The sequence below is a fragment of the Argentina silus genome, assembly GCF_951799395.1.
Source record: "Argentina silus genome assembly, chromosome: Y".
NCBI lineage: Eukaryota > Metazoa > Chordata > Actinopteri > Argentiniformes > Argentinidae > Argentina > Argentina silus.
Genome location: NC_139654.1, coordinates 12,917,295 through 12,989,383, shown reverse-complemented (window position 1 = coordinate 12,989,383; position 72,089 = coordinate 12,917,295). Strand labels below are relative to the sequence as shown.

The 72,089-nt window shown below is 47.8% G+C and overlaps 1 protein-coding gene across 1 annotated transcript; it reads left to right on the top strand.

Annotated features, from left to right (window-relative positions):
* Nucleotides 1-23,718: 23,718 nt before the first annotated feature.
* Nucleotides 23,719-48,908, top strand: LOC310824255 (uncharacterized protein). Its single transcript, XM_083697099.1, has 3 exons — nt 23,719-23,904; nt 39,399-40,053; nt 47,967-48,908. Exons 1-3 carry the CDS (start codon nt 23,875-23,877, stop codon nt 48,038-48,040), a joined length of 759 nt encoding a protein of 252 aa, XP_083553225.1. The 5' UTR covers nt 23,719-23,874; the 3' UTR covers nt 48,041-48,908.
* The last annotated feature ends 23,181 nt before the right edge of the window (nt 48,909-72,089 follow it).

Genomic DNA, 72,089 nt, shown 5'->3' with positions numbered 1-72,089 from the left:
CGGAGCAATGTGCTCGCAATTTCATTGGATGTTACATTCCAAGAACCCTCCCCCCACATACCTATAGAATGGTTGCTTGTTGTTATACACATATACAGTGGGGGAAATAATTATTTGATCCCCTGCTGATTTTGTTAGTTTGCCCGATTACAAAGAAATGAGCGGTCTATAATTTTTATGGTACTTTTTGTTTAACAAATAGAGACAGAATATCAACAAAGAAGTCCAGAAAAAACACATTATATAAAGTTATAAATTCATTTGCATTTGATCGAAGGAAATAAGTATTTGATCCCCTACAAACCAGCAAGAATTCTGGCTCATACAGACCGGTTATATGCCCATGAGGCACACAGATTAGTCCTGTCACATTAGGAAAAGTACTCCTAATCTCTGCTTGTTATGGGTATAAAAGACACCTGTCAATAGAATCAATCTCTTCCATTCCAACCTCTCCACCACCATGGGCAAGACCAAAGAACATTCAAAGGACATCAGGGTAAGAGTTGTAGACCTGCACAAGGCTGGAATGGGCTACAAGACCATCAGCAAGAAGCTTGGTGAGAAGGAGACAACTGTTGGTGCAATTATTAGAAAATGGAAGAAATACAAAATAACCATCAATCGCCCTCGGCCTGGAGCTCCATGCAAGATCTTGCCTCGTGGGGTAAGGATGATCATGAGAAGGGTGAGGGATCAGCCCAGAACTACATGGGAGGAGCTTGGTAATGATCTCAAGGCAGCTGGGACCACAGTCACCAAGAAAACCATTGGTAACACACTACACCGTAACGGATTGAAATCCTGCAGTGCCCGCAAGGTCCCCCTGCTCAAGAAGGCACATGTACAGGCCCATCTGAAGTTTGCCAATGAACACCTAAATGATTCAGAGAAGGCTTGGGAGAAGGTGATGTGGTCAGATGAGACCAAAATTGAACTCTTTGGCATAAATTCGACTCTTCGTGTTTGGAGGGAGAGAAATGCTGAATGCTACAATCCCAAGAACACCATCCCCACCGTCAAACACGGAGGTGGAAACATTATGCTTTGGGGTTGTTTCTCTGCTAAGGGTACAGGACGACTTCACTGCATTGAGGGGCCAATGGACAGGGCCATGTACCATAAGATCTTGGACGAGAACCTCCTTCCCTCAGCCAGAGCACTGAGGATGGGTCTTCCAGCATGACAATGACCCAAAACATACAGCCAAGGCAACAAAGGAGTGGCTCAAGAAGAAGCACACTAAGGTCATGGAGTGGCCTAGCTAGTCTCCAGACCTTAATCCTATCGAAAATTTGTGGAGGGAGCTGAAGCTTCGAGTTGCCAAGCAAAAGCCTTGAAACCTTCAGGATTTGGAGAGGATCTGTAAAGAGGAGTGGACCAAAATCCCTCCTGAGATGTGTGCAAACCTGGTGACCAACTATAAGAAACGTCTGACTTCTTTGCTTGCCAGCAAGGGTTTCTCCACCAAGTACTAAGTCATGTTTTGCTTGGGGATCAAATACTTATTTCCTTCGATCAAATGCAAATGAATTTCTAACTTTATATAATGTGTTTTTTCTGGACTTCTTTGTTGATATTCTGTCTCTATTTGTTAAAATAAAAGTACCATAAAAATTATAGACCACTCATTTCTTTGTTCTTTGCAAACTAACAAAATCAGCAGGGGATCAAATAATTATTTCCCCCACTGTATACAGTATATATCATCGGGTAGGACTATTTTGCTGAAAGTTGTTGCCTATGCAACATTGAAGAAAATGGAAAGAAAACCTGAAGGGAAAAAGTAAATTCTGTTTTTTTGGAGCTCCGCCCAAGCCAGGTATTTGATTGGTCTTGTCACGAGGCTGTCCAACCAGCAGATGGCGACAGAGAGCACTTCCAGGAGGACCAAGAGGAAGTAACTAGGAGATGCCCTTATTTGGTCCTTCCTGCCCTAGGGACTCACCTGCTACTAATGACAGGAGTGATTGTGTTTTGTGTTTATGTTTCTCACCTGTGTTTTACTCTTTAGACCTTATTAGTTGTAGTATATTAAGACCTCTGTTAGCAGTGCCTCCTTGTTGAGTAATGAACGTTCATGCCTAGGACTGTTTTGCTGCCTATTGTAAAGATCCCTAAGTTTTCGAGTAAAAGCCTTGGACTAGTGATGGGCAAATGAAGCTTTTGTGAAGCACTGAACCACTTGTGCCAATTGTTTCGAAAATGGGTTCATTACTCGAAGCTTCAGTTACAGTGACCTCTCCTGGCGAAGTGCAAGGCTGCAGTCAAATTAGGCAGGCTAGTTGGTGGACAGGAGGCTTTTAATTACACGCACGCACGCACGCACGCACGAACACACACACCTCAATGAGCAGTGTTGGAGAAACTACTTTACTTTTGTAGAAAAGATCTTTTGTTCTGAAGCATCTTTGCTTTGATCAACCTTGGATTTAAAGTATTGTAACGACCCTGTGAAAGGCCCGTTAGCAATTCCGCCAAGGGAGTTATCGCTCTTGGTGTTGTGGCTAGCGCGGCCGGTTTGTAAGCGAAAGATTGCGAGTTCGATACCCGCTTAAGGCAAGCTGCTCTACCACGCCGTTCGCTACAGCATCTTTGCTTTGATGAAATTCTTTGATGCACACACACACTAAGACTGAATATCATGTTCTATTTACAAATAAAGATTGATGAATGTGTGTATTGTGTTATTGAGGAGAGAGTGCTGGGGAAAATATGGCATAGGTTGGGTGTGTTTGTGTAACTATGGCAGGGGGTGATTATGTGGGATGGGGAATACTCAAAGATTACAAGAAGAACACTCAGAGAATACAAACGCAATACCAACAACTCAACAGCAACAACGCACCTACTACGACAATCCACAAATTGTGCATTGTTTAGAGCGGTTATAAAGTGTTGAGGCACTCAAATTCAAAACTGTCGCAACCTGTCACCTGTCAGAATCGAGACGAGGCAGTGCCAGTGAATCACCTGATTGGACCGCGAACCAGTCAGGTGATTCATTCAGGCAACGAAGCAGTTGCTGCTTCGGACGTCATATGTCACGTGATTTTTTTCGCACCAAAGCAAGCTTTGAAGCAGTGCTTCGATAAAATTGTTGGTCAGTGTTTGAAGCACGTATCGAAGCTTCAGTGTCAAACTGCCATCACTACCTTGGACCTCCCTACTGCCTCTGACTCTGCATTTTTGGGGTTTTGCCTGGTTACCATCAGCCTTGGCTAAAGGTATATAGAGCCACTGGTGGTCAACTCTCAATCCACCGTGACAGGTCTAACATGTTGTGAGGTGTCACTCATTTCAAACAGGCTTCCACCCTTTTGTAGCTACTGTGTGCAAAGGATTTCCCAAGGCTTTCAGAAATAGGAAAGCCTGGTCTCAATGAGGTTAGGTCTTGAAATAGTAAGCAGCACTATCCACACAATCTGTTTGGCTCCATCTGTACAGTTAGCCATGTATGGGGTCCATATCTACATCGACGGATAGTTTGTTTATCTAACGACTTCACTCATTTTGGCTGGCTGGGAAAACAGCTGGAGGGTTTGGCTCTCCAGGAACCTTTCTCTGTCCAGACCAGGCTCCACTGTATATTAGACAGAGAGGTCCGTCTCTCATCACCACCAGAGCGTCCCCACACACCCCTAATGTGTTTTAAATGAGCCTGCCGAAACTATGGGGGCCGGACTGGTTCGAGATGATAGAAAGGCAACAGTAACTCAAATAACCACTCGTTACAACCAAGGTATGCAGAAGACCATCTCTGAACGCACAACACATTGAACCTTGAAGCAGATGGGCTACAGCAGCAGAAGACCACACCGGGTGCCACTCCTGTCAGCTAAGAACAGGAAACTGAGGCTACAATTCTCATGGGCTCACCAAAATTGGACAATAGAAGATTGGAAAAACGTTGCCTGGTCTGATGAGTCTCGATTTCTGCTGCAACATTCAGATGGTAGGGTGAGAATTTGGCGTAAACAACATGAAAGCATGGATCCATCCTGCCTTGTATCAACGGTTCAGGCTGCTGGTGGTGGTGTAATGGTGTGGGGGATATTTTCTTGGCACACTTTGGGCCCCTTAGTACCAATTGAGCATCGTTTAAACGCCACAGAACTACCTGAGTATTGTTGCTGATCATGTCCATCCCTTTATGACCACAGTGTACCCATCTTCTGATGGCTCCTTCCAGCAGGATAACGCGCCATGTCACAAAGCTGGTTTCTTGAACATGACAATGAGTTTAATGTACTCCAATGGCCTCCACAGTCACCAGATACATACGCCATTTAGCGGACACTTTCATAGTTACGGAGATTACAGTGTGTGTATACTGCATACATTTTAGGTATACATGCTAGCTTGAGTTGATTTACATTTATGGCATTTAGCAGACGCCTTTATCCAAAGCGACTTACAACAAATACATTTGTTTAAGTAAGTGAATCATCTATCCAACAGTCATCATAAGACAAAGTAATCAATGCTCACACCAGGGGCCATTAGCAGTTGTAATGCCAGTAGGCAACATTTTTTTGAAAATATATTTTATTAGCAGGAGAGAACTTGTACAGGGGAGAAGAGGTCTTGGGGTTAGGGTTAGTATAGGGGGGGGGGTAGTGAGGGTGAAGTGGTCTTTAGGAGGGACTGTTAAGATGTAACTTGAAGAGATGGGTTTTCAATCGACGGCGGAAGATCGGAAGTGACTCTGCAGTCCTGACCGTTGTGGGAAGCTCATTCCACCAGCGGGGCACCAGGACAGTGAAAAGTCGTTACCGAGTAGCGCGGCCACTGCATCCACGTAGAGGCAGTGGTGGCAGGTGGGCAGCCGAGGTGGAGGAGCGGAGAGATCTTGCAGGGGTTTGGGGGCCAACCATTGCTTGCAAGTAGGGAGGGGCTGTTCCCTTTGCCACCCGGTAGGCAAGCACCAGGGTCTTGAATTTGATGCGAGCTGCTACCGGGAGCCAGTGGAGGGTGCGGAGGAGGGGCGTGAGAATTTGGGGAGATTGAACACCAGACGAGCGGCAGCGTTCTGGATGAGGCCTGATGGAGGAGGCGGGGAGTCCAGCCAAGAGTGCATTGCAGTAGTCAAGGCGAGAGATTACAAGTGCTTGGACCAAAAGTTGTGCTGCTTCTCTGGTGAGGAATGGACGTATCCTTCTGATGTTGTAGAGGAAGAATCTCCAGGAGCGTGCTGTCGCTGTGATGTTTGCCACACAGGATAAGCGGTTGTCAAGGATCACTCCAAGGTTCTTGGCTGTATGGGAGGAGATCACAGTAGAGTTTTCTACTGTGATGGAGAAGTCTTGGAGAGGGAAGGCTTTCCCTGGGAGGAAGAGCAGCTCAATTTTGTCAAGGTTGAGCTTTAGGTGGTGGGCTGACATCCAAGCAGAAATGTCTGCAAGACATGCCGAGACGCGTGTTGCCACCTGTGAGTCAGAAGGGGGGAAGGAGAGAAAAAGTTGAGTGTCATCTGCGTAGGTGTGGTAGGAGAAACCATGTGAAGAAATTACAGAGCCGAGAGATTTGGTATAGAGAGAGAACAGTAAAGGCCCAAGGACAGAGTCCTGGGGGACACCAGTGGTGAGGGGTCGTGGAGAGGACAGCGATCCTCTCCACGTCACCTGGTAGGAGCGATCGGCCAGGTAGGATGCAAACCAGGAGAGTGCAGAGCCAGAGATGCCCAATTCTGAGGGTGGAGAGAAGGATTGGGTGGTTTACTGTGTCAAATGCAGCAGACAGGTCCAGAAGAATGAGAACAGAGGAGAAGCTTGAGCGGAGTGGAGAGCCTCCGTGACTGCGAGGAGAGCAGTTTCAGTAGGGTGCCCAGCTTGAAAGCCGGATTGGTGAAGGTCAAGTAAGTTGTTTTGAAGGAGGTAGTTAGACAGTTCAGCACGTTCAAAGGTTTTAGATAAGAAGGAGAGAAGGGATACCGGTTTGTAGTTATGGACAGCAGACGGGTCAAGAGTTGGTTTCTTGAGAAGAGGCTTGACTCTGGCTGTCTTGAAGGCAGCTGGGACAGATCCTGTGGATAGAGAGGAATTGATTAAGGTGGTAAGGAACGGAAGGAGGTCTTCGGAGATGGATTGGAGAAAGGGGGAGGGGATAGGATCGAGGGGGCAGGTGGTTGCACGCTTGGATGTGACCAGCTTTTGAACATCCTCAGGGGAGAGGGGGGAGAAATCTGCTAAACCAGGGACTGGGTTTGGGAGCAGTGGGTTTGGGAGGAGAGGTAGCATTGTTGTTGAGAGGTAGAGGGAAGGAGCTGCTAATGTCATCAATCTTTTTTTCACAGTCGGTGACAAAGTCATCAGCAGACAGAGAGGAGGGAGGAAAATGTGGAAAAAAGTTTCCTTGGGTCAGAGACAGAGGATTGAATTTTGGAATGGTAGTATAAGGCTTTAGCAGCTGATGCAGATGAGGTGTAGTTGAGGAGGAGAGAGAGAGAAGAGTCTAGATCATCAGGTATGCCAGATTTTCTCCATTTCCTCTCAGCTGCCCGGAGCCCTATTCTACAAGCTTGCAGGGTTTCAGACAGCCAGGGAGCGCGTGGAGCGGATGGTGCCGGCCTTGAGATCTGTGGACAGAGAGAGTCGAAGAATGAGGAAAGAGAGGACAGGAGGGTGGAGGAAGCTGCATCAGTGGATAGAAGAGAGAAGGATTCAACAGAGGGTAGGGCAGATAAGACAGAGGAAGAAAGAGTGGAGAGTGAGAGGGTGCGCAGGCCGCGACGAGAGGACACAGTGTGGGTAGAGGCTGGTTGGGAGGGTGAGCATCTGAGAGGGAGGGAGAAGGATACAAAATGATGGTCCGAATCTGGAAGAGGGGTAACAATGAGGTTTGAGGTATGGGAGGATCTAGTGAAGACAAGGTCAAGCTGATTGCCCGCCTTATGAGTGGGAGGAGAGTGGGACAAGGTAAGGCTGAAGGAGGATAAGAAGGTCAAGCGTTCCAGACGAGTGAAGCTTCTCCGACTGGATGTTGAAGCCTCCTAGTAGTGTGAGCGGTGTGCCGTCCTCAGGGAATGAGCTGAGAAGGACATCCATCTCATCTAAGAAGTGTCCTAGCTGACCTGGAGGGCGATAGATAACAACAATGTGAAGTTTGACAGGGGAGGTGATAGAAACAGCATGGAATTCAAAGGATGATATGGACAGGGGAAGGACATTATGTGACCACTTAGGCGAGATGAGGAGTCCTGTTCCTCCTCCTCGACCAGAGAGTCTAGTGGAGTGAGAAAAGGAGAAGGCATCAGAGAGGGCTGCCGGGGTAGCTGTGTTATCTGGTGTAATCCATGTCTCTGTGAGAGCAAGGAAGTGGAGAGACATGAAGCAGGCATAGGCTGAGATAGCCTCTGCTTTCCGGACCGCCGATTGGCAGTTCCAAAGTCCTCCCGTGACAGTGAGGTCATGGTCAGTTGAGCATGGTGGGTAGATTAGGTTGGAAGGGTTGCGAGTGGAGGTGTAGCGTCGATGTGTCCTCCTAATGGAGGAAGTAACAGGAATGGGGAGAAAGCACATTGTGATTTTTTGCCGATATAGAGGGAGAGTGTAAGTGGGAAAAGTATACACAATACACTCGGGGTAATAAAGAAATTAAGATAAAATAAAAATACTTAGTAGTATGGCCTTCCTCTCAGGTCTTCCTCGATGGACTCCACAGATTGACTCCTATGTCTTTGTGTCTTGAGTCTTCGTGTCAGGAGGCTGTCGCTCTGCGCTCGTTACAAAATAAATGCAGATTTTGTGATTGCTGATGACTAGCAGGGTGGCATCCCCTCCCACCTGACGATCAGTTAACGACCAGACAGGCTTCACCACTCACTCAATCCCAAATGTATTAGTCGTGGTCCAGGGTGAGCAGGAGTTAAATAGTGTTTAGGCCCTCCCACTGGAGATTGACAGCACTTCACAGCTACAGTGCCTATAGAAAGTCATCATACCCTGTGAAATCTTTACCTTTTGTCACATTACACCCTGGAAATTAAAATAAATCAAATCTAACTTTTTTGAGCTGTATGTACACATTATAACCCTCATCATCAAAGTGAAAATAAACATTTAAAAAATTCTGGACAATTATTACAAATTAATTAGTGAAATACCTGGTTTGGTTAAGTGATCAGCCCTTTAGAGTATACCATTATAAACTTGCTCAGGTACAACCAATCAACTTCCAGATCAAACACCAGGCTAATTGCCCCCCACCTGACATCAATTGTAGTGGTTTTGATTACTTCAGAATAAAACCAGCTGTTTCTTGAGGATTCCACTACTAGAAGTGCATGGTTCTGCAAAGAATTCACCATGGTTGGAAAAGTACTTTCAAAAGGCTTCCGGGATAAACTTGTAGGAAGGCACAAGTTAGGTGAAGGCTACAAAAAGATTTCGAAGGCTTTAGCTATCCCTCTGAGTACCGTTCAGAGCATCATTAAGAAGTGGAAGGCGTATGGCACCACCAACACCTTGCCTAGATCAGGCCGTCCGTCCAAACTGGATGACCGAGCCAGGAGGACATTTATCAGAGAAGCTACCAAGAGGCCAAAGGCAACTTTGAAGGACTTACAAGTCTTTATGGCTGGGACTGGTCTGTCTGTGCATGTGACAACAATCTCACAAGCTTTACACAAAGCTGGCCTGTATGGCAGGGTAGCAAGAAAGAAGCCTTTTCTGAAAAAGTGCCACAGTCAGTCTCGTTTGTGCTATGCAAAAACACACCTGGAAGATTCTGTTGCCATGTGGAAAAAGGTTTTATGGTCAGACGAGACTAAGATTGAACTTTTTGGATTGAACTCCAAGCGCTATGTTTGGCGAAAACCAAACACAGCACACCACCCAAAACACACCATACCTACTGTGAAGCATGGTGGTGGCAACATTATGTTGTGGGGATGTTTCTCTTCAGCGGGGACTGGGCAATTGGTCAGGATTGAAGGGGAAATGGATGCTGCCAAGTACACCCAAATTCTTGAGGACAACCTGCGTCCCTCTGCTAGACAGCTGAAGATGGGCAGGTCATTCACCTTCCAACACGACAACGATCCTAAACATACCGCCAAAAGAACGACGCAGTGGCTTAAGGATAGAAAGGTGAATGTCCTTGAGTGGCCAAGTCAGAGCCCTGACTTAAATCTGTGGATGGACTTGAAGAGAGCAGTCCATCGCCACTCACCACGGAATTTGACTGAACTCGAACAATTCTGCAAGGAAGAATGGGCAAATATTCTCCAATCTAGGTGTGCAAAGCTAGTAGAGACATATCCAAACAGATTGATGGATGTAATTGCAGCAAAAGGTGGCTCTACAAAGTATTAATCAGGGGACTGATGACTTTTCCAACCCTGTTATTCTTGTTTTTCATTTCTGATAAATTTTCAGAACTGTCCCCTTTTTTTTCATTAGTTTGATGTTGTATGGCTAAATTTGTACATAAAGGCTGTACGACAAATATAGTAACTATTTCAAAGGGGTATGATGACTTTCTATAGGCACTGTAATTGACTTCAAACATATGGCTTCCAATAGAAACTACTTAAGGCAGGATAGCCAAACAAAACGACTCTTAATAGCACTCTGATTAGAGAGGCAGGATAGCCACTGAAAAAACAAACAACTCCTAATACACTGACGAGAAACAAGATTAAGCTAACTTACTCAGGCTGGAGAACAGGCTTCACCACTCACTCAATCCCAAATGATGTGTGTGTAGTCAAGTGATCTCAGAGCAGTGCAGTAGTGTTCTGCAGGGCCACGGCTCCTCTGTCCAGCTGGGTCTGTAGACCGTTCAGCTGCTGTGTGAGTTCTGACACTTCTTCACTGTGGCTCCGGGCCTGGGCCTGCTGCTCTCCCTGCAGGCCACAACTGGAACAGCAACAAAGTCACTGAGTTAGTACTTTTGATATTGATCGAAAGAATTGAAGATTCTTTATTGAAGAAATCCTGTTCCTGAAAGCAGGGTCACTAAACAAGCTAACTTGGACAAACAAATCAGATATATCTCCACCTGCAGGCTACAGCTGGAAAAGCAACAACAATTCTGACTTAGTGCTTTACTTTTATAGATATACTGTAGAGTGGCTCTTGCAGGGACACGAAAGATAGCTGAAAGCTAAAATTCAGCTACTATTATTGTCATCATAACCCCCCCCCCACACACACACACCTGAGACAGAGACAGAGAGAGAGACAGACAAAGAGAGACACACAACATATTCAAATGCATCTATCTGCACAATATTAGATACTTTGAGTCAGAAAATTATCTTTTATTTCGACAGATGAGGTTCATTGGACATACAGATACTTCGGAAAGTATTCAGACCCCTTCACTTTTTCCACATTGTTGTCATAAACTCAGTTTAAAATGGATTAAATTAAAATAATTTGCCATCAATCCACACACAATACCCCAGAATGACAAAGCAAAAACACGTTTTTTTAAATTTCAGTAAATTTATTAAATTTGAAATACAGAAATACCTGTTACACAGGAATGTCTGCGGAACCAAATGACGGCATACAGAGAGGGTAGGCCGAAGGCGTATTTAATAATAATAATAATAATAATAATATAGGGAGAGGGGTGGTGGAGAGAAGGATAATCCGAGGGGGTCGTCGGGGTCCGGTCCGGGGTCGATAGTGGGAGGTCCAGTGTTTGGGAGAGGGGAAAGGCGCCGTGGGGGTAATCCGTGGGGAGTAGTCGGGGTTCGGTCCAGAGGTCGGTAGCAGGGAGGTCCAGTAGCGAAGAGGGGGTAGGGGCAAGGTCCGTGGAAGGGTAGAGGAGGGGAATCCGAGGAAGACAAGGGTTCTGGAGGGGCACAGGAGAACGAGGTGAGTCACAAGGGAAAAGACAAAACACAAGGAACAGCTCGGAACTCGGGAGGGCTAGAAGCGTCGTAGTGAAGATACACAAAAATTACTGTGTGGTTACAGTACGTTCTGGCACTGGAGTGATGACCGGGCAGGGTTCTTATAGGTGGGTGTTTGGGAACAGGTGCGCTGTCGGCTGGGCGCTCCAGCGATGATCGGCATGGCCTCAAGGTGGTGCCAGAGGGTTAGTTAGGGGGAGGGACTGTAACAATACCTCTTGTACATAATATTTTAGACCCTTTGCTATGGCACTCACAAATTAGCTAAAATGCAAAAATGTCATCAACAAATCACTCAATAAGTTGAACTGAGTTACATGATAATTACATGATAATAGTTCATGTAATTTTGGAGTTAATATCTTTGTTTTTATAGGGTCTCTGATTTGCATAGGAATCAATTACACATTGTGTAGATTAGGATGTCACTACCAACTCAGCAAATTTAATAATTTTCTCTTGATCCTGACAAACTCCCCAGTCCCTGCCAGTGACAAACATACCCATAACTTGATGCAGCTACCACTATTCTTCACACGAAAGATGGTGCGGAAACGGCATTGCATGTGCTGGATTTGCACCAAACTTAATGCTTTGTAGTAAAACCAAATAAACACATTTCCAGTCACTTTCTTTGCTGTATCACTTGAATTCATAGTTGCAAACACAATTATGGATAGATTATTTTCCATTAAGGGATTCTTTTTGGCCACTTGGTTATAGAACAATTTTGTAGAGTGACTGAGATGATCGACTGTGCTTTTTCCTCTCCACCATTCAACTTTGTAGTCTCTCCAGGCCTCAGGGTCGCCTTCCTGAGCAGTTTTGTTCCTCTCCAGTTTGTAATGACAACCTGATCCACACAGTGTGTAATTTATTCCTATGCAAATCAGAGACCCTATAAAAATAAAGATATTAATTCCAAAATTACATTAACTATTATCCTTGCATTAAGATGGACTCAATTCAACTTATTGAGTGATTTGTTGATGACATTTTTGCGTTTTAGCCGATTTTAAGAGGGTCATAGCAAAGGGTCTGAATACTTATGTACATGAGGTATTTCTGTATTTCAATTTGAATACATTTACAGAAATTTCTAAACCTGTTTTCGCTTTGTCATTCTAGGGTATTGTGTGTGGATTGATGGCAAATTCTTTTAATTTAATCCATTTTAAATTGAGTTTATGACAACAGAATGTGGAAAAAGTGAAGGGGTCTGAATACTTTCTGAAGGCACTGTACATGTCCCCTGAATGTAGAGCAGTGAGTGGGTGAGAGTGTCTTACTGGAGTCAATGGAGGGCAGCTTTGAGGTCCTCACACTCAGTGTTCCTCTGCCTGAGGGTGTGCAGGTTGACCCGGAGGGTCCCCTCACGGGCCAGGTCGTTCTCCATCTGCAGGAACTGAGGAGGAGGGGGCGGGAGGGAGGGAGAGCAGATACATATGAGAGCTTTTACACACCTCTCACTTCTGCTGTGTCATCATCAGGGGAGGGAGGAAGAGAGAGAGACAGACAGAGAGAGAGACACAGACAGATAGCAAGAGAGAGAGAGAGTGTATCTGTATCACAGAGGTACAGACAAGAGACCCAGAAAGAGAGACCCAGAAAAGAACGGGCGACATCGAAAGAAAGAAAGAAGGAGAGCGAAAGAGAGAGAGAGGGACCCTAAACCAACGGAACTGTTCAAGTGTTCGTCATCTGTCCTCATTATCTTCACACCATCAAGACTCAGAAAACCTACAAGCGCTATACAAATAAAATGCATTATTATTATTTATTATTATTATTATTATTGTGTGTCTAACCTGCTCCCTCTCATCCAGGGCTTGGTCTCTCTCTGAGAGATGCTGGTTCCTTTCTGCGATGGCGGCCGCTGCCTTCTCCTTCAGCTCTAAGAGCATGGGTGTGGTCCGCTGTAGGAGACGCCTGCTTGTTCTCAGCTGTGGACATCAGGACACAATGTAACACATTTGTACAAAATCCCCACTCACTTCCCGAATAACTGGCTTGTGTCATCGCGCTGCTTCAACTGTCCCTGCCCAGAACGCACTCATGCAACCACGCCACACCTCACGCGTAACGCAAACACCTGATGACAATCAGCTAATTAGAACCGCAATATAACCTACCTGGCTGGGAGGTGCCATCGTTTGCATCCAGATCGTTTGCCCGAGATCCCGACATGTCTCCTATCTCCTGGCCTGCGAAATTATCCTGTGTGCGTCTTTGAAACGTGAGTGTGGTTTCCCTCTCCTCCTGCCTTTGATCTTGGCTGTAGTGATGGGCAAATGAAGCTTTTGTGAAGCACTGAACCACTTGTGCCAATTGTTTCGAAAATGGGTTCATTACTCGAAGCTTCAGTTACAGTGACCTCTCCTGGCGAAGTGCAAGGCTGCAGTCAAATTAGGCAGGCTAGTTGGTGGACAGGAGGCTTTTAATTACACGCACGCACGCACGCACCTCAATGAGCAGTGTTGGAGAAACTACTTTACTTTTGTAGAAAAGATCTTTTGTTCTGAAGCATCTTTGCTTTGATCAACCTTGGATTTAAAGTATTGTAACGACCCTGTGAAAGGCCCGTTAGCAATTCCGCCAAGGGAGTTACCGCTCTTGGTGTTGTGGCTAGCGCGGCCGGTTTGTAAGCAAAAGATTGCGAGTTCGATACCCGCTTAAGGCAAGCTGCTCTACCACGCCGTTCGCTACAGCATCTTTGCTTTGATGAAATTCTTTGATGCACACACACACTAAGACTGAATATCATGTTCTATTTACAAATAAAGATTGATGAATGTGTGTATTGTGTTATTGAGGAGAGAGTGCTGGGGAAAATATGGCATAGGTTGGGTGTGTTTGTGTAACTGTGGCAGGGGGTGATTATGTGGGATGGGGAACACTCAAAGATTACAAGAAGAACACTCAGAGAATACAAACGCAATACCAACAACTCAACAGCAACAACGCACCTACTACAATTGTGCATTGTTTAGAGCGGTTATAAAGTGTTGAGGCACTCAAATTCAAAACTGTCGCAACCTTTCACCTGTCAGAATCGAGACGAGGCAGTGCCAGTGAATCACCTGATTGGACCGCGAACCAGTCAGGTGATTCATTCAGGCAACGAAGCAGTTGCTGCTTCGGACGTCATATGTCACGTGATTTTTTTCGCACCAAAGCAAGCTTCGAAGCAGTGCTTCGATAAAATTGTTGGTCAGTGTTTGAAGCACGTATCGAAGCTTCAGTGTCAAACTGCCATCACTACTTGGCTGTATATCCAACATTATCCGACACCTGCATGTGGTTTGAAGTTCGCGCCTGCAAGTATCGTTTGTGTAGCAAGCGGTGATAACGTGAGCGCTATGCCGGTAACCGGAAGTAGTGATGTAAATATGTAAATATTCATATCTGCAGTATATTGATTTATCCTTTGGAATAATTTATGTTAATGCTGCCATGGTAGTTATGTAACTTTATAATGATGTATTGTGCTGTTCGAACAGTTAATTAATTATGTGATTTGCTAATGTGAGATGTTAGTGTGGAGGCCCATTTGGGGCCAACACTCAACTTATGACACTGAATGTAAAGTGTGCTGATTATGTATTCTTATTTCTGACAGCTATGTTTTTGCCTCTTTTGTTGTTACAGCACACACACGCAATGTAACCAATTTCCAGAAACATTAAAGAAAGAGTACTTGAAAGAAAATAATTATCAATAAATGCCCATTGCGGCTAAACTGGACTTCTCTCTGCCTGCGTCCTCCTTCCAACTCCCCAACCATCTGACCGTGGTCAGCCTGTTCCCAGTCTCTTTCAAGAGTGTCCCAGTGCCTCACCTCACCTAGAGTGTTCCCACTCGTTTCAACATTAGAAACACATTATCACGGCAAAACATTAACACCTGCCCCCCGGGTAGATTTTGGCATTGTCGGGTAAATCTGTAAATCTTACCAGCCACTTTGGTGGGTAGCCAACAAAGGTAAACGAATACTATGCTTCAATTTAAAAAACAAAACCATAATTTCTATTACAGTTCACTGGCTAAGGAATAGGAAACAGATACCAGCCACTGGACCTGAAATAGTGTGTAGAAAAAGGACCAGTCCAGTTTTAAATCTCATCTCCACTACAACAGTTCATTGTCTCTTGTGTACTTGTCTATTTATAGTCTCTGTGCCCCAAGGGGACGAATGAAATTGTTGGAATTGAAGTGTGTCTCACCTGGTTGAGTTCAGTATGAACCAGTTGACCAGTTGTTACTCGCAAACGTCTGAAGAACTAAATGATGGCACACACTGAGATGGTTATATAGCCCGAAGGCGTATTTATTAATAATAATAATAATCATATAGGGAGAGGGGTAGTGGAGAGAAGGATAATGCAAGTGAGTCGTCGGGGTCCGGTCCAGGGTTCGGTAATGGGGGAATCCAGTAGCAGAGAGCGGTAGGGGTAGGGTCCGTGGAAGGGGATAACAAGGGAGTCTGAGGGAGAGGAGGGTTCTGGAGGGGCACAGGAGAACAAGGTTAACAAAACACAAGGAACACGTAGGGATACTTGCGAGGGCTAAAGCTAGTGATGGCAGTGCGACACTGAAGCTTCGATACGTGCTTCAAACACTGAACAACAATTCCATCGAACCACTGCTTCAAAGCTTGCTTTGGTGCAAAAAAAATCACGTGACATATGACGTCCGAAGCAGCAACTGCTTCGTTGCCTGAATGAATCACCTGACTGGTTCGCGGTCCAATCAGGTGATTCACTGGCACTGCCTCGTCTCGATTCTGACAGGTGAAAGGTTGCGACAGTTTTGAATTTGAGTGCCTCAACACTTTATAACCACTCTAAACAATGCACAATTTGTGGATTGTCGTAGTAGGTGCATTGTTGCTGTTGAGTTGTTGGTATTGCGTTTGTATTCTCTGAGTGTTCTTCTTGTAATATTTGAGTGTTCCCCATCCCACATAATCACCCCCTGCCATAGTTACACAAACACACCCAACCTATGCCATATTTTCCCCAGCACTCTCTCCTCAATAACACAATACACACATTCATCAATCTTTATTTGTAAATAGAACATGATATTCAGTCTTAGTGTGTGTGTGCATCAAAGAATTTCATCAAAGCAAAGATACTGTAGCGAACGGCGGGGTAGAGCAGCTTGCCTTAAGCAGGTATCGAACTCGCAATCTCTCGCTTACAAACCGGCCGCGCTAGCCACAACACCAAGGGAGGTAACTCCCTTGGCGGAGTTGCTAACGGGCCTTACACAGGGTCGTTACAATACTTTAAATCCAAGGGTGATCAAAGCAAAGATGCTTCAGAACAAAAGATCTTTTCTACAAAAGTAAAGTAGTTTCTCCAACACTGCTCATTGAGGTGTGTGTGTGTGTGTGTTTGTGCGTGCGTGTAATTAAAAGCCTCCTGTCCACCAACTAGCCTGCCTAATTTGACTGCAGCCTTGCACTTCGCCAGGAGAGGTCACTGTAACTGAAGCTTCGAGTAATGAACCCATTTTCAAAACAATTGGCTCAAGTGGTTCAGTGCTTCACAAAAGCTTCATTTGCCCATCACTAGCTGAAGCGTCTGCAGGTTACGTAGAAGATTACCGTTGACACAGTACGTTCTGGCAGTTCAGACAGGGTTTTTGTAGGGAGGTGATTGCCGATGGGTTGCAGGTGTGCTGATGGGTGATAGGAAACAGGTGCGCTGTCGATTGGGAGTTGGACGCTCCAGTGATGATCGCTGGGGCCTCAAGGTGGTGCCAGAGGGTTGGTTAGGAGGAGGGACCATAACAAGTTTGTCCCTGAGCTCAGAGGGTCCTGGGCCCCCAGGGTGGTGGGTCGGGCCCCTGGCTGAGGACAGCTGCTGAACCAGGGCCTCCACTATGATCAGACTGGAGGTCAGCCTCTGCTCCAGCTCCTGTCTGGGGACGCCATCTAGGCTTCCAGGGGCCAGGCTAGGAGATGAAGAGAAAGGAAACAATAACAAGGGTTAACAACAACAGTTGTCCCAAACGTGCATGCAAAGTTCACACAAACAAACATTTTCAATATGGTAAATAATCTTGCACTGTTCATGCATTGTCGACACACAAGCCCGCACACACAATAAGGTAAATTATATCACACTTCTTTCATAAGCATGCACCCATACACATACACATACAGTGGGGGAAATAATTATTTGATCCCCTGATGATTTTGTTAGTTTGCCCGATTACAAAGAAATGAGCGGTCTATAATTTTTTATGGTACTTTTATTTTAACAAATAGAGACAGAATATCAACAAAAAAGTCCAGAAAAAACACATTATATAAAGTTATAAATTCATTTGCATTTGATCGAAGGAAATACGTATTTGATCCCCTACAAACCAGCAAGAATTCTGGCTCATACAGACCGGTTATATGCCCATGAGGCACACAGATTAGTCCTGTCACTTTAGGAAAAGTACTCCTAATCTCTGCTTGTTATGGGTATAAAAGACACCTGTCAATAGAATCAATCTCTTCCATTCCAACCTCTCCACCACCATGGGCAAGACCAAAGAACATTCAAAGGACATCAGGGTGAGAGTTGTAGACGTGCACAAGGCTGGAATGGGCTACAAGACCATCAGCAAGAAGCTTGGTGAGAAGGAGACAACTGTTGGTGCAATTATTAGAAAATGGAAGAAATACAAAATAACCATCAATCGCCCTCGGCCTGGAGCTCCATGCAAGATCTTGCCTCGTGGGGTAAGGATGATCACTACACGGGAGGAGCTTGGTAATGATCTCAAGGCAGCTGGGACCACAGTCACCAAGAAAACCATTGGTAACACACTACATCGTAACGGATTGAAATCCTGCAGTGCCCGCAAGGTCCCCCTGCTCAAGAAGGCACATGTACAGGCCCATCTGAAGTTTGCCAATGAACACCTAAATGATTCAGAGAAGGCTTGGGAGAAGGTGATGTGGTCAGATGAGACCAAAATTGAACTCTTTGGCATAAATTAGACTTCGTGTTTGGAGGGAGAGAAATGCTGAATGCTACAATCCCAAGAACACCATCCCCACCGTCAAACACGGAGGTGGAAACATTATGCTTTGGGGTTGTTACTCTGCTAAGGGTACAGGACGACTTCACTGCATTGAGGGGCCAATGGACGGGGCCATGTACCATAAGATCTTGGACGAGAACCTCCTTCCCTCAGCCAGAGCACTGAGGATGGGTCGTGGATGGGTCTTCCAGCATGACAATGACCCAAAACATACAGCCAAGGCAACAAAGGAGTGGCTCAAGAAGAAGCACACTAAGGTCATGGAGTGGCCTAGCTAGTCTCCAGACCTTAATCCTATCGGAAATTTGTGGAGGGAGCTGAAGCTTCGAGTTGCCAAGCAAAAGCCTTGAAACCTTCAGGATTTGGAGAGGATCTGTAAAGAGGAGTGGATCAAAATCCCTCCTGAGATGTGTGCAAACCTGGTGACCAACTATAAGAAACGTCTGACTTCTGTGCTTGCCAGCAAGGGTTTCTCCACCAAGTACTAAGTCATGTTTTGCTTGGGGATCAAATACTTATTTCCTTCGATCAAATGCAAATGAATTTATAACTTTATATAATGTGTTTTTTCTGGACTTCTTTGTTGATATTCTGTCTCTATTTGTTAAAATAAAAGTACCATAAACATTATAGACCGCTCATTTCTTTGTAATCGGGCAAACTAACAAAATCAGCAGGGGATCAAATAATAATTTCCCCCACTGTACATACACACACACTCTCTCTGTCTCATTCCAAGGCAGATAGACACTCACTTCCAGAGTAGAGAGTCAGTGCTGGTACAGGCGTCAAACACAGATGACTCCCTATTGCATTCAAACAAGCCCGAGGCGCTGCAGTCTGCCATCCTCACTGGGCTGGTGCCCACACAGGCACTGCGGCACCATGGAGGTGTGTTAGCGGGTGACTCAAGACGCTTCAGCGGTGGACTCAAGTGCGGAGAGATACTCAGACGACAGCGTAAAGTATAATTCAAAGGGGGTTTTAATGATAAAACTGGCGAACGGCATACAAACACTGGGACAAAAGGGTAAAACAAGGGTGGAGAAAACCAGCTCCATAAACAAAAGTACACACTTAATAAATGGAATAACTAGAACTAAAGAAACACTAAACTCGAACAACGGGGTAAACAACTAGAATATGCGGAACAGACGGGCAGACAGAGTACTCACGGACAGACAGGGAGAATCTCTGACAAAGACATGGGGAACACACAGGCTAGATATAGCGAACAGGGGACAGAACACACAGGTGAAACAATTCTGGGTAGATTGGGAGGCCACTGGCCCGTATCGTCAGAGGAGGGCGCCAGAGTCACCAGACAGCAACCTCAGGTGTGACAGTACCCCCCCCCCCCGACGAACGGCACCAGCCGTTACTTGGATGCCCCAGGATGCAGGCGGCGGAAGTCAGTAATCAAGGTGGGGTCCAGTATACTCTGCCGGGGCACCAAAGTCCGTTCTTCTGGGCCATACCCCTCCCAATCTACCAGGTACTGCAGACCCCTCCCGTCTACACCCCAAAATCCTGTCTACAGTGTACGCCGGCTGTCCTCCGATGAGACGAGGTGGGGGAGCAGGGCGGGGAGGGGGGGCCAGGGGGCAAGAGATAACAGGCTTGAGGAGGGAGACATGGAGGGGGGGAGTCGCAGCTTGTAGGCGACCCGGTTCATCCGCCTAATTACCTGAAAGGGGCCCACGAAGGGGGGGAAAGCTTCCGGGACTCGACCCGGAGGGGAAGGTCCCGGGTCGAGAGCCACACCTTCTGGCCCGGGCGGAAGACCGGGGCCGGGCGACGCTTGCGGTTGGCCTGGAGCTGGGACTTGGCCGAAGCCCTTTTGAGCGCCGCCCGCACCCGTCTCCAGGTCCTGCGACACCGACTGACTTGGGACTGGACCGAAGGCACCTCTGCTTCCTCCTCTTGCTCAGGGAACAAGGGGGGTTGGTAGCCGGTGGAGGAGCAGAGGAGGGTGTTGTGGGCGTACTCGGCCCAGGCCAATCGCCGGCTCCAGGTCGCAGGGTTCCCGGAGACGTAGCACCTCAGCACGCCCTCCAGGTCCTGGTTGGAGGCGCCGAGGCTGGTGGCGAACGCCTTCCAGAACCTGGAGGCAAACTGGGGACCCCGATCCAACACGACATCCTGGGGGAGACCGTGGATCCTGAAGACGTGCTGCACCATCAGGTCCGTGGTCTCCTGGGCCGAGGGCAGCTTGGGAAGGGGGATGAAGTGGGCCGCCTTAGAAAACCGGTCCACCACCACCAGGATAGTGGTGAACCCGTCGGAGGGGGGAAGGCCCGATATAAAATCCAGAGAAATGTGGTACCAGGGGCGCTTGGGAATGGGAAGGGGCCGGAGGAGACCTGCCGGGGCCAAACGGGGGCTCTTGCTGCGTGCGCACACCGCACACTCTGCCACAAAGGCGCACGTATCCCCCTCTGCTGTGGGCCACCAGAAGCTCCTCCGGATGAATTCCAAGGTCCTGGCGGCCCCTGGGTGACCCGTGAGGGAGGACGCGTGCGCCCAGAGGAGCAGCCGTGCGCGTGCAGCCTTGGGGACGTAGAGTCTCCCCCCCCCGGGGTCGGGCTCCCGCCCCAGGGCCGCCCTGACTACCCGCTCTATGTCCCAGGACACAGGGGCGAGGATGAGCGCCTCCGGAATGATGGAGTCGGGGGTCTCCACCAGGTCCACCGGGTCGAACTGACGGGATAGGGCGTCCGGTTTGATGTTCTTCGCCCCTGGACGATAAGAGATGGTGAAGGTGAACCTGGTGAAGAACAGCGCCCACCTCGCCTGACAGGAGTTCCGCTTGGCCCCCCGGATATACTCCAGATTCTTATGGTCCGTCCACACTTCAAACGGCTGGACGGCGCCCTCCAGCCAGTGCCTCCACTCCTCCAACGCCAGCTTAACCGCCAGCAGCTCACGGTTGCCCACGTCGTAGTTCCGCTCTGCTGGGGACAGCCGACGAGAGAAGAAGGCACAGGGATGGACCTTCCCGTCCGTAAGGCACCGCTGGGAGAGCACCGCCCCCACTGCAGTGTCGGAGGCATCCACCTCCACCACAAAGGGCCGGGCAGGATCCGGATGCCCAAGGACCGGGGCGGAGGTGAAGCGCCGCTTGAGTGTGGCGAAGGCGTTCTCTGCCTCGGGGGACCAAGCGAATTGAGGGCGGCTGGACTGGGTGAGGATGGTCAAGGGAGCGGCCAGGGCAATGTCAGAAGGGCATGGGCCAGATTTGAACCCATGCTGACATGGCCATATGTGTGCACTGTAGGCCACACTCCCTACTTTCACTTCTTCCTATACTACGATTTCTTATTTGTTTATTATTGATCTGTCAGTTTTGATTTCTTTTGTGAAGGAGTATGGATGATGACTAAGTTATTGAATGCGTTATTAAAAACTTCAAGACATTTCTAAATGTTTATATACAGCTTTTGTGTGCCTTTTTGTTTAAAAATGTTTTGGCATTAAAATGTTGACAAAATATTGGTTAAGTTTCAAAACACATGATTCTATTAGACAAAATTATTTTGTTTCAAAAAGAAAAAACAACCAGTAACCAACATTTTACTGTGAATATTTTGATGAAAGTATTTGGACAAGTAGTGTTGCATGTGAACACTTTAAAAATAATGACTTCATTTAGCAGAGGATCAAACTATGACTTATGGTTTCTGATGTTTTTTGAATTTACTTCCATTTTTACTCTTTGTGATCGTGGTTGTTTTATATAATATATGTTGGAATCTGACTGTGTTGTACAGTTGTTATGTTAAATAGTTTATGTTCAAATGATATTGTTGTAATCATGCCCAAATAAAATATATTGAATTTCCCTGTTCATTAGTTGAATTAGTTGGTTTGTCCATTTTAGTTTACTAAAACTACAGCTGCAATTGTATTGAAATCCCTAGACTTGAGAACTCTGAGAGCATTCTCGGGGTGGAATCCTAACTCGATGACGCAATGATCTCGAGTTCCTATTCCCCCCCCTGCTGTGATTTGACATCTCCAGTGATGATCCCATAGCTCACACAGCAGGGTGTTACACAGAAGGTCTGAGGAACCAAACAACGGCACACAGAGAGGGTAGATGAAGCCCGAAGGCGTATTTAATAATAAAAAGGAAAAGGGTAGGGGAGAGAAGGATAATCCAAATGAGAGTAGTCCAGAGTCGGTCCAGGGTTCGGCAGGCAGGCGGGTAGTCAGACAGGAATGGGATAGGTCCGTGGAAGGTAGACGAGGGGGAATCTGAGGAAGACGAGGGTTCTAGGGGATCACAGTGAAACACAAAACAAACACTGGAAACAAGAAATGGCTGGAAGCGTATTTGACACTCAAAGAGTTACCGTGGGACACAGTACGATCTGGCACTGGAGTGAAGATCGGGCAGGGTTCTTATAGGGCGGTGATTGCAGATGGGTTGCAGGTGTGCTGATGGGTGATAGGAAACAGTTGCGCTGTCGACTGGGAGGTGGACGCTCCAGCGATGATCGCCGGGGCCTCAAGGTGGTGCCAGAGGGCTGGTTAGGAGGGGGAACCGTAACACAGGGGAGGCTGGTGGAGGCAGAAATCGGAGGATGGGACTCATTGTAACACCATTCCTCATTCCATTCCAATGAGCCCATCCTCTGATGTCTACCTCCACCAGCCTCCCCTCTCTCAGCTACGTTCTTCTATAGTCATGTGTCTCAATAAAATACAAGCTATCTGCCTTGGAACATTTTTCCCTCTCAATTCACTAGCAGCTTCTCTTATTTCTTCCGACAAAATTTAATCTAGTCTTCATTCACGTCTCCATTATTTACAAGATAGTGAAATAATTATAATTTCTACCTCGTTTGAACTACCATGTCAACAGTCTTTAGTATTTGATTCGGCCATTAATATGAAACAGAGCGACTGCTGGTTTATGATATTGAGTGTAACCAAATTACTGTCCAAATAATAGATTTGACTAGGCTGGCAGGCCACAGTGCTGGAGGGGCTATGACTCAATAGTATACGATAACGATTGGAATAATCCTAGCAAACGAGAAGAGCGTAGAGTTAAAATGAATAGAATGGAGAATTTGCAATCCAAGTCAACATTCTCTAGTGGGAGGAATTCTATTTCTATGGCACACACACACACACACACACAGCCTCCCTGGATTCTTTCTTGATTGTTCATTGTGTGTCTGTCTGGCATCTGCCCTCTCTCTGTGGTCAGTGGGGGGGGGTGGGCAGTGTGTGTGCGTATTGTGCTTGGTCATCACAGCGGATTCTGTGCAAATGTGGGCATGGAAAAAAGACAAACAGCCACACCCCACCCTGGTCTCCACCTCCTCCTCCACTGAGAGTCTATGTATCTGTTGCCGTTTCCATGTGAACAGAGCATTGAGGCGTTCATCACTCTCTTTCACACTATCCTCCCTCCCTGGCAGCAGTGTGTGTGTGAACAGTGTGTGTGTATTTAAGCAGGAAAATACCCTATTTCATATACCAGCTGTTCAACGGGGGCCACCGTCCATGTGGGTGGGTGGGTGGGTGGGTGGGGAGAAAAAAGAAAAGAAAAGGAAAAGCCATGTATTCAATCATCACACATGGAGCAATGTAAGGTGGGGTTGTAGCTTACGCCAGAGCCAGCCTGCAAACCGCTCTCCTGTAGAGGGGGAGAGTTGGGGGGGTGCACAGGGTTCGAAACAGAGAGAAGGAGGAGGGGGATGTCGGTGTGAGGGGAAGGAAAGGGAGGGGAGGGGTTTAAAGGCTGGGCTTGTTGTCATTGTTAGGCAGGGAGTCAGAGAGAGAGATGAGAGCAGGCAGACTGTGAGTGTGTGTGCAAATTGTTATGAGTAAAAGCATTAGGCGGTTCAGCTGTTGATACAGCCTGCAAGTGTGTGCGGGAGAGAGGGAGAAGTGAAAGGAGAGAAAAAAAGGAACGAAGGGGAAAAGAAAGGAGAGGAAAGGAAACTATGCTGTGCTGTATAAGAAGAACAAAACCGGTAACTGCTTTAAGAAATTATTTATTCTTATCTATCATTTTCAAAAAATGTAACTACTAAAATCGTTAACTTTTCAGAGTAATTGCTGTACTTACGAAGAGATTAGAGGAATGTGTTGGTTTGATTTCCTAGACTTTGCCGTTCCCTGTGACTCTTCCTTTCCCCGTGACATGCCTTGACACGCCTTGTTAATGTAGTTAAGTATGAATGAGCGTAGCCAGCCACCATGCTTTCAAACCTCACATTGTCATATCTGAAAGAGGAGACTGTATGATGCCCGAGAAGGGCTTTTCAGCGATCGATCCATTACTTTAAAAAAGCAGAAAGCCTATTGATATACACTTGTACCTGTTTGCTGGCTTGTGCTGTGATAGCCCTTGATGGGTTTGTATTGTAATCAGTGCATACATCTAGACTTGAATGCCTCCCCACTGTAGAGGGCTGCTGAGAGACATTATCTTACTATGTATCTACCAGGAAGATACTGCCTAAATTATTTTAAGGCCGCTCTTAATTGATGCCCTAATTGCTGCCTGAAAATCTTATATTTGTGTTATCTTTATGCACATATATATATATATAAACACAGGAGATAATAGCGATGCAAGTTTTTCCTCACGAAAAAAAAGGTGGGGTAAGGACAGACGGGACTCCTCTGGCGATAGCATGGTTGTAGCTTCCTGGGAACTACACAAGGAATACATTAAGGGACCTTAAAGGGAAAATCATATTAGCTCCTGGGGTTATTATATATTATATAACATTATCACCACGCAGGGCACTAGGACGTGCACAGTACACCTGTTTTTGTGTCCATGTCACTAGCAATAATGGCCTGTTTCCTCATCAATAGATAGTCTCTTTCTCTGGGAACATAGGCATTGGTAGACCTCAGGTGTGGGTCTTTGAGGTGTGTGACAGAATACCCTGTTTTAGGTAGCCATCCACAGGGGCATACTTGTAGAGGAGATTCTACACAATGCTAGTATGATCAGTATGATCTCCAGCCCCAGTTATTCAGTCTGATCATGATTTTTCTATCTGCTCCATAAAGCATTGGATTCCATGTTGCAACACCCTATAGCTGCTTAAATGCCAGGGTGGATGAGTCATTGAAGCCCAGGCTAGGCTCAGCATGCTAGGCAGCAAGGCACATTGAAACACTGGGGTGAGGCTCTCCGGTCTCTTCTCACACAGAGCTTTTCTACTGCATTAAAGCCCTGCCTGTCTCTCTCTCTCTCTCCGCACGGCTCTCTTCTATCTGCTGCCTCATATTGATCACCCACAGGGGAGCATCTCACACCTCCGCTTCTGCTTTTGAGGAACAGGGGGGTGCTGGATGACTGATGTTTTTTTTTGTTTTTTTTAGATGGATGAACAGAGAGCATGTACTGTAAATACATGGTCAGACAAGAGAGCGATGGCTCTGCTGTTAAAACAGCACTGAGCCTGATACACCCAGAGAGAAGCAGTGGCTACCACCTCCAGCGTGCACACACTGAGCACCAACACCCTGTCAGAGGAGGCGTAATGATTGTGAAAGCCGGCATATGGCTTGTTTATTAGCCCTGGCAAAACATCTATTATTCGGCTATCGAAAACAATGGTTCAACCGTGCTCATCAATTCACTGTCAGGGGAATAGGTAGCTAGGCAGGGACTGTGGCTGTCCCTTCCACTGAGCCCTCCTCTCATAGAGAGAGAGAGAGAGAGAGGGGGAGGGGGAGGGGGAGGGAGGGAGGGTGTAGTGCTGAGTGTTCACTGTGTGAATGGGTTGCAGCTCGCTCAGCTCAGGGAGAATGGGGGGTGATTCAGACTGCAGCTCTACTCTGCTCTGCTCTCTCTAGTCTGTCATTCTGTCTGAGAGGTGCTCCTGTCCACTACAATGATCACACACACACACATACACATTCATATAATTGAATTGTGAGGAGATTATTATTATTTTATATTATATTATTATTTTATATTATATTATAATTATAAGGAGAAATATGTGTAATTGCAAGGCTTATGGTATTATTATTATTTATTTATTCATAAAAAATAACAAAAATTGTTTTACCATGTCTGGTTTTAGGTGTCTGGTTGACCCTCTGAGAGACATTACTATCTGTAGTAAGAGATAGTAACAGTCGGTTTGCTTTAGATAAGGACTAGAAGCAGCGGTGTGGTGTGGTGTGACGCGGGGGAGGGTGCTGCTGCTGTTACACATCCCTCTGTCAACCCATGGCAGGCTGGGGTGTGGTTCACACAGGGATGCCCATCCAACAAGGTGGACATTCACCATAGGCATTTATTAGATCACATACTCTTTATTGATTATCTTATGATGTTAAATTATTTGGGGTTTATATTTGCTTTTTTAGGACATCCCTTTACAGCTACTGTATTTCATTTCATTTTGTTATGTCTCAAAACTATATGTCATGACTACATGACTTGTGATTCTGCTGTGGCATTCATATTGCATGTTCTGACACATGATTCTAGGGTGACAATCTTATTACATGGCTGTCATGGCAGGTGCATGTGGCAGATCTAGCATCATGTGCGTCACACTGGCGCATCATGTGCGTTCACAAAAAATAAGAAAAAAAATAATGATTGTCGTTATATTGTGGTAAAATCGGTGGAATTCAATTCATTCTCTTATTTGTTTCTCAAATTCTAAGCCCTGTGGTATTCTATTTCATTAAAACGGCAAATTGTAAAAATAAAATAAAAAATAAAAAAAACACAAGAAAGAAAGAAAACAAATCTTTATTCCCAAATGGACCATGTGATTTTTTCTCCTAATTCCAAAAATGATGTCATCATCCCTCGCCATATTCCCAAACATCCCCACACATTTGTCTTATGACTCATGCTTTCCAGTAAGTAATTCTGTTTGACGAGCTAAGTGCTAAGGCCAAAATCTGGTAATTGAACACTTGAGATCACGCATAATAAACAGCCAATAATTAATTGGAGACTTGCATATTATTAAGACTGTGACTGTGAACTTGTGCCAGATAGGCTGCAGCTATTCAACTCTTTCTCTAATAGTTTATTTCACATTCCAGTACCTCACTTGCTGTATCATTATAAGTTATATTCATAATTATTAGCCTGGTCCAGATCTCTATTTGCCCGGTCCAGCTCTGGCTATCATTGTCATGCCATAGCGACATGACTCGTCATAAGAGCTGGCTAAACCACAAACAGAAACTGGGGACCAGGCTAATAAATTATTACTTCATAATTGCCTTATTCTGGTTTTTATTATTTATTGGTAAGCAATGTGTCACACTCACACACACACATTTACATTTTATATTTATGGCATTTAGCAGACGCCTTTATCCAAAGCGACTTACAACAAATACATTTGTTTAAGTAAGTGAATCATCTATCCATCAGTCATCATAAGATAAAGTAATCAATGCTCAGACCAGGGGCCATTGGCAGTCACAATGCCAGAAGTTTTATTTTCTTTATTTTTTTATTAACAGGAGAGAAACTTGTACAGGGGGGTAGTGGGGGTGAAGAGGTCTTTAGGAGGGACTGTTAAGATGTAGCCTGAAGAGATGGGTCTTCAATCTACGGTGGAAGATTGGTAGTGACTCTGCAGTCATGACAGCAGTGGGAAGCTCATTCCACCAGCAGGGCGCCAGGACAGTGAAAAGCCGTGACCGAGTAGTGCGGCTGCTGCATCCAGGCAGCGGTGTCAGGCGGCCAGCCGAGGTGGAAGAGCAGAGTGATCGGGCAGGGGTTTGGGGGCTGACCATTGCTTGCAAGTAGGGAGGGGCTGTTCCCTTTGCCGCCCGGTAGGCGAGCACCAGGGTCTTGAATCTGATGCAAGCTGCTACCGGGAGCCAGTGGAGGGTGCGGAGGAGGAGAGTGACATGGGAGAATTTGGGGAGATTGAACACCAGACGGGCGGCGGCGTTCTGGATGAGCTGCAGAGGCCTGATGGTGGAGGCGGGGAGACCGGCCAAGAATGCGTTGCAGTAGTCAACACACACACACACACACACACACTGACCCTGAACCAGACCCCGTCCTGAATGGAACACCCGGCCCCTCCCTGCTGATCAGTCTGATTTATGGGTTGCTATTGGCTCATTCCCTGAGGGGTCAGGTGCAATGTCAGTCATGGTGACATAGTGTGGCTGTGCATGTTGAGAAGAGATCGCTGGCAAAGATGGATCTCCGAACGCTGCTCTGGGAACGGGATAATTCATAAATAATCAATGCTGCTATAATTACTGTAATAACACATCAACACATTACAGTATTAAAGTCCAAATGGAAATGATATTATGTAATATGAGGAATTGTGGAGACTAATGTGGAGACATTTAAGTAGTACACACACACACACACTACATGCTGTCTGGTTTACAGTGCAAAAACAGATGAAATCCAATTTGAATTCATTTTGAAATAAGAATCGGCCGCTCCCATGACAACATCACACTGCAACAGCATGAAAGACAGAGCGTTGCAACACTCCCTTACATCATGACAGTTCATTTGTTTTATCTACACTGTCATTGATGTGCTTTAGTGCCATACAGTACTGCTTCTTCTTTACGCTATAAGCTTTTGGTTTATCTTGTTTTTTACATTTTATTTATATATTACCATAATGTGTCTGTCTGAGCATGTACAGTGTGACATAATTTTTAGAGTCAAATATGTCAAATGTATTAATTCGTTTTTATTATTTATTAATTTGCATTTGGCTATTTCAGCATCATTTTTAATTTCCTTATTTCATTTAATTTCCTTTTTGTTACATTTATAAAAGTCATAATACCACCCCCTATTTGATGGACCGCTTCAACTTTGGATTCAGGTAATCAAAGGTAATATCTATCTCTGCCCTCTGTTCAAGTCTTGACACCTATCCTAAACCTAACCTCATCCTAAACCTAAACCTGATCTTTTCCTAAACTCCTCATGCCTCATACTCCCCAAACCTGAACCCTGCTCAAAACTTGATTCAGTTCTCACCCTCCACTTGTACCTTTTCCTCTGACTTCACTCATGTTTCTTAATTCTACTAGTATCCTAGTTACTGTGGGTGGGTGGTGGGTGTATGGGGGGGGTGCCTGTGCTGTTGAAGTCATCTGTTTGCAGATGAGGACCATCTTGGTTTGTATTTGAAAGTATTTGATTGTCTTTAAATGAAAGCCAATCAATGTTCACCACAGTAAAATGCTTCCTGTTCAGAATCAGAATTCTTTTATTTGAATTCTGATACCATACATCTTGTAGGTTGTGTGAGACCAAATGGCAATGACGCTAGAGGCTGTGAAATGGTTGTGGGGCATGTACACTATAAATTAGAATAATTTTTATAAATTATAAATTACACTGTCAATGCATTGTTTTGTTTGGGCCGGAGGAGCTGGGATTGGTGCAGCCTCTAACCATGCAGCCGGCAGAACACTAGCAGCGGGCACCACCAGGTCTGGGCTCGGGGGGGCGTGTACCTTGCCCAGGCGGCTAGCATGCCAGCGTGTGCCGTCGGCGAGCCTGAATGAAGCCGGGCCAAGCTGTTGGCTCACCTGGACCGGGTCCGAACAAAACGACTGGAGCTTGTTGTCACGATGAGGTCGACGAATCCTGACCCAGTCCAAGACAGCGATGGCAGGTGGCTTAGCACGTCGGGCCCTGTCGAAACGGTCCTTCATCCGATGCTGGCGTGTGTCGACGGCGGCTCGAACCGGGTGGGCTGGGGCCCAAGCTGCTGTAGGGCGGAGTCTATCCAGAGGCAGCTGAAGCTCCCGCCCCAGCATAAGGGAGGCTGGGGAGATTCCTGTGGTGGCGTGTCGGGTGGCCCGGTAATGCAGCAGCGTTTGGAGGAGGCTGGTGGTGAGTGTGCACCCTTGTGCCAGATGGGCCCTGATGCCATTTTTCAATGACTGGTTCAGCCGTTCCACCCCCCCATTCGCAGCCGGGTTGTAGAATGCTGTGCGAATAGAATGCTATTTTCCTCAAGCGGTAAAGCGGGCTACCGGGGTGTGTCCACGACAGAGAGGGAGGTGTGAGGCATGTAATGTGCTCTGTGCTGAGGCGGCGCCTCGCGACACTGCCGAGGAGCCGGAGCCAGTGGGGGGGTCTCAACCCGAGATTTCCCCGCCGAACTATCCGCTGCTAGGTGACTTCCCCCTCGAGCAGTCTCGTGACGAGACCCTAAGATCGGCCTATGACCAAGTGATAGCGATTGATGGTACTTTGGTACGGCCAGACACAGTGCGCGCCCACCCCTATTTTGCGATCATCAGCGACAGGTTATACCGAGTGAGTCGTGACTCGCATAGTCAGGAGGAAGTAACCCAGTTGTTGGTTCCCCGTAGCCGCCGGGAAATAGTCTTCCAGGCGGCTCATTTCAACCCCATGGCGGGCCATTTAGGTTATGATAAGACACTGAACCGTATAATGGCTCGATTTTATTGGCCGGGAATTCGGGCAGAGGTGCGTAGGTGGTGCGCTTCCTGTCGCGAATGTCAATTGGTAAATCCCCCAGCCATTCCCCGGGCCCCGTTGCGGCCCTTACCATTGGTCGAGAACCCATTCGACCGCATTGCCATGGATATTATCAGGCCATTTGATCGGTGTACACAGGGGTATCGATTTGTGTTGGTCTTGATAGATTACGCAACTCGATACCCCGAGGCAATACCGCTGCGCAATATTTCTGATTGTAGCGCAGGCATTGTTTCAAGTAATCACCCCCAGCGTGGGAATCCCGAAAGAGATTCTCACCGACCAGGGCACCAATTTTATGTCATGCACCCTCAAGGAACTGTACGGGTTGTTGAACATCAAGGCGATTCGAACCAGTGTTTACCACCCGGCCACGGATGGCCTTTGTGAGTGGTTCAATCGGACCTTGAAATCAATGATCCGGAAGTTTGTGCACGAGGATAGTCGGAATTGGCATAAATGGCTAGATCCCCTGCTGTTTGCGGTACGGGAAGTTCCCCAAGCTTCCACCGGGTTTTCCCCGTTTGAATTACTCTACGGGCGTAAGCCCCGCGGTGTCCTAGACCTTCGTAAAGAAAATTGGGAGGAAGGGTTTTTCTCGCGAAGTGGCAAGGGCCGTTTGTGGTCACACGTCGCATGGGGTACGTGGATTATGAGGTAGTCCGCTTGGACCGGGGGGATAGCTTGCAGGTGTATCACATAAATCTCCTTAAAAAATGGAACGACGTGGTCACTGTTGCTCTGGCTACAATAATTCCAGAGAGAGATGAGTTCGGACCGGAAGTCCCAAAATCAAAAATTAGCACTCCGGTCGGTATTGATAACCATCTCTCTGCTAGCCAGGCCACGGACGTTGCAGATTTGCAAGCTAGGTTCGCTGACGTGTTCTCTCCCCTGCCCGGTCGGACTACGCTTATCGACCACCATATAGAAACGCAGCCGGGTTAAACGGAGCCGGGTTCAACCCTATAGGTTGCCGGTACACAAACGGTCCTGTATGCGCCTGAGTTTAACCTCCCTTTCTCCCTACAGACGGACGCGTCGGATAGAGGCCTGGGAGCAGTGCTGACCCAGCGGGTGGAGGGGGCTGACCGGCCGGTGCTGTACCTGAGCCGCAAACTGTCGGAGAGGGAGGGCCGGTACAGCACGGTGGAGAAGGAGTGCCTTGCTATCAAGTGGGCGGTCGGCGCCCTCCACTACTACCTGCTGGGTCGCGCTTTCACCCTCTATTCCGACCATGCTCCCCTCCAGTGGCTCCACCGCATGAAGGGTGTGAACGCGAGGATCACCCGGTGGTATCTCGCGTTGCAGCCCTTCAACTTTTCGGTCGTGCACAGACCGGGGGTGCAGATGGTCGTGGCAGACTTCCTCTCCCGTACAGGGGGTGGGGGGAGTAGGCTGTCGGCCGTCGGGGGTATGTGGGGGGACATGCAGCGTTTGGCCTGTAGAGGGTGCTACAGGACCGTTGCCAAGGTGCGGAAGCGAGGCTTTGTCGCACACCTGTTGCGAATGAAGCCTCGTTAACGAATGGTTTAAGATGTGTGTGCCTCTGCTTTCAGTAAGGGCTGGAGAGCATCGACTGAGAGGTCGACGAGGGATTGGAGGACTGAAAAGTCGACCAGAACCACGAATGAAAAAAGTGTTAATAAACGGGAATTACCCTTAAAATACCTACTGAGTCCGCCCCTGTGTCTAGGACCCTGTTACAGTCAATCAACACCTTGGCTGTGACCGAGCCCACGGGCGCTACCTCTGGCCACTTAGAGTGGAGATCGTAGACAACGACGAGGAACCGCTGGTGATGCGGTACTCCATGGAGCTCGCCGCAGTCAAGTTGTAGGTGCTCCCAGGGTTGGGACGGCCAGTCCAGCGGTTGCATGGGCGGGGGTGGGGCTGGGGCCCTGGTCTTACCGCTAAGAAGGCAAGCAATGCAGTCCTTGACCAGGGTCTCGATTTCCCTATCGATGCCTGGCCACCACACCACGTCGCAACACCGCTGTTTGAGCTTGACTATGCCCAAGTGGCCCTCGTGCGCCATAGCAAGGACACGCGCCCGAAGGGCACTCGGGACCACAGTGCAGAGCCCGCGAGCAATGCAGGTGTCATTCCAACATGACAGTTCGTCCCTGACCCTGGAGTAGGGGAGCATCTCATCTGGTACCCTCGCCGGCCAGCCCTGTCTGATGTAGGTTGAGAGTGTAGAGAGGGTGGGGTCGTCAGCTGAGGCGTCCTGGATCTCCCTCAGTGACACTGTCTCCTGGAGGGGTGTGTGGAGGAGCTGGACGAGGTCGTGCTCGGCCTGGGGGTGGGTCTGGGGGTGGGTTGGGGATTGCACGTGACAGCAGGTCAGCCACCATGTTGTCCTGGCCCGGCGTGAACTGCAGGCGGAAGTTGTACTGCTTCAGGCGGTCGGCCCAACGATGGAGATGGAGTGGTTTGTGGCCGGTGCCAGACGTGGCTAGGAGTGTGGTGAGGGCCTGATGGTCCGTCCTCAGTGTGAATGTGAGTCTGTAGAGGTACATGTGCCAGCGCTCACATGCCCAGAGGCACGCTAGGGCTTCCCGCTCCCCCACCGAGTACCTCTGTTCCGTGGGGCTGAGAGCCCGTGAGGCAAAGGCGATCTGCCTCTCCACACCCCCTTGCAGCTGGGACTTCACAGCACCGATGGCCGTGGCGGAGGCGTCACATGTGACGAGGGTGGGGCTGGCTGGGTCGAAGTGCGCCAGGACCGGTGGTGTGGTGAGCTGGGACTTTAGGAGGCGCATAGCGTCTGAGCAGGCAGACGTCCAGAGCCAGGGCTCACCATGTTTCAGCAGCTGTCGCAGTGGCGCGGTCGTGGCCGAGTACTGTGGCAGGAAACGTAGGTAGAACGCTGTCATGCCCAGGAAGGAGGCCAACTGAGAGGTGGGCTCCGGGACACGATGGATGGCCTCTGTGTTCGAGTGGAGTGGGTATATGCCATCAGCCGAGAGACGGAACCCCACAAACTCACTTCTCGCCGTTGAGTGTGAGGTGGTGCTTGGCCAGTGCGCTGAACACGCTGTGGAGGCGCTCGTCGTGGCTTTCGACAGTGGCCCCGTGAACCACGATATCATCCAGGTAGATGGCCACACCCGGGATCCCAGCGAAGATGGAGGCCATTATCTTTTGGAAGCAGCTGGGGGCAGAGCTTAAACCAAAAGCCATGCGTTTGGAACGGAAGACCCCTTTGTGGGTGATAAACGCGGTGAGGTTGCGGCTCTCAGGGTGTAGTGGCACCTGGAGGTAACCCTAGCGGAGGTCTAGTTTGGAGAAAGTGGTGGACCCGTGGAACTGGGCGGTGAGCTCCTCTGTCGTTGGCAAAGAGTTTTTGTCTGGGATGATGGCCTTGTTTACCGCTCTTAGATCCACGCAGAGTCGCAGCCCCCCAGACTTCTTCTTTGCCACCACAATTTTGGAGATCCAGGGCGATGCATTCACCTACTCGATGATGTCGCCATCGAGCATGCTCTGTAGCTCAGAGGAGATGTCATCGCGGAGGGCCAGAGGAGAGCGGCGGAGGGGCTGGATGACAGGTGTCACCTGCGGGTCTAACAAGGGCTGGTGGGCAAAAACATTGAGGCAGCCCACACCGCTGAACAGCATGGGCCACTGTTGCTGCCAGGGGATGGCAACAGTGTGAATCTCTGAGCCAGCGGTGTCTAGCAGAGTGAAACCGAGGCTGTTGAAAACGTCGAGGCCTAGGAGGTTGGTCCCGTGGCGTGCGATATTGAACCTGAAGAGTGGCAGTGTCTTCTCTCCGTATTTCACAGGCAGCTGAACGGAGCCCACGATGTCAATCTTGGAGTTGGCATAGCCACGCAGGGTGGTGGTGGGCTGCCCCAGTGGCTCGTGGGAGAAAAACTGTGTGTAAGTCGCCAAGTTCAGGAGGGACACCGTGGCTCCAGTGTCTAGGAGGAGGGGTAGAGTAACATCACCAACCATCAACGAGCATGTTTTAAATGGCGCTCGTCCTGAGCTAACATTGTGGATGATTGTGGTAGGTGGCTGGGAGGCTCTAGCTGGGGCAGACCTACAGACTTTGTGAAAGTGGTTGAGTTTCCCGCAGTTGGAGCAGGTTTTACCACGGGCAGGACAGATCTGAGCTCTTGAATTGTGCGCAGAAGAGCCACAATTCCCACATGGCTGGTGTGGGGGCGGTCACGTGACTGAGAGGCTAGTAATATGTTCTCCTCGCTGCTGTCTGCACTCACGTGGAGGAGGGGCACCCGTGACTCGAGTGGGCCCGCTGCCTTGGCCAGTGCTAGAGAGTTGGAAGAGGTGGATAAACTAGCTGCACATTCCAGAGCAGATTCAACCTGAACTGCAAGGTGTAGAGCTGCTGCTAATGTTAAATCATCATTTTCCAGTAGCAGTCTTTCCCTTATTTTGTCACAGTTCGTGTGCAGTATCAGGTGGTCCCTTATCATTTCGTCCTGTAAGGCCCCGAACTTGCACAAGCTAGCTAAACCTCGTAAATCAGCCACGAACTGCGTCACTGACTCACCCGACCGTTGGTGCCTCCGTCGGAATATGACGCGACGGAGCAGAGCACTTTGTGGAGCTGCGAAATGTGCTTTTAGTAGCTCCACTGCATTTGTGTAAGTTGTTGCAGAGCGAGAGTTCCAAACACGCGCTGTCCCTCCGCTCCTAGGCAGTGCAGCAAGAGTGCACGTTTCCTCACTGCCGAAACATCCTCTAAGCCGGCAGCTAGAATATATGTTTCGAACGAGGAAATCCAGCGAGGCCACGGCACCGGTGGTTCTCCCGGTAGGGCTAGGAAGGGGGAGGGTGGTGGTAAGGAGCAATCAGCCATCTCTCATCGCCAATGTTAGGTTTTAATAACGGAGACTGAAGCCAGAGCTAACTTAGGAGCGTGCTCTCCATTTATTAACCAAAATGCCACTAACAGAAAACAGGTACGGTCACGTGAAACACATGTTGAGGGGGGCGGTTGGGGCTGGGCTTCCCCTGAAGTCTACTACCATCTCTACAGTTTTTAGGGCGTTCAGCTCCAAGTAGTTCTGGCTGCACCAGGAAGCCAGGCTGTCAACTTCCTCTCTGTAGGCGGCCTCATCACCATTGGAGATTAATCCAATGAGGGTTGTGTCATACGCGAACTTCAGAAGTTTGGCTAGAGGTGCAGCTGTTGGTGTAGAGGGAGAAGAGTAGAGGAGAGAGCACACAGCCTTGTGGGGCTCGGGTGCTGATGGTCTGGGGCTCCAAGACAAGCTTGCCCAGCCGTACCTGCTGCTTCCTGTCTGTCAGAAAGTCAGTGATCCACCTGCAGGTGGGCTCAGGCACGCTCAGCTGGGATAGCTTGTCCTGGAGGAGAGCTGGGGCGATAGTGTTAAATGCAGAGCTGAAGTCCACAAACAGGATCCTGGCGTAGGTGCCGGGGGAGTCTAGGTGCTGGAGGATGAAGTGAAGTCCCATGTTGACTGCGTCGTCTACAGACCTGTTGGCTCTATAGGCAAACTGTGGTGGGAGGGGGTTGGTGATGGCCTTGAGGTGGGTGAGCACGAGGCGCTCAAAGGTCTTCATTACCACAGAGGTCAGGGCGACTGGTCTGTAGTCATTAAGGCCTGTGATCCTCTGCTTTTTGGGAACTGGGATGATGGTGGATGTTTTGAAGCAGGCAGGTATCATGCATTCAACCAGTGAAGTGTTAAAGATGTCCGTAAACACTGGAGACAGCTGGTCTGCTGTTAGGGTGGGTGGTAGTGTGGTGGACCCAAGTGCGGAGAGATACTCAGACAACAGCGTTCAGTCTTGTTAAAGCGGGGGTTTTAATATAGCAACGGTAGGGAGTGGGGAACAAACAAACACGGGGACCAAACGGTAAAACAAGGGTGGAGAAAACAAGCTCCGTTTAAATAATGTACACACTTAACAAGTGGTATAATAAGTCGAACGGGAATCACAGGGGTTAGCGATACAGGCAGACAGACAGGGAGAATCTCGGACGAAGACATGGGGAACACACAGGCTAGTTATACAAACAGGGGACAGAACACACAGGTGGTATGATTCAAGGTAGATTGGGAGGCACTGACCCGTATAGCCAGAGGGGGGCGCCAGAGTCACCAGACAGCAACCTCAGGCGTGACAGTCTGCACAGTGCTTCAGTGTGGAGGGGGAGACAGCATCTGGTCCAGCTGCCTTGCGGGGGTTCTGTTTCTTTAACAGTTTGTTGACGTCTCTCTCCTGCATGGAGAGAGGTGCGACGGGGGGGAGGGGGCTGTAGAGGTTAGTGTCTCTGTCCAGGCTGGGAAGAAGAGGTGTGATAGCTGTGGGGGAGGGTTGGTTTTGTGGGTCAGAGTCAGGGCTGCTCCATTGTCTGTCAAATCTACAGTAGAAGTCATTCAGGTCATTTGCAAGTCTGAGGTCATCCATAGAGTGGGGGGATTTGGTTTTGCAGTCTGTGATCACTCGAAGGCCTTTCCAGACTGACAAGGAGTCGTTGGCTGCAAACTGTTGTTCTAGCTTCTTTGAGTACTGTCGTCTGGCCTCCTTAATCTCCTTGCCAAACGTGTACTTAGCCAGTCTAAACCTTTCCTTGTGTCCTCTCCTTCTCCAAAGCCCTCTCCTTCTCCAAACGAAGCTGTTTGAGTCATGCTGTGAACCATGGCTTGTCATTGTTGTAACTCACCCTGGTGCGTGTTGGAATGCTGATGTATGATGTCACAGACTCTGTGTATTCGTCCAGGCTGTTGGAAGCAGTCCTGTCACGCCTGAGGTTGCTGTCTGGTGACTCTGGCGCCCTCATCTGGCGGTACGGGCTATGTCTCCCTCCTCAAGCCCGTTATCTCCTGCCCCCTGGCCCCCCCTCCCCACCCTGCTCACCCACCTCGCCTCGTCGGAGGACAGCCGGCGTACACAGTAGACTGTATTTTGGGGTGTAGAAGGGTGGGGAGGGGTCTGCAGTACCTGGTAGATTGGGAGGGGTATGGTCCGGAAGAACAGACTTGGGTGCCCCGGTGGAGTATACTGGACCCCACCTTGATTACTGACTTCCGCCGCCTGCATCCTGGGGCACCCAAGTAACGGCTGGTGCCGTTCGTCGGGGGGGGGTACTGTCACACCTGAGGTTGCTGTCTGGTGACTCTGGCGATCTCCTCTGGCGCTACGGGGCCAGTGCCCTCCTAATCTAGCAGTATTCGTTTAACCTGTGTGTTCTGTCCCCTGTTTGTTATGTATAGCCTGTGTGTTTCCCCATGTCCTTGTCAGAGATTCTCCCTGTCTGTCCGTGAGTACCTTGTCTGCCCGTCTGTTCCGCTATTCTAGTTGTTTACCCCGTTGTCCTAGTTTGAGTTTAGTGTTTCTTTAGTTCTAGTTACTTGGGTCCACCGCACCGCATCACCTGCTAACACAGTCCTAAAAATCTCCCAGTCTGTGGTGTCAAGGCAGTCACGCAGCTCCTCCACTGCTTCTCTGCTGCTCCAATTCTTAGATGTCCGCACAGCAGGTTTAGAAAGTTTTAGTTTCTGCCTGAATGCCGGGATCAGATGAATAAGAGCGTGGTCAGATAGTCCCAGAGCCGCGCGGAGAACTGCATGATAAGCTCTGCTGATGGTGCTGTAACAGTGATCCAAAATCTTCTCCTCCCTGGTCGGGCATTTGATTAACTGTTTATATTTAGGCAGTTTGTGAGTTAAGTTGCCCCTGTTAAAGTCCCCAAGGACAAGAACTGAGGAATACGTGTTCACTCTCGAGGTTGACGTTGAGCCACTTTCACGTCAGCTTGTGGGGGGATGTAAACTCTAGCCAATATAAAAGAAGTGAATTCACGTGGAGAGTAAAACGGTCTGCAGGTGATGAAAAATCAAATCGCTCTTCCACCTCGGCTGCCAACCTGGCACCGCTGCCTCTACGTGGATGCAGCGGCCGTGCCACTCGGTCACGGCTTTTCACTGTCCTGGTGCCCCGCTGGTGGATTGAGCTTCCCACCACTGTCAGGACTGCAGAGTCACTACCAATCTTCCGCCGTAGATTGAAAACCCATCTCTTCAGGCTACAATTTAACAGTCCTTCCTAAAGACCTCTTCACCCCCACTACCCCCTGTGTACTAACCCTAACCCCAACCCTTGAGACCTCTTCACCCCCACGTCCCCCCTGTACAAGTTCTCTCCTGTTAATAAATAATAAAAATAAAAAAAAGCCTTCTGGTATTACAACTGCCGATGGCCCCTGGCGTGAGCATTGATTACTTTGTCTTATGATGACTGTTGGATAGATGATTCACTTACTTAAACAAATGTATTTGTTGTCAGTCGCTTTGGATAAAGGCATCTGCTAAATGCCATAAATGTAAATGTAAAATGATTCCAGGTCAGGAGAACAAGTTTGCTAAATCACTTTCACGTCGATGCACCAGCGTTGATTTATATAGAAACAGATCCCTCCTCCTTTCGCCTTGCGAGTAGAAATGGGGTCGCGATGCACAGTGCGCAGACATTTGAGAGGAGTATTCCCGGTAGAGGAGAGCGTAATCCTCTCTCCCTGAAGTGCACCAAAGCCCCGGCGCGCTTGCCTCGGTGTCGCCGCTTCCGTCGCACTGCTTGGCCAAGGGCCAGAGCACCTTTGACCAGAATGTCCAGTAAATCCACAGATGAGGCGAGAAAGTTGGGACATAAATCAGATGGTGTTGAGTCCCTGATGTTAAGCATTCATTTCCTGTGATAGGTACAGCTATTGGCTGGATGTTGATACATTATTAAAATGGCGTAACCCACAAATGTGACTGTCATTCACTATTTAGTGGGGGCCTGAGTATGGGACCTGATACTACCTTACTAGACCTTTCTCCCATTCACGTCTTGAAGATACGACACCAGGGCTTAGAGATACTAGACTCTGACTCGGCATAACATAACAACTGCATAGCTATATATCATTCATGATTGAAAACCTCAACACAAACAATAATTAGCCCTTTGATGGATTTCTTGCGCTCATCACTCTCTTGAAACTCTCTGTGTCTGTCTCTGTCCCAGGTTGAGAAGAACGAGGAGGCGGAGCAGAAAATCGAGCAAGATGGGAACAAACCAGAGGACAAAGCCCACAAGGCGGCCACCAAAATCCAGGCCAGCTTCCGTGGACACATAACCCGGAAAAAAATGAAAGACGGGGAGGAGGAGGAGGAGAAGGATGACAGTCCGGCTGCTGTCCCAGAGGAGGCGCCAGAGGGAGGAGAGGAGGAGGAGAAGAAGAAGGAGGAGGAGGCCCTCGCAGACACCGAGCAAGCAGGAGAGGCCCCCGCTGAGCAGAAAGAGGAGGAGACAAGCCAAGCGAATAGCCGCGTCTCAGACAAGCCAGCAAACTCCCCTACCCCTGTGGCCACCTCCCCTGTAGCGGCTGCCACCTCGCCTGCGGCTGCCCCCTCTCCCACCACCACCACCCCTGCCCCGGCTCCCTCTGAACCCCCCAAAGAGGAGGACAAGGCAGAGGTCAGTGAAGCCAAGGAGAAGCCCAAAGAGGTGGAGAGCAGCACAGAGTCCCCCGTCGCCACCGTCGCTACAGAGGGGGTGGAGAAGAGTGGGGAGGAGAGTGGCGAACAGGGGGAGGAGCCCAAACAAGCCGATGTGCCTGCTGTTAGTGTCAGAGAGACAGCTGACAAGGAGGAGCCTAACCAAACACAAGATAAACAAGGTAGAGTAGAGGCCAGCCTCCATCTGAGCGACAGCCTCGTCTATAGATGAGTGTTGTGTGTGATGCAGGGGAGGCTGATGGAGGTAGACATCGGAGGACAGGCTCATTGTAATGCATGGAATGAGGAATGGTATCAAACACACGTGTGGTATCCACCAGCCTCCCCTGGTTTACAACACATACCTGTAGCTGATCTTCCCTTAACTGTAGCTGGAAACGTAATATTTCAAAACTGTAATTACGCAAAAAATAATAATAATGATGCTCTCTTCCATGATCCTGTTAGATTTGATGGAAATAGACGTTGAGTCAACGTTGCTTCGCTAACAGAAAAAAGCTCAGTTGGGCTCAAGTCCAAGATCTGACACACGGCATTGTATTACATCGCCCTACCTAATAGTGTGTGCTGAGAGTCCTATATAGCAGGGTTTGAGACAGGTCTGAGAAAAGTAGGTCACGGAGCCTGCTCTGTCTTCAGGTTGTCATAGTTACACCTATATTGGCTACTGGTGTACATGTCAGGTGTTCTGTTTTCTCCCTCAAGTAAAGGGCTGCTTTCCCAGGCACAGATTAAACCAAGGCCTGGACTCAACATTACATTCAATAGAGATTCTCCATTGATCCATTGAAGAAGCGATGTACTAGAGTCAAGGACTTAGATGAATCTATGGGGTGTCCGGGAAACCCCATAATTGATTGTTGACTTGACATGGTCAGAAATTCAAAACTGGTGAACAAATATACAACTGAGAATAGAACCAGCAGAACAACCAAAGAGAACATTGGTTGACTGTCCCTGACATAAGATATGTGGCTAGCTGTGGAGGCTAGTGGAGGTAGAAATCGGAGGACAGGCTTATTGTGAACGTGGAACGGAATGAGGAATGAACATAGAACAGAATGAGGACTGATGTCAAATACCTGTGTTTACATTACAATGAGCAGTCCTCCAATTTGTGCCTATACCAGCCTCCCCTGGTGGCTAATATCATACAATTAAATACAATGCCAAAAGCTTTATGCATTTAGCAGTGGTTTATATACCTGGATACAAAGGTGTGTACCAATGAGAGACAAGAATAGCACTTGTTGCTGTGCGATCGTCTTCCACAAAGTTGCTGTACGATCGTCTTCCGCAAATCAATAGTCATTACACCATTGACACAAACTAGACCAAAACTAACAACAATCAGAGCGTTCACATCGACTGCAACATTAAAACTGCAAAAATTGCTATACTGTATATATATAGCTCCCTACCACACCCTTTACCTGAAACCCGCCAATTGAATGTCCTGTAGATTGCTAAGTGGTTTTGGATGACTCATCTGTCACGAGTCAGTGACTACTGTACGAAGCGGAACTCCGCCTTGAAATCCTTGTAGTTCGACGCCAAGGCGGGGCTACTGCCCAGAGCAACGACGGCCCACTTCAGCGCGCGCCTGGTCAGCAATGACATTACGAAGGCCACCTTGTCCCCTCCGGAGCGGAATCTGCTGGGCTGGAACTGGAAGGCAAGTTCGCATTGAGCCAGGAAGCCACGGCAGAGATTGAACTCCCCTCCGAAGGGGCAAGGAGGCGCGAGGTGAGGCTCTCGAAGGCCGTGAGGAGCCTGGGGGCTGGGATCGCATCTGACGGCGTCGGTGTCAGCACGGAGGGTTGGGGTAAGGTCGAGGCGTGGAGCTCAAGGTGGGTGAGGCGCTCATTCATGTGTCGGAAAGCGCCGTCGATCCGGTCCATGACCCAGTTCAGAAGGGCGTCGTGTTGTTGGATGATGACGTGCAGGGGATGGTCGGTGACATCGGCCCCTGCCTCCCTCCGACCCGGGTATCTGATGCCGTCTGGTTCCGACATTTGGCCAGATCGTTCTGTTACACAGAAGGTCTGGGGAAACAAACGACGGCACACAGAGAGGGTAGATAAAGCACGAAGGCGTATTTAATAATGGGAATAACAGGGACAAGTGGATAATCCAAAGAGAGTAGTCGAAGTTCGGTCCAGGGGTCGACAGGAGAGCGGGCAGTCAAACAGGCAGGAGGTCGGGCAGGTAGACGGGTAGTCGGGCAGGCAGATAGTCGGGCAGGCAGACGGGTAGTCGGACAGGCAGATGGTCGGGAGGCAGGGAGGTCCAGTAGTTGGTAAGGGGGCTAGGTCCGTAGAAGGGTCGACGAGGGGGAAAACCAGGGAGGACACAGTACGTTTTGGCACTGGAGTGGAGTTCAGGCAGGGTTCTTATAGGGCGGTGATTGCAGATGGTTTGCAGGTGTGCTGAGGTGAGACAGGGAACAGGTGCGCTGTCGACTGGGAGCTGGACACTCCAGCGGTGATCGCCGGGGCCTCAAGGTGGCGCCAGAGGGATGGTTAGGAGGGGGAACCGTAACAGTACCCCCCTCCCTACGGGAGACACCGGGCGACCGTCCTGGAGCGTCCGGGTGGGCCCGATAGAATTCGACCAACAAGGAGGGGTCCGCGAAGTAGGAAGCCGGGACCCAGTCTCGATCCTCAGGCCCATAACCCTCCCAGTCGACGAGGTACTGGAAACCGCGACCCCTACGGTGGACCGCCAGGACCTCCTTCACGGTCCACACAGGGTCGCCGTCATCCAGCACTCGGGGTGGAGGAGGGGCTTTGACAGGGGGAGACAGAGGGCTTGATCTGTGGGATGTGAAACACGGGGTTAACGGACATAGAGGCAGGGAGGAGGAGATGTACCGCGGTAGGGTTGACGATCCTGTCGACTGGGAAGAGACCCACGTAGCGGGGGGCGTGTTTCTGGGAGGTGGAGGGAAGGTGAAGGTCCTTGGCTCTCAACCAAACCTGTTGTCCGAGACGGTATGTGGGGGCGGGTCTGCGTCTGTGGTTAGCGGTGCGTCTGGACCGCTCGGTGGCACTCTCTAAAGCGGCCCGAGCGGACCTCCAGACCCGCCGACGGAGATGGACCCTGGTGGAAGGGACAGCCACCTCTTCCTCCTGGCTGGGGAACATAGGGGGTTGGTATCCCAGAGAGCACTCGAATGGGGACATGCCTGTGGCGTTGCTGGTCATGGAGTTGTGGGCTTACTCAATCCAAGGAAGGTGTCGGGACCAGGAGGAGGGATGACGGGAGGAGACACAGCGGAGGGCAGCCTCTAAGCACTGGTTGGCCCGTTCCGCCTGGCTGTTGGATTGGGGGTGGTACCCTGATGTGAGGCTGACCGTGGCCCCAATCCCCTTACAGAAGGCCTGCCACACCTGGGAAGTAAACTGGGGACCACGGTCAGATACGATGTCCAGGGGGATCCCATGGAGTCGCACCACGTGTACCACCAGGAGGTCGGCGGTCTTGGCAGAGGAGGGGAGTTTGGGAAGGGCGACGAGGTGGACGGACTTCGAAAACCGGTCCACAATGGTAAGGACCACGGTGTTACCCTGGGAGATGGGGAGATCGGTAACGAAGTCCAGGGCAATGTGGGACCAAGGGCGGCTGGGGATAGGAAGGGGTTGTAGTAGCCCGGCCGGGGGTTGATGAGAGGCCTTGCTCCGTGCGCAGATGGTACACGCGGCGACATACTCCCGGGTATTCGACTCCATGGCGGGCCACCAGAACCGTCGGCGGACGAAAGACAACGTCCGGCCCACCCCTGGGTGACAAGCGAATTTACTAGCGTGCCCCCACTCTAGGACTCGGGATCGGGCTGCCGAGGGAACGAAGACACGTTCGGGGGTGTCCGCCTCCTGGGCTGGGGTAGGTGCGTTGGGCATTCCTGACCACGGAGTCAATGGCCCAGGTGACGATGCCAACCACTCGAGATGGGGGAAGGATGGTGTTGGGGGTTGGTGGCGCCACCTCCTCCGGGGCCAGACGGGAGAGTGCGTCGGCCTTGGTGTTGTTGGAGCCTGGCTTGTACGTGTTCATAAACTCGAACCGGGTGAAGAAGAGGGCCCAACGCGCCTGGCGGGAGTTGAGCCTCTTGGCCGACCGGATGTATGTCATATTCTTGTGGTCGGACCAAACCACAAACGGCTGTTGGGCTCCAGCCAGTGTCTCCACTCCACCAAGGCCGCGTACACTGCCAGCAGCTCCCGGTTGCCCACGTCATAATTCCTCTCGGCCGGTGTCAGGTGTTGTGAGAAGAATGCACAGGGATGGACCCTCTGGTCCTCTGCGGACACCTGGGAGAGGACGGCCCCGAGGCCGGTGTCAGAAGCGTCCACCTCCACGAGGAACTGACGGGATGGGTCGAGGTGGATGAGCACCGGAGCTGTCGTGAACAGACTCTTCAGGGTTGAGAAGGCGGCCTCCGCCTCCGGGATCCAGGAGTACGGGCGGAGCGTAGAGGTGAGGGCGGTTAGGGGGGCGGCCACCTGGCTGAACCCCCGGATGAACCACCGGTAGAACCCTGCGAAGCCCAGGAAACGTCTCAGCTGCTGGCAGTTCATGGGTTGGGGCCACTCCACCACCGCCTGGATCTTCCTCCCGTCCGCCCGTAGGTGACCCCTCTCCACAATGTGGCCCAAGTACTCCACGGAGGCGGTGTGGAATTGGCACTTCTCGGCCTTCACGAAGAGTCTGTTCTCCAGGAGTCGCTGGAGGACCAGACAGACATGCTAGTAGTGCTCCTCCTCAGTCCTGGAGAACACCAGGATGTTGTAGAGGTACACCACCACGAAGACATTCAACATATCACGCAGCACGTCGTTCACCAAAGCCTGGAAGACGGCCTGGGCATTAGTGAGCCCGAAGGGCATCACTAGATACTCAAAATGCCCCAGGTGAGTGTTAAAGGCCGTCTTCCATTCATCCCCCTCCTTTATTGCGCACCAGATGGTACGCACTCCGGAGGTCTAGCTTGGTGAAGACGGCCGCGTGACTGAGAGGCTCGAAGGTAGAGCTGATGAGGGGTAACGGGTACTTATTCTTGATGGTGAAATCAATACAGGGCTGGAGGTCTCCTCCCTTCTTCTTAACGAAGAAGAACCCCGCTGCCACCGGGGAGGAAGAGGGCCGGATGATGCCTGAGGCTAGGGACTCAGAGATGTACTCCCTCATGGACTGCTTCTCTGGGAGAGAGAGGTTGTACAGTCGACCGGACGGGAGGGCGGCACCAGGGTCGAGGTAAATCGAACAGTCGTAGGGGCGGTGAAGAGGAAGGGATAGGGCACGTTCCTTGCTGAAGACCTCAGCTAGGTGGTGGTAGAGAGGAGGCACACCGGACAAGTCTGGGGACGGGGCGACCGGTCTGGGAGGACCGGGTGGAGAGGAGGCGGAGCGGAGGCAGTTGGCATGACACTCCACGCTCCATCCCAGGATCCTCCCAGTGGTCCAGCATATGTGGGGATTGTGTCTCTCCAGCCAGGGTCTACCCAACACAAGGGGGGTCGTCGATGCGGGGATGACGAGGAGCCTGAGGGATTCACAGTGGTTTCCCGATAGGGTGAGAGTGAGGGAGATGGTGCTATGGGTAATGGTGCCCAGGGGTCGACCGTCCAGAGCCTGAATTGGGGTATCCAGGAGAAGCAGGGGAATCCCGGCCTCTTTAGCCAGGGTGGCGTCAATGAGGCTGTCATCGGCCGTGGAATCCAGGAGGGCGCCCAGGCTGTAAGACTGAGCCGAGTTTGAGAGGTGCCAGAGTGGGTGAAGGTGGTATGGCTTACCAGGACCTCTCTCTCTGGTAAGCCATGTCTTTTGCCACAGGATGGCGAGCAAGGGATGGTCGATGGCAGCAGCCCCTGCCTCCTCCATACCCGGGTTCTTTGAGCCGTCTGGTTCCGACATTTTGGTGGCCAGAACGTTCTGTTACACAGAAGGTCTGAGGAACCCAACGACAGCACACAGAGAGGGTAGATAAAGCCCGAAGGCGTATTTAATAATGGGAATAATGAACGGGGACAAGTGGATAGTCCAAAGAGAGTAGTCGAAGTTCGGTCCAGGGGTCGGCAGGAGAGCGGGCAGTCAAACAGGCAGGAGGTTGGGCAGGTAGACGGGTAGTCGGACAGGCAGATGGTCGGGAAGCAGGGAGGTCCAGTAGTTGGTAAGGGGGCTAGGTCCATGGAAGGGTCGACGAGGGGGAAAACCAGGGAGGACGAGGTATCATGGACACAGTACGTTCTGGCACTGGAGTGGAGTTCAGGCAGGGTTCTTATAGGGCGGTGATTGCAGATGGTTTGCAGCTGTGCTGAAGGGAGACAGGGAACGGGTGCGCTGTCGACTGGGAGCTGGACGCTCCAGCGATGATCGCCGGGGCCTCAAGGTGGCGCCAGAGGGATGGTTAAGAGGGGGAACCGTAACAACTACATTTACATTTTACATTTATGGCATTTAGCAGACGCCTTTATCCAAAGCGACTTACAACAAATACATTTGTTTATGTAAGTGAATCATCTATCCAACAGTCATCATAAGACAAAGTAATCAATGCTCACACCAGGGGCCACTGGCAGTCGTAATGCCATTATTTTATTTTATTTATTTATTTTATTATTATTTATTAACAGGAGAGAACTTGTACAGGGAGGAAGTGGGGGTGAAGAGGTCTCAAGGGTTGGGGTTAGGGTTAGTACAGGAAGGGTAGTGGGGGTGAAGAGGTCTTAGGAAGGACTGTTAAGATGTAGCCTGAAGAGATGGGTTTTCAATCTACGGCGGAAGATCGGTAGTGACTCTGCAGTCCTGACAGTGGGGGGAAGCTCATTCCACCAGCGGGGCACCAGGACAGTGAAAAGCCGTGACCGAGTGGCGCGGCCGCTGCATCCACGTAGAGGTGGCGGTGCCAGGCGGGCAGCCAAGGTGGAAGAGCGGAGTGGTCGTGCAGGGGTTTGGGGGCTAACCATTGCTTGCAAGTAGGGACAGCTGTTCCCTTTGCCGCCCGGTAGGCGAGCACCAGGGTCTTGAATTTGATGCGAGCTGCTACCGGGAGCCAGTGGAGGGTGCGGAGGAGGGGCGTGACATGGGAGAATTTGGGGAGGTTGAAGACCAGACGAGCGCAGCGTTCTGGATGAGCTGCAGAGGTCTGATGGCGGAGGCGGGGAGTCCGGCCAAGAGTGCGTTGCAGTAGTGAAGGCGGGAGATTAAGTGTTAATAAGTGTTTATTTCCCAGTGAATGAGCACATCACATGATGTCATCCGCTGATGACTCTTCCCAAGAGAATGTGAGAAATTTGACTTAAGTGCTATTGCTATGTTGTTGATTGCATGGATACTGGTGTGTATATTTTGCTGTTCCAATAAGCCAACCTTGTCACTGTATATCTATGACAGTTTTGTTTGGATTAAGTCTCCATATTGAGAATCCAACCCAGCAAGTTCCTTAGCGGGTATACAATGTTGCTATTCCTGTCTCTGCGCAACAATAAGGTCTTCAATGTGACGGCAGGGTCAAATTCATTTGAATAGGTGTAGTACAGTGGAGACTGGTGGAGGTAGAAATTGGAGGACGGGCTCATTGTAATGCATGGAACGAAATGAGTAATGGTATCAAACACACGTTTGATACCATTCCTCATGCCGTTCCATGCATTACAATGAGGCCTTCCTCCAATTTCTACCTCCATTAGCCTCCCCTGGTGTAGTATAAAGATGTGGCAGTCCCAGTAGCAGTGTACATAGACAGTGAACGCCTCTGGGATGGTCAGGAGTCAACAGCTAACGTTTTATACTGTATATGTCACACTGTTCACTGATTATCAATAGAACTCCATCCTCACAACTTTAACCTTTGGATATTTCACAAAAAAACAGATAAAAAGTAGCTGTAATGTTATTTGTTTCAGTAAAACTGACCTCACAACAAGATCTTTACATGAGAAAATGCTAATGTTATCTCTCTCCCTCCCTCCCTCCCTCCCTCTCCCTCTTCTCCCACTCTTTCCACTCCTTTGCGCTCTCTGCACCCCCTCTCCCTCCCCCCTCCTTCCCTTCCTCCTTTTTTCAAATGCAGAAGAGTCTAAACCAGCTGAGGCCCCTGCAGAGGCTAAGCAGGAGGAGAGCAAGGACGACCAAGAGAAAGTTTAACATAGATAAATTAAATATGATTAAGATATGAATCTAAAGGTTGGTCTTTGCCTACTCAATGTGAAGACAGTCCGTTTTTATTTGTTTGTAATTTTTTTGTGTGGCAATGATTCTTTCTTATGTCGGGGGGAGTTTCCAACATGACGTTTTTTGGCTCAAGTGGTATGATTTGGTGAATATGTTCTGTCTATGTGAGTGAATCAGTGGTCGGATTAAGCTTCGCCCCGAGTCCCAACAAACCACGAAGCATTGTCATATTCTGCTTGAGTTCATCAAGCTTTGTTTACATATTTTCATATCACTTGATGGAAAACAATTCATACTATGACATTAACGTCTATGTTAACCTCAGATTACCCAATTGTCATTTTAAACTAAAGTATATCTTTTAAGGCTTAATGCAACCTTCATACTCCTTTTATGAGACCTGAATAGATGCTTTACAAATAATTAATAAGCAAATGTACATGTTATTAAGAGCATGTCCATACACCTGGTGCTTTGCCAAACATTGCATAACCCTTTTGGCACCCTAAACAGGGTATGAAAACAATTTGTAAAGCATTTAACGAGGCCTTTTAATGGGGTTATGAGCTCCTTAAATGAAACATTAAAAGGGTGGATCCCAAACTTCTCATCCCCCTCTAAATGAACACGATTAGCATGAACCATCTAACAAATTGCATGGGAACTCTTCCACTGAGAAGAACTTTTCGCAGTCACAGATACAAAGAAAACGTGGCTTCTTTTTGATGTTTTAGGTGTTGTTCTACGAGTTTGATATGAATTGAATTTACTCTTGCACTGATGTTAAACAAAGAAAATCAAACAAAACAAAACTTTTTTTTCCTATGTTCCAGTGAGTGCAATGTCCAGTTTCAATCTAAGGAGTTAAATTGTGAAAAAGAAAAAAAAATGGTTTCAATGTCTGTTTTCAAAATAAAGCAATGTGCCAACTACCATCATACGTTGTGGAATCAATTTTACCGCCAAACTAAAGATTTTAATAGCATACTGTTTGATACTTATCATGAGTACGAGCCTCGTAAACCCTGTGTCGATCAATAACAACTCGCGTGGTGAGACAGTTAGAGCTTGGTAAGAAAGATAGACCGGGTTTGTCTATACAAGACGTGCCTGATGGTAGAAACACTAGATAGTTTATGAGTTCATCTGCACAGTTTGCCACCATTGTTCGGTTGTTCGGTTGTTTTTACATTTTTAATCTAGATCCGAATAATCCAGATTATTTTTTGCTATCCAGGATCAGATCTATCTGGCAGATTTTTTGTAGTATAGGGAAAATCAGACAGCTCAATCTGATCCTGGATATTAAAAAAAAGAATCTGATCCATTCTGATCCAGATTAAATGTTTTGAAATACTGAGCCCTGATGACAGGTTTCCTTCCCTTGGCTCTATCTCAACATGATTTCCTGGTTTAAAAGTTAGGTATCTCAATATGACTTCCTGGTTTAAAGGTTAGGTAGGAAATGCTGCAGGATGCACACCATCTCAGGATTTTGTCGATCTCCATCAGAGGAGGCTGGTGGAGGCAGAAATTGGAGGACGGGCTCATTGTAATGCATGGAATGGAATGAGGAATGGTATCAAACGTGTGTTTGATACCATTCCTCATTCCAAACACGTGTTTGATACCATTCCTCATTCCATTCCATGCATTACAATGAGCCAGTCCTCCAATTTCTGCCTCCACTGATCTCCATGCTCTGAGGCTCTGACTCAAATGACACTCTATTCCTCATAGAACCAGTAGCCAATAACACCTACTCCTAAATGCATCTTCAATGGAGAGTCTCTATTGAAGGTACAATACATTCCAGGACTCAGGGCTTAATCTGTGTCTGTGAAACTGACAAATAGTGTGGTTCTTCTGGCCTTCTTAGTACATTCTATAAAAAATAGCATGTGATTTCATAGTGTGTATGTTCCAGTATCTGTGCCAGCTGTCATGAGTTCCCCTTCCATGCTTCTCATGGTCTAGATATCTCTGGTCATTGTCATTTTCTTTGGAGGCGAATCTCTCACCAATGTTACACATTTACAGATCAAAAAGGGCCATAGAAACAATCACCTTTTTGGAACAGAATCAATATTTATATATATTTTTTTAAACTTTCCAGAAATGTACAGTAGAACACACATCTTCGAATTGAGAATTAACAATACATATATTATTTCATTTAGGATACTGTTTTTCAAGCTTTTTCCAGAAAAGGTTACTCGTCAACATCTTGATCCACATTCAAATACAGAACACTGACATTCAAACAACTTTATCTTTAAACGTCTTAAACATTTTCTTGTTTACTTTTTACATACCATTTTAAGAAATCAACCGCAATATCTTCACCATAAATGAAAGTAAGAAAACTGGACATTTCTGTGTCATGATTGTATAACGAGTACTCTAGTCTAGGAATTCTATCCTGACATAGAGAAGACAAATGTGACATTCTGTTGTGTTGTCTACTAGCAAGTATTATCAACAAGAGAATTTAGGGATAGACTCAAAAATAGTAAAAAAAAAAAACATTGTACATGTGAGGAAACATATATGATTGTGAGCAACGTAAAGTCAAAGTAAAATTTCTGTGATTAACCACCATTACTACAGTCAATAAAAAAAATAACTTTTTATACATAATATATGCCATTTAGCTGACGCTTTTATCCAAAGCAATTTACATTGCAGTGAGTGCATACATTTCAGTATATACCTGTATAGCGCCATGCTCTACCAACTGATATCCGATATCGATATCTCAGTTATTGACAGCAACTGGCAGCAGACACATTGTCTAATATCGCCTAATGGATGAGGATAATCAGATTATATTGGAAATGTGTCAACTGCAAGTTGTTAAATAACTGGGATATGGACTTTAAAAAAGTGGGGACGAGAGTAGTTGAGGGTCGGTCCAGGGTCGGCAGGAGAGTCAGACAGGCATGTGGTCGGGCAGGCAGACGGGCAGTCAGACAGGCAGTGGGTCGAGCAGGCGGGGAGGTCCAGTAACAGGTAAGGGGCTAGGTCCATGGAAGGGTCGACGAGGGGGAAACCAAGGAGGACAAGGTATCTGGATGGGGCACAGGAGAACAGGGTCGGTTACAAGGAGGAAGACAAGACACCAGGAATTCGCAGGGGTTTCACAGGAGGGCTGAAGCGTCTGTAGGTCACGAGTGAGTACCATGAGACAGTACGATCTGGCACTGGAGTGATGTCCGGGCAGGGTTCTTGTAGGGTGCTGATTGGGGATGAGTTGCAGGTGTGCTGATAGATGATAGGGCGCAGATGCGTTGCCGACTGGGAGCTGGACGCTTCAAGATTCTTTATTTGTCATGTGCATACAAGTATACAGTGAAATGCAAAAGTGACAGTGCCACAGAGTAGTGCAACAATAAGTTTTAAAATAGAATAAAATAGAAGTTCTAAAAAATATGTGGGGGGACATGCAGCGTTCGGCCTGTAGAGGGAGCTACAGGACCGTGGCCAGGGTTACGTCAGCGAGGTTCCGTTGCACACCTGGTGCATCTCTCCCTCCCACCGCGGGAGCTACGCCGACGAACCCCAGCCCCGCGCTAGGGGGCGGGGGGCCGGCGCCCGGGAGGAGCCGAAGGACCGGAAGGGGAGAGGGCGAGGACGAGATGGCAGGGGCGCGCACATCCGGAGCCAGCCCTGGCCCCACAGGCAGCACCCCGAGCGACAGGGGGGGTGTGTTGGCGATGCGGACGGCCGGGCCATGTGCAGGCCGAGTGCCCCGGTGATGGAGGTGGGGCAGGTCGTCCGCATCGGCGACATACCGGGCCCTCCCCCCGGACCAGGAGCGGCGTATCGTGTTCCGGTAAGGATACAGCATGATACGCGCCAGGCGTTCTTGGATTCGGGCTGCATGCAGTCCATGATCCAGGAACGCCTGGTTCGACCGGGGGCATTGTTGAAGGCGTCGAGGGTGTTGGTGAAGTGTGTGCATGAAGACATTCACGAATATCCTGTGGTCGCTATCGAAATTCATTATGAGGGAAAAAAACATAGTGTACAGGCGGCGGTTAGCCCGCGCCTCATGCATCCCCTGATTCTAGGTGTAGATTGGGAGGGGTTTCCTCAAGCGGTAAAGAGGGCTAGAGGGGTGCGTGCATGACAGAGAGGGAGGTGTGAGGCGTGTAATGTGCTCTGTGCTGAGGCGGCGCCTCACGACACTGCCGGGGAGCCGGAGCCGGCGGGGGGGTCTCAACCCGAGATTTCCCCGCCGAACTATCCGCTGCTAGGCGACTTCCCCCTCGAGCAGTGTCGTGACGAGACCCTAAGATCGGCCTATGACCAAATGATAGCAATTGATGGTACTTTGGTACGGCCAGACACAGTGCGCGCCCACCCCTATTTTGCGATTATCAGCGACAGGTTATACAGAGTACGTCGTGACTCACATAGTCAGGAGGAAGTAACCCAGTTGTTGGTTCCCCGTAGCCGCCGGGAAATGGTCTTCCAGGCGGCTCATTTCAACCCCATGGCGGGCCATTTAGGGTATGATAAGACACTACACCGTATAATGGCTCGATTTTATTAGCCGGGAATTCGGGCAGAGGTGCGTAGGTGGTGCGCTTCTTGTCGCGAATGTCAGTTGGTAAATCCCCCAGCCATTCCACGGGCCCCCTTGCGGCACTCACCATTGGTCGAGAACCCCTTCGACCGCATAGCCATGGATATTATCGGGCCATTTGATCGGTGTACACAGGGATATCGATTTGTGTTGGTCTTGATAGATTACGCAACCCGATACCCCGAGGCAATACCGCTGCGCAATATTTCTGCCAGGAGTGTAGCGCAGGCATTGTTTCAAGTAATCTCCCGCCTGGGAATCCCGAAAGAAAATTGGGAGGAAGGGTCTAGCGGCAGTGAAAATGAGATTCAATACGTCCTGGACTTGCGCACAAAGCTCCACACCCTAGGGGTTATCTCACGCGAGCATTTGCAGCAAGCCCAGGAGCGTCAAAAGCGACTGTATGACAGGGGAACTAACCTGCGAGAATTTACACCGGGAGATAAGGTGCTCGTACTGTTACCCACCTCCAGCACGAAATTACTCGCGAAGTGGCAAGGGCCGTTTGTGGTCACACGTCGCATGGGGGACGTCGATTACGAGGTAGTACGCTCGGACCGGGGGGATAGCTTGCAGGTGTATCACGTAAATCTCCTAAAAAAATGGAACGACGTGGTCACTGTTGCTCTGGCTACAATAATTCCAGAGAGAGATGAGTTCGGTCCGGAAGTCCCAAAATCAAAAGTTAGCACTCCGGTCGGTATTGATAACCATCTCTCTGCTAGCCAGGCCACTGACGTTGCAGATTTGCAAGCTAAGTTCGCCGACGTGTTCTCTCCCCTGCCCGGTCGGACTACGCTTATCGACCACCATATAGAAACGCAGCCGGGTTTAACGGTGCGCACGCGTCCCTATAGGTTGCCGGTACACAAACGAGACATTGTGTGCAGGGAATTGGAAGCCATGCTGGAGCTAGGTGTGGTCGAGTCCCGCAGTGACTAGTGTAGCCCCATCGTGCTTGTCAACCAGCCGGATGGGGCTATACGGTTCTATGTGGATTATAGACGGGTTAATGCGGTCTCCAAGTTCGATGCCTTCCCGATGCCCCGGGTTGACGAGCTCTTGGACCGGCTTGGCACGGCCAAATATTTCACGACGTTGGATTGCACGAAGGGATACTGGCAGATTCCACTCTCGCCGGTATCCCGGGAGAAGACTGCATTCTCCACTCCGCTCGGGCTATTCCAGTTCACGGTGCTCCCTTTCGGGTTGTTCGGAGCCCCAGCCACTTTTCAGCGCCTCATGGACCGGATTCTGCGGCCACACTCTGCCTATGCTGCGGCCTACCTGGATGACATTGTCATTCACAGTGACACCTGGGCGCGGCATGTGCAGAGTGTGGCTGCTGTTCTGCGGTCCCTGAGGCAGGCGGGGCTGATGGCCAACCCGAAGAAGTGCGTGATCGGGCAGAGGGAGATACCGGTATCTGGGGTACCACTTGGGTCGGGGGGAGGTGCGGCCGCAGATTGAAAAGACTGCGGCCATCGCCGCCTCTCCGTGGCCCAAGACGAAGAAGGAGGTGAGGGCCTTCCTGGCTATTACCGGCAGTTCGTGCCGGGATTTTCAGATCTGGCCAGTCCCTTGACGGTCCAATGGTCGGGCCAGTGCCAGGGGTCGTTCGAGACCCTTAAGGGAGCTCTTTGTGGAGAAACGGTCCTGTATGTGCCTGATTTTAACCTCCCTTTCTCCCTACAGACGGACGCGTCGGATAGAGGCCTGGGAGCAGTGCTGACCCAGCGGGTGGAGGGGGCTGACCGGCCGGTGCTGTACCTGAGCCGCAAACTATCGGTGAGGGAGGGCCGGTACAGCACGGTGGAGAAGGAGTGCCTGGCCATCAAGTGGGCGGTCGGCGCCCTCCGCTACTACCTGCTGGGTCGCGCTTTCACCCTCTACTCCGACCATGCTCCCCTCCAGTGGCTCCACCGCATGAAGGATGTGAACGCGAGGATCACCCGGTGGTATCTCGCGTTGCGGCCCTTCAACTTTTCCTTAATCAGCCTCTCAAAGCACTTCATGACCACTGAGGTTAGAGCCACTGTCTGTAGTCATTCAAGCAGGCTGGGGAGGTGATCTTGGGCACAGGGACAATGGAGGATCTTTTAAAACAGGTGGGAACTACTGAATTAGCCAATGATAGGTTGAATATGGTAGTGAACACAGGAGCTAGCTGGTTAGCACAGGTCTTACGTACTCTCCCAGGTATGCCATCCGGGCCAGTAGCTTTCCTAGTATTCATCTTCAGCAGAGCCCTCCTCACGTCGTGTTCCGTCACGGAGAGTGCTGAACTCCCATCAGCCGTGCTAGCCAGCACTCTGACGTTGTTGTTGTTAGCCGGCGCGCTAGCGGTGGTATTGCCAGTCTCAAACCGTGCATAAAAAGAGTTCAGGTCTTCGGCTAGGGAGGCATCTGCACTTCCGGTTGAGGGGTGTGTGTTCCGGTAGACTCCAGCGATGGTCGCCGGGACCGCAAGGTGGTGCCAGAGGGCTGGTTAGGAGGGGGAACCGTAACATCTTGTGTGGAATAAGTAATTTTTATCAGAGAGAAATACAAAATGTAATATGTACACATCCATATTACCTATGTTTTGCTTGTTGAAAGTCTTGAAAAGAAAATGATCCTTTTTTTCCTAATAAAGATGAACTTTTCAAGCTGTAGCTGTTTGAGGTTTAGCTCCACAGTATCCTCATACTAGAGTATGGTGCCTGTGCTTCCTCAGCCTCAATGAAAAAGCAACAGTTCAGACAATTGATGCGTCCAGATATGAGGTATTTAATTGTGAGACAATTGGCCATGTACCTAATGTAAGTATCTAAGTAATACTGCATGTTTCTGTGGATATTGGCACTAATGTTGGTCTACTATACTATAGAAATCAATTATTGAACTATTGAATAAGCGTACGTTTGTATGTCATCAACTACTTGTCTGTCTGGAGTTTTGCTTAACATTGTTTTGCCGCAACAAAGTTCACTTTGAAATAATTTGTACACATAATATGCTTTCGTTTCAAATCTAAATTTTTTTGTTTATGTTGTTTTAATATTTGGCAGATTAATGTTACTGTTTGATAATGCACTGTTAACCATGAAGTCTAATGATACAATAACGTTGGATAGAGAGAGAGAGGGAGAGAGAGAGAGAGAGAAAGAGAGAGGGGGGGTGAAGGGAGAGAGTTATAGAGAGAGAGAGAGAGAGAGTTTAAAGCCAATTCAATGTATTACAATTAGAATAATGTTAATATGATGAGAGTCTGGGGTTCTTTCTATTCCAAATTGCGACACCCCCTTCCCTGGCTCCCTCCTATCAAGTGAGCCCTTCACCGACGTTTTGATGACATCTCTGTGAGTGAGCCCTACCTGAGCGAAGGCGGTTGAGCGAGGGATAGCCCGAACTGCCGTTAGTGGTCACTGTTTCATACCTGTCTGGGTACGTCAAAAGACAGGTATGAAACAGCAACCACTAACGGTTGTTTGAACGTGTTGAATGAATTGCAATAAATTCTGGGATAGCCTTTGTGCCAAAGGGATGTTTTTTTGTTGACTTGGTGAGCAGGAAATTTGGAGGGGATAGAATTCATCCCTTCCCTTGCTTTACAACGGAATAGAAACGCCGTGCCCGTTCACCGCCATCTTACATCTGTTACACTGGAACGTCTGAGGAACCAAATGACGGCACAAAGCGAGGGTAGGGTTTAGCCCGAAAGCGTATTTAATAATAATAATAATAATAATAATAATAATAAGGAGAGGGGTAGGGGAGAGAAGGATAATCCAAGGGGTCGTCAGGGTCCGGTCCAGGGGTCGATAGCGGGAGGTCCAGTGTTCAGGCAAGGGGGGAAAGAGCCATGGGATAATCCGTAGGGGTAGTCGTCGGGGTCCGGTCCAGGGTACGTTAACGGGGAATCCAGTAGTAAAGAGGGGTAGGTCCGTGGAAGGGTAAACAAGGGAGTCCAAGGGAGACGAGGGTTCTGGAGGGGCACAGGAGAACAAGGTGAGTCACAAGAGAAAAGACAAGACACAAGGAACAGCTAGGAAAACTCGGGAGGGCTAGAAGCGTCGTGGAAAGGTTTACCGTAAGTCACAATACGATCTGGCACTGGAATGATGACCGGGCAGGGTTCTTATACGGTGCTGATTGGGGATGGGTCACAGGTGTGCTGATTGGCAATAGGGTGCAGGTGCATTGCCGACTGGGAGCTGGACGCTCCAGCGATGATCACCGGGGCCTCAAGGTGGTGCCAGAGGGTTGGTTAGGAGGGGGAACCGTAACAACATCAGGGCAAAAACAGGGGCTGTGTTCCAAAATGTGTTATTGCGCTCTATTTAGAGCATATCCATACTTGGGATACACTCTAGATAGAGTGCAAGAAGGCATTTTGGAACACAAAATGAGTGAAGGGAAGGGAACTGAAGCACACATTTCTTTCGAAATGGAAAGGAGCCCTTGATGTACCCAGACAGGTATGAAACAGCGACCACTAATGGCAGTTCGGGCTAGCAGCTCCTTCTCTCAACCTCTCACCAACACTGCTACCACTCCTCCCAAACCCACTGCGCTACACTCTGTCTCTGGTTTATCAGCTCTTTCCTCCCTCTCCCCTGATGATGTTCTAAAACTGGTCACATCCAAGCGGGCAACCACCTGCCCCCTCGATCCTATCCCCTCCCCCTTTCTCCAATCCATCTCCAAAGACCTCCTTCCGTTCCTTACAACCTTAATAAATTCCTCTCTATCCACAGGATCTGTCCCAGCTGCCTTCAAGACAGTGTAGTGTTCACCTTGCAGTTTCTCATGTGAAGTTTCATCAGGTGGACTTTTAAATAGTTTTAAAAACTACACACACATACAGACACACACATACAGACACACAAGATCTGTGTAGCATCCCTCCAGTGTGTCCTCTCTGTCCTGCCCTTCTTCTGACTCTCTCAGTGTTAGGAAGAACAACTACTTCCTCAGCTTGTGTGAGGTCAAAACGTACCCCTTTACAATGCATCTAGAATTCACAATATTCTCATATATTCATGTGATGTCTATCTTGCATATTCCTACACATACTCTAAATCCAAACACACACACACAACTCTGTCACTCACTTCTCCACAGATGCCTCTGAGGGAGCCAGCATACAGGAGGTTATTACACACACACACACAGGCGCCCTCGGCATAGCCAACTGGTGCTTGGAGCAGGATTTGTGTAAGAGTGAATGGCCACTGGGGGGCTGGGGCTAAGTGTCCAGGGGGGCTCGGAGGTCATTACTGGGCTAATGGAACCATATGGACACAAACAAACACACACACTGCTCTCTTTCTTTCTCTCTCTCTCTCTGCCCCTAATCAGGTCAGGAGAGGCTGTTCCTGCTCGGCTGAGGAGGAACAGCTGACGTCTCCACGCTTGGAGCAGCTCACTGATAGTAGCTCGCAGGCCGTATGTGATCGCCTGCTTTGGTCCGGCCCGATCAGAAAACGATGCATTGACCATGTTACGGCTGTAGTGTGTTGTGTGTGTGTGTTTTTGTTGTTCCCTGTGCCTCTTCCCAGGTTACTGCCCTTTCCCTTCCAAGTGCACACACCTGCTCTCACCTGGTCGTCAAGGGTGGACTATAAAAGGCTGGGAGGAACTCATAGATGGTGCCAGTGGGCCACTCAGCAAACCTATTGTGTTGTGTGTTTTGCTGTAGCGCTCTCTTACTACGGTGGTAGTGTGTACCAGTGTCGGTAATTCTGACTCTCTTTGAGAGTGTGTGTTTAATTACTGTGTTAACTTTATTTTGCCATAATTGCTACTTTTTGTCAAATCAGTCCCCTTTCCTTTGTTATATCAGTCCCCAGTCCGCTTTCTCCCCTTTTTGGGAAAGTAGTTTTCAGTTTGTGTTTGCAAGTTCTGAACTTAATGGTTGCAACTGGGACACAATGTACAGGTCACTCTGTATGTTACACCAGGTTATCTGGTTACAATTCAGCATGACTATTTAAACCGTTTATAGGGCAGTCCTCTTATTTTCAAGAGAGAAATAGCTACTATTTTGAAGTACTGTCACAAACGAGGAACTGGGTTTGACAGCTCTCTCATGCTATCTTTACTCAGTGTTTGGTCAAAACTATCAAATGATATACAACATCTACAAATGATCGGTAGATAGCTATGGCCAGCTGCTGCCTCGAAGAAAAAGAGAAAGATGCATATCACATAGCGCTAGCAACTTACTTCAAAGGTGATGCTGCTAACTAGCTACACAAGCTAGCTAGCTAGCTAGCTATATGGTCGTTTTTGATACTGTCATGACTGGCTAACATAGAGCTACCTAGCTAGCTAGCTCCACACCAGTGTGGCTTTGTTGTAAGCTTGAAACAACTTGTAGTTTAAACACAGAGAGTACACAGTTTGCTATATGCTGTGTTGCTGTTTATTAAGATATCTATTTTCATTCCGCAGCAGGCCAGGGGGTTGTGTTTTATGTTTTTTAAAAGTGAATGCCATCTTTGTTATTACTATAGTATAGACAAGCATGAATAAACAATTTATGTGAATTATTTGTTTATGACTACTTATTATGAATCATGCAATGTTGGATCACTTTACTTGATGTCCCCTATAAACATGCATTACTGTTCATAATTGCTTATGAAAGGTAAGCCTACTTCACCAACTTCAGTGCCTTATTTTAGATGTCACATTAATTATGCATATTTACAAATGTTTGTAACTTAATAATTAATGTTTAACTCATTCATAAATGGTAAATGGTGTTACACTTGTTACGGTTCCCCCTCCTAACCAGCCCTCAGGCACCACCTCGAGGCGGCGGCGGTCATCGCTGGAGCGTCCTCCTCCCAGTCGACAGCGCACCTGGACCCGATCCCCAATCAACGCACCTGCAACCCATCCCCAATCGATGGCCTACTTAAACCCTGCCTGAGCTTCAGTCCAGTGCCAGAACGTACTGTGACCATACGGTAACCTCTTGAGTATTCTCATCGTTATGCTTCAGCCCTCCAGTGTTTTCTTTCCGTCTCCTCGTCGTTGCCTCACCCCTTGTCTCCTATGTTTTCCTTCTGCAGTCCCGACCTCCTTGGTTTCCCCTCGTCGACCCTCCCACGGACCTAGCCCCTTGCCTGTTACTGGAACTCCCCGCCTGCTCGACCCACTGCCTGTCCGACTACCCGTCTGCTTGCCCAACCACCTGCCTGTCTGACTACCCGTCTGCTTGCCCGACCACCTGCCTGTCTGACTACCCGTTCACCTGCCCATTTGACTACCCGTATTCCTGCTGACCCTGGACCGACCCTCAACCACTCTCTTCGGATTCTCCACTCGTCCCCATTCCCCAATTATTATTATTATAATTAAAGACGCCTTCGGGCAATCTCGCTTTTCTCCGCTCCCTGTGCCGTTATTGGTTCCACACGAACGTCCTCGCGCAACAACACTTTACATTCAGGTCACATTTCATCAGTTAGAAATACTGGTAACCCATTAATAAATGTTGGTAAGTCATTCATAAAAGATCAACGGTGTTACACTTTACATTAATGTCAATTTTTTTTACATTTTTAAATGTTGATAATTCATTAATAAATGGTCAACGGAGTCATATTTCATCAGTTATACATGGTACCTCAGAGGTTTTCTCCATAAGTACATGGGATAGAAGAGTACTCACGTGACTTAATTATAAATGTGGTCTATTCCAGTGAGGGGTGTTGTGAATGTGGCAGTGGAGCTAAATGAACAAAAGAAGACACTCCCACTGTAGCGGCCTTCCAAAGTTTCTTAAAATCCAAATTAAGGCCGTGGATCGGGTGAACAGGTGGTCCCTTTCAAACACACTTCCGACACTTTCTTTAGAAAAATATATCCATTTATTGCCACAAAAGATGAATCAAAATGTCTTGATAATTCCAGCAATATTGTAAGGTAAACGAAAGTTAACTTAGATATTCCACAGATGATCAAAAGCTTTCAAAAGTGGTCAAAAAATTGTTTGCCACCACCGTCACCTGACCCGACATTTGCGTTACCCATTTCCAATCAACCCAAAGTGACGTATATTCCATCTTTACCGTAAAACTAAGAGTAAACAGTCATATACATTCAAAATCGTACCAAATACCATATACATTCAAAATCACTAAAGAATTATTATAGAATAACTAAAGAATAATATTCTTAAGGGCATGATTATGCATGTTAATATCAATATCAAAATGGCTACGACATTCCGGCCCCTAATTCTTGTATTACAAGCAATTACAACAAAGCATCAGTAGCCATTACAATGCACAATGCAGTATTAAACAAATGCATGATCTAATGGATTTAACACGTTATCAACTAGATATAATAGTCCATATTACTTGCAAAAAATACCAATTTTCCCTTCCTTTTTTTTTTTTAGAAAAACAGTCCATAGATGTCTTTGAAAATCCAAAAAGGTAAAAAAACAGATAAAGACAAATGTCGAGGGACAAATGCTCCATGTGATTGATGCTAATGGACTGTAGGCTTGTGTTCAAAAAGGTGTATGTTGCATAATGAGGTGTAAAGCATGTCAGTAAATGAGCATCAGTGTGTGCAGAGTCAGGGGTTCCAGAACTCAGTTGAAGGCAGACATTCACTGTTGCCTTTACACTGCCTCCATCAGGAAACAGATCTTGTTGATGGGTTTTTCTAATTCACTTGTCCGTGTTTTGACACGAACACGGCGAACAAATCCTTTAGAATCTGCCATGGCTTCAGTGATGCGTCCAATGGGCCAAGAATTTCTTGGTGCAGATTCATCCATGATGAGCACAACATCTCCAACAGCAAAGTTCCTGTGAATCTTATTCCATTTTTGTCGCTCTTGCAACATGGGGAGGTACTCCCTCACCCACCTTTTCCAGAATAGGTCCATGATGTACTGAACTTGCGTCCAACGCCTCCGAACATACAAGTCCTTTTTCTGGAATAAACCAGGCGGCAGGATTGGTTTGCCCTTTAGTTGGAGTAAATGGTTGGGGGTTAAAGCTTCAATGTCATTAGGATCATTTGAAGAGGGGGTGATAGGGCGGTCATTCAATATCGCCTCCACTTCACAAAAAACTGTCTGCAATGCTTCATCATCTAATACTTGCTGCTTTACCACTGAACATAGCACTTTTTTTACTTCCTGCACCAAGCGCTCCCACACGCCTCCATGATGGGCTCCATATGGGGGGTTGAAGGTCCATCTTATGCCATCCTGTGTTAAACTGTTTTGGATTTTGCTTTGATTCAGTTCTGAGATGGCTTGCTTTAGTTCACGATTTGAGCTGACAAAGTTTGTTCCATTGTCTGACCGGATTTCCTTAACTTGCCCTCTGCGGCAAATTAATCTTCTTATTGCATTTATACAGGAATCTGTATCAAGAGAATGCGCCACCTCCAGGTGGACTGCACGACAAGTAAGGCAGGTGAACAGGACTCCATACCTTTTTACAAAGCTCCTGCCTCTCTTTACTTCCATTGGTCCGAAGTAATCCACGCCAACGTGTGAATGGTGGAAGATCCGCTAAGACTCTGTCAGCAGGAAGATCAGACATTTTTTGCTCACCTGGTTTTTGCCGTTGTCGTTGGCACGCCATGCACTCTCTGATGACCTTTCTAGCTGCTGAGTTGGCATGAGGGATCCAGTAACGACGACGGAGGGTGGAAAGCATGTGGTTTCTTCCTCTATGACCAACCTTTTCATGTACATGTTGAAGAATGAGCTTTGAAACATGGCTGGCTTTTGGCAAAACTGCAGGATGTTTTGATTCTTCGGGTAAGGCCGACTTGCTCAACCTCCCACCCACTCTCAACATTCCCTCAGCAACAACCGGATCAAGCTTGTACAGATGGCTTGACTTCTTAACAGCACCAGAGCTCACGGCAGTCATTTCGTCTCCGTAATATCTTCTCTGCTCAAAGCGTACAATGGCTTCCTCTGCCAAGGACAGGTCATCTGCTGTGAGTTGAGGTTTCCACTTATTTTCTTGTTTAACACATTTGATTCCCAGAGGGCGTATTCTTTATGTTTTGTTTTTCCTTTATTTTCAGTTGAAGCCTTTCCTTAAGTTTTAAGATCCATGCCACAGCTCTTCTGAGCTTTGTCCAACTGGAAAAGTACATCACCAACTTAGTGGTAGGACACATCTCTGGCTCCAATACAGCTGCACAAGAAAGGATCTCATCCCTCACCTCTGAATTAGCATCTAGATGGACAGGTGTTTCATCCATGACCGCAGGCCACTGACACTGAGGTTTCATGTGAAAATCCGGGCCGCTGATCCAAGTTGGAAATTTTAGGAAAGGGCCTACCTTCATGCCCCGAGAGGCTGCATCAGCAGGATTCAGTTTGGTGTTAATGTGTCTCCACTGAGTGACATTGGACAGTGCTCTAATGAAGGACACTCTATTGGCCACATAGGTTTTAAACCGTGTTGTTGTGTTTGCTATGTATTTTAGAACAGTCATGCTGTCTGACCAGAAGACTGATTCACTCAGGTTAAGCTCTAGATGAGCTGACAACATCTTGTCTAAGCGCACAGCTAAAACTGCGGCTGCGAGTTCCAGACGGGGTATGGTGACTTGTTTAAGTGGTGCCACTCTTGCTTTGCCAATAACAAAGGCAACACACACTTCTTGCTTGCTATTTGACAGCTGAAGGTATGACACAGCACCAAATCCAGCCTCGCTGGCATCACAAAAGTGATGCAGCTGTGCCACTGTGATCTCCCCAAAATCTTTGGGTGTGAAACATCTACTAATGCTAAACGTATTAAGCAGAACTAAATCATCCACCCATTTTTGCCAAGCTTGTGCTGTATCTGGAATTGCCTCATCCCATCCAAACTTCATCTTGCACAGATGTTGCAGAATCTGCTTTGCAGGGAGAATGACTGGAGCTAAGAAGCCCTTGGGGTCATATATGGAGCTAACAGCAGACAGAATGCCACGTCTTGTCAGTGGCTTGTGTTTGTCCATAATGCTGAAGGTAAAGACGTCCCGTTCAACATCCCATTGTACTCCCAACGCTCTTTCCATGGGGAGCTGGTCCCGGCTGAGGTCCAGTGTCTTTACACCTTTAGCTCTGTTTTCTTCAGGAATCTCAGAAAGGACAGAACGATGATTGCAGACCCACTTGTTGAGTCTGAAGCCCCCTTTGGCGCATACCTTAGTAAGTTGTTGGTACAGAGATATCGCCTGCCCTCTGGAATAAACAGACTTAAGGCAATCATCCACATAGAAATTCTGTTTGATTGTATTGATTACCTCTTCTGGGTACAGATGTTGGTTGTCATCAGCCGTCTTTAACAGGGCGTATGTGGCACAGCTGGGGGAGGACACTGCTCCAAAGATGTGAACTAACATTCTGTGCTCAGAAAGCTCTTTGGTGATATCACCATCAGGCCACCAGAGGAAACAGAGATAATCAACATCTTCCTCAGCCACTCTGACTTGATAAAACATTCCTTTAATGTCTGTCATGAGGGCAATAGGACCTTGGCGAAAGCGAATGAGCACTCCTAGCAGGGTGTTTGTCAAATCAGGCCCTTGTAGGAGCTCTTTATTCAATGAAGTTCCAGCAAAGGTTGAGGCACAGTCATACACCACACGCAAGGTTTTCTTATGAGGGTGATAGACACCATGATGTGGTATATACCACACTTTTCCTTCTTCCTGTTTCAGCTGATCCTGTGGTATGATCTCTGAATGTCCTTCTGCCATCACATTATTCATAAACTCTTTGTATTCATCATAAAATGATTGGACTTTCTTGAACTTTCTTAGCAGGTATTGCGCCCTCTGCTGGGCCGCCTGTTTGTTGTTGGGCATTCTTACATTTGACCTTCGAAAAGGCAATTTTAAGTGGTAATGGCCTTCTTTGTGTACTGCTGATTTTGACATGATATCCATGAACTGTTTGTCTTCCACAGACATTTCTGTATGTTCATAATGCTGTTCAGAAAAATCTTGATTGTACTGCCTGACAAACATTTCTTCCAAATTGCATATAGAGATGCGGTTAACTTGAACAGAAGCAGTGTCGTGTCCGTTACTATCTATACTAGGACTGAGCGGACCATTGATGACCCACCCAAGACGAGTTTGCACAGCGTAGGGCCCACTACCCTCACTGTTAATTACTCTCCAAGGTGCCAGTGCTTTAGGAGCGTTCACACCAATAAGCAGCCCAATGCTCGCATTTATTGGTGTTAATTCCACAACCTTCAAGTAAGGCCATTTTCTTAAATCTTCCTCTTTAGGAATGTTCTCATTGGTGACAGGGATTGACTTTTGGGTGTACACATCAGGCAATCTCAGATATACGTTTTCTTTTAAAGCAGCCACTTCCAAACCAGACAGCTTATAGCTACTTACAGGTCTTTCCTGCCCCATTGTTTTAAGCAGTATTTCCACTTTCTTTCCATTAGCATTTAACTGCATCATCAGCGCCTCAGTGCAAAACGTTGCAGAGCTGCCTGAATCGAGAAAGGCATAGGTCTCCACAACTTTGGTTCCTTTATCTAATTTCACCTTTACTGGGACGACAGACAGTGCACATTCTTTCAATCCGGCCCCAGTATGGCTCTCTGAATTTAAGGAAACCAGAGCACTTGACATTGATGCTTCTTTAGACTCCATTTTTATCCAAGATAGTCTGGGAATTTCTTTAGACTCTATGTGAAGGACTGTTGGGTGATTCTTATGACAAGTCTGGCATGACATACGTTTTGGGCAGCTCTTACTCATGTGCCCTTTTCTTAAGCAGCCAAAGCATAGTCCATTAGTCTTGATGAACTCTATCTTTTCTTTATTGGGTTTTTGTTTGAACGAGCCACACATCTCCATGGAATGGTCTTTCTTACAAAACAAGCACTGAGTTTGAAGAACATTTCCAGATTCAGAATTTGACTGGCCATTGTCCAATTTAAGTTTGCTATTGTCCTGTTCGGACACTGGAGCAATAGAGGTAGCAAAGCTACTGCCTTTAGGTTTGTAAGCTGGTTTTGTTGCTTTCCCAGTTACCCTTTCTTTTGGGTTCAGGGTCTCACCAAAGACAGGATCTAGTGCAGCCCTCACTTGCTTTTCAAGGAACTCCAGTAGGTCTTTGAATCTAGCTCTGCCTTTGTGCTTCTCTCTTATATTGCAAACGACCATTCGCCATTTATCACGAAATCTGAAAGGCAATTTTGACACAAGAGCCCTCATATTGGTTGAATTTTCCAGCTCTTCAACAAAACCGGCGTCGTCCATTGTGTTAAAACAGCTTCTCAGGAAGAATGTGTAGGACCGTAAAGCTGAAACATCATCTGGCTTTATAACTGACCAATTCAGAGCCTTATCCATAAACGCAGAAGTTATTTTAACTCGGTTTCCAAAGTTCCATTCAAGCTGTCCTTTTGCTTCTTCATAAGCGGTTTGTGGATCCATATGCATACAACTCCGCACAAGGCTTCTGGGCTGTCCAGTTGTAAATTGTTCTAAATAATAAAGCCGGTCCTGCATGTTGTCAGTTTTACTTTCTATTCCTTGCTCAAATGCATTGATAAACGATCTAAATTTCATAGGATCACCATCAAAAACGGGAATCTCTATAGATGGAAGTAGAGATAATCTCTGCTGTTTTACTAACATTTCAGTAATCTCATTTTGCTTTCTCATCACTTCAGCAAGAGCACTGCTGCCAGAGTCAGGTTGATTGTAAGTTTGTTTTGGAATTTTCACCTCTGTTTTAACTCTTGCTGTTAATGGTTGACGTAAATTATCTGGAGACAAGGACAGGGGTAAAGCAGGTGGAGATACTTTCTGTATTCTCTGAGGCTTTTGAACTGTTGCAGGCGGTATGAAATCTGTAGACATTCCAGATGAAGATGTAACTGAGCTGCATGATTCAGCGTGAGAATCTACAATCATGTGTCTGCGGTTCCAGTGATGTGAAAACCTGCACCTTTGCATCTTCTACAGCCAAATTAGTCATTACTGCCAATGTTTCTCTTCGTGCTTTTAACTGGGCTTTTAACTGGGCTTCCTCAAGGTCAAGAGCATGTTTCTCTTGTAGAGCCTCTGCTTGTGCTCTCAAACCAGCTCGTTCCACCTCAGCCTGTATGTGTGCTACTGACGCTCTCGACGATTTACTTTTCTTGCTAGAGGCTTTACTAGCGCTACTAGACGCCTTACTGGATGCTTTAGAAGAGGCCTTACTAGCGCTACCAGCCGCCTTGTCGTGGGCCTTTTGAGACACTTGGGAGATACTATCTGGCTGAATGACATCCAATTCATTACTTGGTTCTTCATTCAACCAAGTTTGAATTCCTTCCAAAAACGCTTTGAAATAAAGTAACTTAGGCTCGTACCAATCATTGTGGTCCGTTTCTTTTTCATCCTCATCCAACAAACTTTGAACTGAAACTTGTAACTCCATAAACTGTGCCAAATAATTATTAAAAGTGGCCAAATGCTCCTGAATTAAAGTTTTGGGTTCCCCAGCTTCAATCAAAGTATCTATTTCATTTCGTTTTCTTGTGAGAACGCCGAGTTTTCCTCTGCGCGTTTTAATCAAACTAAAAAGCTCTCGTTCTTTTCCAATTGCTTTATCGGCTTCTTCACCCATTTTCAAACTCAAAATTCGATCAACTGGGTCACAAACAATTGTCCAACTCAAAATCTTTACTTTGTCTTTGTTCTATCCTTTTAAATCAACAATTCAATGTCCACATATCAGCCCGACGTTTCGGGTCATTGTCAAACAAACATCGCGCTTACTCACAAACTTCTCCAATCTTCTCCAACTCCGTTCGACGATGTTCCAGTATTCCAAGGTAGTCCACTTCCAAGTTAAATTCCAAGTAAAATCCAAACAATTTTTTGACTTAAATGTAGCGGCCTTCCAAAGTTTCTTAAAATCCAAATTAAGGCCGTGGATCGGGTGAACAGGTGGTCCCTTTCAAACACACTTCCGACACTTTCTTTAGAACAATATATCCATTTATTGCCACAAAAGATGAATCAAAATGTCTTGATAATTCCAGCAATATTGTAAGGTAAACGAAGTTAACTTAGATATTCCACAGATGATCAAAAGCTTTCAAAAGTGGTCAAAAGATTGTTTGCCACCACCGTCACCTGACCCGACATTTGCGTTACCCATTTCCAATCAACCCAAAGTGACGTATATTCCATCTAAACAGTCATATACATTCAAAATCGTACCAAATACCATATACATTCAAAATCACTAAAGAATTATTATAGAATAACTAAAGAATAATATTCTTAAGGGCATGATTATGCATGTTAATATCAATATCAAAATGGCTACGACACCCACTGTACATTGTGAAAGGAAACCATCCAGCATTGCTAGGCCACACATGGCTGGAAAAGATCAAGCTGACCTGGCAAGAAGTGCACCTGATTGGTGAAGACACAGGGCTACCAGGAATCTTGAAGAACAGAGAACTTGGCAGTATGAAAGACATTACTGTTAAGATGACAGTCAAACCAGACAGTAAACCAAAGTGTCTAAAAGCTAGACCTGTCCCGTACGCCATCAAACCCAAATTCAAGGCAGAACTAGACAGACTAGTCAAGAGTGGAGTATTGGAATCAGTGAGTGTTAGCGAATGGGCCACACCAGTCGTTCCAGTCATGAAGAAAGATGGGTCCCTCAGTTTCTGTGGTGACTTCAAAGTCACTATTAACCCCATCTTGACTGCAGTATCCTTTACCCCTCATTGATGACCTTTTCTCAGGTTTTGCTGGGGGACAGAAGTTCAGTAAAATAGACTTATGTCAACCATATCTACAGATGCATGTTAATCCAGAGTCGCAGGAGCTGTTGACCATAAAGGAATGTACAGGTGTGTTGTCACACATAAAGGAATGTACAGGTACCGGAGGCTCCCTTTCAGGATAACCTCAGCTCCAACATTATTTCAAAGAGCAATGGACCAGATTCTGAGCAGGTTAACAGGTGTGCAATGTTACCTAGATGTTTTGCTCATCACAGGGAAGGACGAGCGAGAGCACCTTAGGAACCTTGACGCAACGCTACAGAGACTTGAGGAGTATGGTCTGAGAGTTCGGGAGGACAAGTGTGAGTTTTCAGTTTTCAGTTTCCAGCCTTTTTTTGAGAACCTGGGCCACTTTACTGACAGCTCTGGACTTAAGGCACCATCAAAGGTAAAGGCCCTTGTGGAGGCTCCATCACCACAGAATGTGAGTCAACTACTAGCATTCTGAGGACTACTGACTTACTATGCGAAGTTCGTGCCTAACCTAGCAAACATGCCACTGCATGCGCATCTGAACAAAACCAAGGCATGGAAGTGGACAGACAAATGTGAAGAGGCCTTCAAAAAGGTGAAAACAGTCCTACCACTTCAACCCAGCATTGCCATTACAGTTGGCATGTGACGCATCGCCTTACAGTGTTGGTGCCGTTGTCTCACACATCATGCATGCATCATCTGGTGAAGAAAGACTGATTGCTTTTGCATCCCGGACACTGAGCAAAGCAGAAAGCAACTATGCACAGATTGAGTGTGAAGCACTCTCTATTGTGTTTGGAGTAAATAAATTCCATAAGTTTCTCTTTGGCAGACGATTCACGCTCTTGACGGACCATCGACCTCTCACCTCAATCTTTGGTCCACAGGCATTCCGTCAAGCTCACCATCCAGTCTGGTTGCTTACTATGGGGATATTGAGTCATCATCCCGCCGCCACTGAGGAAACCAGTGTGATAGAAAAATTAATGTTAGATGATTTGTAACTAATAGATTGTAGGAAAGGTTAACTTAGAATACTGTACTGTATTTTCACTTAACTGTTGAACTGCTGTAATTTTCCATTATATGCGGAGGCGTGCTGAATGCAAGAGTAGTGTGCAAAAGATGGTCTTTGAAGTGCTTACTGTCCGACTGTAAGCACTCAAGGTCTCCTTAATTAATATTTGGAGACTGTCCAACCAAAACAAGATACTGTCCCACCAGATACGTTTGATCATAAACTGCTGGCGTTAAGGGCCGTGTGGTGCTAGGAACTTCTTGTTGTATCTCTGTATGAACAGAACTAACTTTTAAAGAGGCCTGCCACTGATGTTTGGGGGGGGTCACTTGGGGCATGCTTACTTAGCATGTTTTAACTGTGCTCTCTGCTGCAGCATTAAAATAAAGCGAAGAGAAGTTTGAAGTCATTTGTCAGTACTCTCTTTATTGATAAGTAATAGATTTCCACGACACCAGTGCTCGAAGAACATTCCGGGCACTGTGGCATGGTGCAGATGAAAGAGTTCACACGCAGCTACTTCTGGATGCAGCTATTGAGGAGAAAGCCAAGTCGTGTTCTGCATGTCAAAAGTTGAGAAATACCCCACAGCTCGCACTACCATGGCAAGAGTCCACATAGACTTTGCTGGCCCACTGGAGGATCACATGTTCCTAGTGGTTGTTGACACTCACAGTAAATGCCCTGAGGTCGCCATAATGAAGAACACTTCATCTGAGAGAACTATTGAAGACCTACTGTCCATTTTCAGCCGTTTTGGACGACCACAGCAGCTTGTCAGTGATAACGGCCCACAACTGGTATCTGATGAGTTCATGGAAGCCAACGGTATTCAGCACATCAAGTCAGCGCCGTATCACCCCACCTCCAACGGCATCGCCGAAAGATATGTTCAGACGATGAAGCAAACTCTTAAGTCCTCACAGGGTAACGGGTCCCTCAACAGGAATCTCAACGCACACCTATTGACATTGTCTCCCAGTATTAGACCCTATACAGGAGTCCCGGTCCAGCCCTCCATCTAACGGTTTAGATCCTTAGCCTAAAGGGTCTTACCCTAATAGGTTTCTAAAGATATTCAAGATTCAAGATTCAAAGTGTTTATTATCATATGCACAGTAGAAAACACGTTTCCCTGTACAATGAAATTCTTGCTTTGCTGTCCGCAGAATGCCAACCAATGTAAAATGTACAATACTAAAAAATATACAATATATACTAAACAAAATGTACAAGATAACTAAATTTAAGGTTATTTATACTGAGGTTGGTGTTGAATAGACTCACCCTGCTGTTAACCGTCTACTTCCCACAGTTTCCCCTGCTTCAGCTTAATGTTATGCTCTGAAAGTGACCTACAAATCAGAGCTTAGCATATGATAGCCCCAATGGTTAATGACGGCTCTATTCTTATATGAGTGCCAGTTGGTGTGGTTGCAGGAATTTAATTTATCGATGAGGACAGTTCATCCAAAGGGGATATTTCAACAAAGTGGCTAGAATAACCATTCAGATCCTATGATGTAATATGCACAGTGTAATCTATCTTTTTATATTTAGCAAGGAGAGTAACACAACTAAGGTGACTATTTCAATTCTGTCGAAACTTCTAACAAGAACTAAAATACTTATTTTTCTTTAAATGCAGATTTGTACTTTATTTAAGCTTTAAGCGTTACAGCATGGTAATGCAATGTAGCAATAAAGTAATTTAAGAAAAATAAATAAAATAAATAAAAGTAAATAAAAGGAATAAAAGAAATTAAATCTTACCCAATCTGTCACTACTCTGTCTAACTTAGTATAAATTTAGAGAGGCTCCATCCAGGATGGACATTTGCGCAACCACCGAATACTCTCGGTGCCTCTATCAGCCCTGCTGATTTCTCTAGAGTAGCACCGTGCCCTCAGCCGAGGGGCTTCGGCGACTCACGCTTCCCAGTACAAGTGAAGCGGTCACTCAACCTCCAGCAAGCCTTTTAACTGAGTCCCAACCACAGACAGTTATGAACAATGTCAATTACTAATAGGGCGAGGGCTAAGTCTCCAGGCAGCTAAGAGGAAGCCTACTCCGATACTAACAGCCATCCAGGCTGGGAGCTTCCAAGTCTAAACTCTCCCCAGAGAGAACTTTGGTCGTGGATACCCCGATTGGGCTAGACCTCCTGGTCTCTTAGGGATCCGTCCTCCGTGGGGTCATTTGGAAATGCCCGTTGAGATGCTCTTGTCATCCCATTTTATACCTATTCCCCCGGACCTGGACAGAGAATATAGTATACACTTTGTGACAAAAAGTGATGACGTCACATAAATTTAATCATCGAAAATAATACTTGAAAATTATAATGTGTATGTGGTGTGGTGTTGTTTATTGCCCCCTGAGACGTGGGTGAGAGGCTAAGGTGTTCTGGTGTTTGTCGGAACTTGACATTTTTATGAGGATGTGGTCACCCCCGTAGGCTATAGAACCGTGAGAATGGATTGTATGGATTAGGGGGGTCCCAGGGGCCCTGAACTGTCTGAAGAACCACCGGGGTTCAGCTAAAGTTTGTCACTGATAAGGGCTGTGTGATGTGTGGTGATGACTTTATGCTGCATACAGGCATCTATGTCAAAATTGCATATGTGGCTTAA

Bases quoted from the DNA above. Each gene is read 5' to 3' on its own strand.
- LOC310824255 (XM_083697099.1), top strand. From the start codon at position 23,875: ATGCTGTGCTGTATAAGAAGAACAAAACCG. The intron at 23,905-39,398 runs GTAACTGCTTTA...TCTCTGTCCCAG, and splicing joins GTATAAGAAGAACAAAACCG to GTTGAGAAGAACGAGGAGGC. The intron at 40,054-47,966 runs GTAGAGTAGAGG...TTTCAAATGCAG, and splicing joins CCAAACACAAGATAAACAAG to AAGAGTCTAAACCAGCTGAG.